The sequence below is a fragment of the Camellia sinensis genome, chromosome 14 (assembly GCF_055761805.1).
Source record: "Camellia sinensis isolate YWXY chromosome 14, ASM5576180v1, whole genome shotgun sequence".
NCBI classification, from domain to species: Eukaryota; Viridiplantae; Streptophyta; class Magnoliopsida; order Ericales; family Theaceae; genus Camellia; species Camellia sinensis.
Window position 1 is genome coordinate 77082567 of NC_138974.1, and position 72089 is coordinate 77154655.

General features: G+C 38.8%; 1 protein-coding gene across 1 annotated transcript; it reads left to right on the forward strand.

Moving 5' to 3' along the window:
* The first annotated feature begins 41447 nt into the window (after positions 1-41447).
* On the forward strand, positions 41448-47147 carry LOC114273049 (protein CNGC15c). The gene is made up of 5 exons (XM_028214789.2): positions 41448-41654; positions 42491-42795; positions 42909-43020; positions 45140-45376; positions 46388-47147. The coding sequence occupies exons 1-5, from the start codon at positions 41481-41483 to the stop codon at positions 47030-47032; spliced, it is 1473 nt and encodes a 490-aa protein (XP_028070590.2). The 5' UTR covers positions 41448-41480; the 3' UTR covers positions 47033-47147.
* The last annotated feature ends 24942 nt before the right edge of the window (positions 47148-72089 follow it).

Below are 72089 nucleotides of genomic sequence, written 5' to 3' on the forward strand. Positions count from 1 at the left end.
TTCCGTTGTCACCGAAAATGATGAACCGAAGTGGTTTAGTATAACTCAGTGAATTATGGATTTCACAAATGCTCTCCGCAGAATACGCGACATGTGCCGTATGTGCACATATTCTGGTAAGAAATCGACACAGTTTTAATCCATTACACGAAATTCATGGTGCAATTTGAGGCTATCGCAAATGTGTCAAACTCAAATCGCACAACCTCCTGATGGCAGTACATAACGGCATAATATGCCATACACGAACAGACCGTGGTATTTAGTAGGTACAGGAAACATAACCTTGCAAACCTAACTGTATCAAATACTGAACGACATAAACTCACAGTTGCTTCGCATTGTCTGACATGTCGCCCATATCCAATTACGATAATTCCTGCAAAGAATTGCATGCAATATTCATAAGGATGCAGAAAGAACGTTACTCCCACATTGTAACAAAACGAAATTGACTGTTAACAACTTACAATCAACGGACCATTGAGTCGTACGTGCATTGTACGAGTGGTACTTTTCGTTTATTTTCAACTACGATATGTTGTCGTTAATTTATGCAGATATGGCATGCCACTGTTTTACGAAAATTAATTGGCCATATGTTGTACTCGTTTTATAGTATTTACGAATTGAAGCCCGAATCAACAACCAATGCGCACACTTGAAACAGGGCCACATCGGACATTCAACCCAACAGCACCCATACGCAACTTACCTTCATGCAGAGAAATAAAAACCCGACTACACTGCTCAACGAAGACCGTCTATCAGTTTGGAACTCCTCAATGGCAATATCAGTTTGTCACCCGTGTAGTTTGTATACCTAATCGTACGTATGGTTTCAATTACCTAAGGAGGAACAGTTTCATAGTTCATAAATGGTAATGTCGTGCGAGTGGAACACAGTAGGTCATAATAATAATGTGCTCCGAAATAAAAAATAGACAGACTCACACATGCCCGAGAAAATGGTGACTGTTACCGTCGGCGACCTGGCGCAGTCGAAATGGAGACACAGAGAGAGAGTGTTACTGGAGGTGGACAGCAAAACCGAAATGGAGAGAGAATGAGGGACAGCAAAGTAGCCGAAATTTGTATGGGAAATGGAAATGAGTTGGTGAGATTAGAAAGGCTACGGCATGTGTGTCATCATGAAAAGTACTGCGTCTGTGGGATTTCAAAAGCGCTGTCTGCCGACTTTGGTTTTTGTTCCAAATTTGGGAGGGAAACGGAAACGTACGTGACACTACATATTAAGGCCAAGTTTGGCAAGTTGGGAAAAAAAATCAAAAAGTCAAAAAGTTATTACTATTCACAGGAAGTCAAAGATTACGCCTACACAATTCCGAATTCTAATTTTGTCTTATACATTAATTTATACAATTTTGTAATACACATTTTTTTATAAAAGTCAAAAAGTTAACCCAAACATCCACAAAGACAAAAATTGCACTTTTTTAGTCCAATTTTTTTCCTCACTTTTTAAATATAAATAAATGTATTTTTTCACTTTTTGTGAAATATGAATTCCGTTTGGGTTAGGGGTTGAAATGATGTGTGTGAGAGGTGACGTGACTTAAAATAATGTGATCCAAGTAAAAATATTGACTTTTTGACTTTTGGCTTTTTGTAAACATGCCAAACCAGCCCTAAAAGGTGGTTAGGAAGTTGCTATTTTTATGTTATTTTAGTATTTTCATATTTTTTAAATTTAATTTTTTGTGTTTTCAAAGTAATAGATTTTGTTGTACTTGGATATGATGTTTGTGACAGGAAATTTGCACTGATTATGTGTTAATGTTGTTCGTCCCAGTGTATGGATCAGACAGGTCTAAGCTCCTCCAGGCCGTGTCCAAATGATCAAGCCCACCAGATAACCTGCAGGCAAGTTCAACGGGGAACGGAGTAGTCCCCCAGCGAACTCTTCGACGAGCAAGTTGTTGGAAAGAAGCAGAGTATATGGGAGAGGATTCCAGATAGAGAACTTAACCTTTTTCTTGTCTACAACATTTGCTTATATCCTTTTCTCATCATTTCGTTGTCCCTTCCGACCTGCTCTCCTTGCCGAAAGCCTATGTTGTAGTTTACCTTGCTCAGGGTAAGGGGGTCCTGTTCCGACGGAGAGGTGTTGTCGTAATAAATGCTTGCCTCAAAGGTCATGGAGGTGGTGCTAGTGGTGGCGGCGATCGTCGTAGGGGGCGCAAAGGTCGTCCCCGAAAGACAAGTGGAGGATGAGGCTGTTGGCCCTGGGCCAAGGAGGGAGGGACAGCCTCAGGGGGGCCTTGTACCTCAAGAAGGAGGAGTCGGTAGGACCGCAGGGCGGCTGGAGGGAGAAGAAGGCCCAGCCAGAGCAGGGGCAGATCACCTTGTAGGGATTGTAGAAGAGGCAGCCTTGCGCTCGGCCTCCAGCTTCAACAAGGCTGAGCTGCTAAGGGGGTTATACTTTGCTCAAATGGAGGTAACCACCTTAGCAGGGGCCCTGCTGAGGAAGGCGGGGGGTGCCAAACTCAAGGCAGATGAGGCCAAGGCCCAGCTTGCAAAGTTGAAGGAGAAGAGTGCAAGTTGGGAGAGTGCCCACACTGAGCTGCAAACGGTTCAGGTGGAGCTGGAGGACACACGCCGCCAGGTTATGTCGCTCGAGTTCCAACTTGCTGGCGAGCAGAAGAAGTTCGACGAGGCGCAAAGAGCCTGTGCCGCCGCGGTCGAGCGACATGAAGAGGCTATGAGCAATAATGAGGAGCTGGTCAGGCAGAAGGACGAGGTGGATAGCAGAGTGGGCGATCTCCAGAGGGAATTGGAGGGCGAGCGCGCCAAGGCAGGGAGGAGAAAGGGAGGCTCCATATATAGGGACTTGGAAGCAGAGAGAGTGAATAAATCAACTTGATTTTTTACAGGTATGATATACTGAATAAATCAAAAAATATGAATGGTTTAGATTATCAAAATTGGGCCTAAAAGTAGGCCCGAAGGCTCTGCAAGGACGGGCACAAGGAGGGGCTTGCAAGGAGAGGATCCTTGTACGGGGAAAGGGGGTCCCAGTCTTAATTCATTCTGTCTTTTGTTAGTGATTTTTTGGCTTATGGACTAAAAATTAAAATGAAGACTGTTTGGTTTGTTTTGGGAGAGTTGTTTTTGAAAAAACATTTGGGGAGAGAGTTTAAAAATTTTTTGGGTTTGTTCTTTTAAATAACAACAGGAGCTTGACAAAATCAAAGCATATTGATATCAAGTTCCTAGTTGTAAAAGAAAGAGTGCAGAGTGAACAGATTTCCATAGAGCACATTAGGACAAACTCCATGATAGCGGATCCACTTACGAAGGGACTACCACCCAAGGTTTTTCATGAGCACACTGCTCAGATGGGTGTTGTTCTATTTGAGAACATTCTGGTTTAGTGGGAGTTTGTATTTATATTATTGCTTTATGTCAGCCTTGAGTTTTATCTATGTAATTTGATTAATTTCTGCAGAAATGAAATATTCTGTTTATTACGCTCTGTTACGTATTGTGAAGTATTGATCTCAATAAAGTTAAGTAGGACCAGTTGGAAATAGGCATGTATGGATCACATCACATGTAATTTCCATGCTACGCATCCATGATTGATCTATGTCATTTAGCTGTATTAGTATACGTGACCATTGGTGGGTCGAGTTACGATTGATGTAATGAAGACCGCTTTGATCCTATATTAATATAGTTAATGGACAAGATTGTTTGGATACCCTCAAGTTATGGTAACAAATTTCTGAGCTCAGTAAAGTTAAGCACATTTTTCAGGATACATATGTGGTCCAGTGGGAGATTGTTAGATAATGTCTCAATGGGACCACATAATTGAATGTGGTGTTATCATTTATAAGAAGCCTACAATTTAAGTGATTCAATTTAGTTAATAGGCTTAAAAGTATATGTGTTATGGACCTAATGTGTAGATACTAGCTAGTTGTATAATTTCTATTTCTATGAGAGGCAGAAATAGAAATTAAAACATATTGGTTAAAATTGGTTTTCATTCCTTTTGAACTTCCACAACCTTTCAGTTTTGAAAACCAATAAATAGAAATTAAAACCAATAATGGTTAAAGTTGGTTTTCATTCATTTTGAACTTCCACAACCTTTCAGTTTTGAAAACCAATTACAACCTTTAAAAGGTTATGGTCCCTATTCCTTCCCAAGTGAAAAAGCTGAAAAAAGAAGAACACTGCCATTTTATTTTCTAAATCCTCTCAAGGAAAAACATAAGGCACCAAAGGGGAAAGGATTAGAAGGCAATAACATAATCAATAACAAAGAGTTCATTGATAATCACGCTTCCGTTTAACCGTTCATCAATGGATTCAGGTATGTCATTTTGTCTTGGTTTCTTGATAATACACATGGTAAATGATCAAAAGTGTAAGGTTTATGTTCTGAAATTTATGTTAACAATGGTTATGTATTTTGGGAGAGTTGTTTTTTTGGGAGTTTGGGATGATTTGATATTTTGGGAGAATTTGAGTAGATGTGTGTGAGAGAAAAAGTGATTGGAAAGGAGAGAGGAGAGAGAAAAAGTGATTGATTGATATCTAAGTGAGAGAAAGTGATTTTGAAATTTTTTTTACAAAACTAAAACCAAACAATTTTTTAGAAATTTTTTTCTGTAAAACTCGTCTCCCAAATGCAAACCAAACATAAATTTCCGTTTTCCCGCTCTGCTATACAGGTTATACAGAGTATACACCTCAATCTCATTCTCACTCCCCCTCATTGTCACACTCACTCCTCCTCCACCGAACCCAGCCTCACCGGCGACCACTCCCGACGGCCACCCACTCGTAAACCCAACCCACCGCTGTAGCCCTCATTTTCTCTGCTTCGCGAACCATAGCTCGACCGCGACCACCATCGGCTGTAGAGAAGGAATTTGTTGACGATAACGTGGGCTTTCAGGCCATAGATGAACCAGGTTCGTCCTCCAAACGCTGAAATAAAAAAGTTAGGGTTGTGATTCACAAAATATATTTGAAAATTACTGTTATGCAGATAGATAAATGGTATGCTTGAAAAATGCGGCACATATTGTGACGAACATTTATGCATTTACCTTTTAGAGTTAAAGTATAAATTTTGCAGAACGTAGTATGAATACGCAGAAACTGATCCAAACAAATGCTATTAAACATGGCAGTTTGAACAAATAGATGTTTTCAGTAAAGACACACTCTGTCCCTCAAATTAAGCTAGACCTGCTATTAACCCCATCAAACAGAAGCATAGCAGACCACTACAAATTTCTCATGTATGCGGATTTAAAAAATGGCTTCTTCTTCTAACATTAGCAACATAAGATTACAAACGAGGCTGTACAATTGTGGAAGAACCGCTGCCATACGTATTGTCAGAACAATAAGAATGGAAATGAAGGGCGTTTGTGCTTTGTTTGCCCATCAAAATATGTAAGTATGTATTGGAAATTTTAATCCTTTAGTAGTCACAGTAATATTTGTCGTATTCAACTAACTGATTGTCATGCATTGTAGAGTACCACTCCCACTCCCCATTGCAATTACTTCAACTTCGTGGCTGAAGATGATGAAGGCGTTATGTCCACAATCCCTTCCAACACTAGAGCTGGTGATGCTTTAACAGTAGAACACTTCAACGATGTAAGGACGAGGCTTCATGACTTGGGAAATGACCATGGTCGAAGGCTTGAAAGGATAGAAAATATAATCAAAGCGATGGTGTATTTCATTATTTTTTCTAGGGCCTTGCTACATGCCCCTAATTTTTGGCCCCCTAATCCCCCTAAATTTCAAACCAAGGCAAAAAAAAAAAAGGGTAAAAAAAAAAATTAAAAAAAAAAAAAAATTTGCCCAAAACGACGTCGTTTGGGGCATTAGGGGGATTAGGGGGGGCATTTTTAGGGGGACAAATCATTTTCCTATTTTCTATCATTGAGAAATGATTTGTCCCCCTAAAAATGCCCCCCCTAATCCCCCTAATGCCCAAAGCAACGTCGTTTTGGGCATGTTTTTTTTTTTTGCCTTGTTCTGATTTTTGGGGGATTAGGGGCCCCCAAATTCGGGGGATGTAGCACAGCCCTTCTATCATTTTGTACTTGATCATGTAACTTTCGTACTTGTTTGTATTTTGGGAAATTGAATGGAAGTTTGTACCAGTTTTTGTTGTATTGTACTTCATTATGTAAGTAATGTTTATGGAATGAATTTTATTATGATATAACTTATGTAACTTACTTAATAGCTTTGTGGAATGAATTTTATTATGGAATGAATGTACGGAATGAATTTTATAAGTTATTATGATGTGACTTATAATGTTAGTCTGTAATGAATTTTGGGAAACATTGGTGTCATTGTAAGAGCTTTGTGGATGCTATTTGGCAGATCTGTGGACGAATTTTGTGGATGGTATGTGGATTCATTTTTGTGGATGCTCTGTGGATGAATTTTGTGGATGCTTTGTGGATGACTGAATTTTTTCGGTGCATTGTCACTTATCTGTGGCCTGTTTTCTGTTGCAGGTTCTCTTATCTGGGTGCATCAATTTTGGTTGTAATGAACAACTTCTGTTATGTGTTGCAGGTTTGTTTGTAATTAACAGATTTGGCAAATCTGTTATCTGTCAACTAGTATCTGTTTGTCACTTATCTGTGGCCTCAACTATTATCTGTTAGCAAGTTGAAAGCAGATATAGGATGCGTGGTACATTTCTTCACCATCGTGCTGACTTCTTCATTAATGAATATCAATACTCTGTTTCTGCATGGTTTATTGTATATTTTTTTGTTTGGAGGGGAGCTGATTAGTTCATAACAATGCACAATGGGAGAAAAATTGATAATGCACAGGTTGACCCCATGGGGTATGCTTCCACACAACCGTCGTCTTTGAAAAAACAAAACATTTTGTGCCCATATTGATGGTAAGAGTGTATGAGACCGTTGGCTGGTTGTGCACAATTTTTGTTTGCAATTACAGCTTGTGATTCCAGTCAATGATTCCGACACTTAAACCTTGTTGTCCATATTGAACGATTCACAAACATGAAGTAATCAACAAAACGTAGGTTAATGATAGTTTCTGATATCGGTCATTGACATTACAAAAAAATTACCTTGTCATCGTACCAACAAAAATCATAAGACAGATTTTAGTCGAGGACGGTGACCCAAAATAATACCTTCAACAAATCATTTTGATGAAGACGTTAACGCATGCACCGTTGCAATGGTTAGCAGAGTATGACGGTCTGTTAGTTTCTAAGTCGTTTATTTTCGCGCGACGATGCCATCTCACAAGACTACGCTTACTATGTCATACACATGTCCAGGTCTACTAATCCTCGCTCAAATCAACAACTTCGGAGTCTGAGTAACCTGAAAGGTCAGGGTCCGACACCAGTGCAGGATCCTCCATTATAGCCTTTATCGCAGATGCCGGGTTCGATCCATGTATCTTCGACTCTGCCTTTGCGTCCTTTATCTGTGAGTTCCTAATGAGCCGACGAGTCATTTGATCAACCTCACTTTGCAAACGATGCCTAAGTTGGGAGTCGCTGACATGAGGGAATTGCCGCTGCATTTCAACCGATCGGGCTTTTGTGACCTTCAGAAAAGCACATCGACAGTGGTGTTCACACTGAACTCGTTTGGCAAACAGTGAAACTGGAATTCCAAAATACTTCCCCAGGCAAGCATCTTGTATTGGGGTGCAGTTGTAATCCCGTAGAGGTTCAAAACTCCACAGTGGGAACCCTGTTTCAAAGAAACGTCGATCACCGAAGGAATCAATATACCCACCTGCATAATCCAATTCTGGTGACTTCGGTCGGGAGCTGCCAGCCGTTGCAAGTGATTGTCCACGACCACGTTTACCGTGGTGTGCATCCATAGGTGTGAAGCTTCTTGATTGAGTCCAACTTTGTTTTCGCAGGTTCACGAAGAATATATGGACGCAAAAACAAACCCAAATGCAAAGGAAACAACACTGGTTGCAAACTTTTTTGTGGTTGGTAGTAAATGTTAAATTACCTTCAACCCATAGTCATTAATACGTTGGTGGTAGGTTTAAAGACGTGAACACACTTATTGTTGTTTGGTGGCAACAACTACCCAAACTGCGTAAAAGTAACTTAATGACTGCGGGTATTGCATTTAAAGGTTCAGTGCAATTGGAACGGCATATGTATCTGATAAGAGCAATTTTGCTAACCTTTATGGATGAGTAGACATGTAATTGGGTTGGGGCACAAATACAAATGACGAATGTGACTGTATAATGAACTGTGGGTGTGGAAATCAATGACAGTGGGATAGTACTGATGGAAGGTACAATGCATGTGTGTTTGAAATGCCAAATAATGGACGATCAGGGGTACTGAACGGATGACTTGGTGCATGCAAGAAGGAACGAATTTTTGCAAGATGAATTCGGCCAGTTTGAGAAATTAATACGATGTATGTCACAATGCATGAGGTCTTCTGCAAACATACAAGTCATGTACCATATATTACAAATACTTACAGCATAGTGTTGTGTAATATTATGAATCTGTACATTCCTTTAAAAAAGTAGTCAGTAAAATAAACCATACACATATTCCTACAAAATGTCCGATTCGAACAAGATTGAAGCTATTGTTGAAGCTCATGTTGCTCCTGTATTCCAGCAGTTGCAAGCTATCTACGAAAGGCTGAATGAAGTGGACACACGGTTGTCAAGTTTGGAGCAGCAAGTCGGCGCTATCAAGCAGAACGTTGATTGGCTGACCGATGACAAATTGGCGGCGGACGAAGCGAAGTCTGATAAGACAATGGATGAGGACAGTCAGTCAGACAGTACGGACAACTCTTCAGAAGATGCTGCTGATGATGCAGCAGATATGTAGATTTGATTTACTTTTTTTTTATCCTTCCCTATAAGCCATGAAAGTTTTTTTTTGGCTGGAGTCATATGTGCTAATGGGCTGATATATAACTTACCTACGAAGAGTATTGAGTTTTCATTCATAATGTGGTTTCTTTCATTTTTGAAAATTAATTTTCCCTTTTTTGTAATTAAATTATAAATTAACTTCGGTAACAAAAGCAGCCGTAAATTATATACAGTTACAGTCGCATTCATCCGAACAAGAAACATGCGTAAACAAAATAGTACTAAGTCAGCAGCCACGTCGACATGTTTGATCCATGTTTACATCGACATGTTTGATCCATGTTTACAGTTGGTCCATATTTACATCGTCCAGCAAAAACAATACTGGGGACCCATAATTAACATCCATATTGAAATCAAAGAATAAAAAATTAGTTAAACTCCTATTGCCACCCAAATTACTGGCGTACTGGCAGCCCATTCCCATCACTGGCCTAGCTTGTGGCATTGCTCATATGAAGGCACTCCCGGTACTCTGCGATCTTTGCATTATTGACATCCATAACGATGTCAACCAACAACTTATGACGCACAGAGGGAGCGAAATTTGTCCACAAAAATCGTAAGACAAATCAGTTAAAATTGGAGGACGTACGAGGAAGGATTTGATTGACAAATGGAAATTAAGCAGTAGAATGTACCTTGTGTGGACCGGGGCTTAAATCAGGTTGCTGCATGGATTTGATGACGAACATCCCACAGTCAAACGTGCTACAAAAATAATTTCACATTAAAGTTGTCGTCAATACGTAATAGGTTCATTAAGTCAGTCATGCAGCTTAGACATTAATGTGAGGGAGGGAATGTGGATTACTCGTCCAGTTGTTGTACTGGCCTCTTGTCTAACATGCAGCGGTGGAAGGTACGCACGTCTGTAACATAATCATTTCCAAAGTGTAGTTGCAGCAAGTCGTGCATAGTTTCAACCTGTTCCACAAGGTTGAAGTTGGTTTACGTAAAGGATGTTCAAGTTTTTTGTAGTGTTCAGAAATGCACCAGAAGGACATACCAAAATTTTAGCTGCATTTAGCTTCCTTTTGTTCGGTCGGTTGGATGGGACTGAGTCGAATAGGTAGGCTACACGGTCCACCATATCAATTTTAACGCACAACCAATGCACTCCTCTGTAATTGAAAGGCACGTAAATCTACATGAAAACACAACGACAGACCTTGTTTAGAGGCCATGCAAACATGTAATGGCTTTCATATTTTCGTTTTAATATAACGGGATGAACATTGATATTACCCTCTGGCATGCATCAATCGCACCAGTGTATCTGTCATGTCCGAAAAATGATGTGACGATATGTTCATGGTCCAGAGGTTGCATATCTTTATTTAGAATCATAGTCTGCATGTGTAATGCGTAAAGGTCATTGACGGAAACATTTGTCAAAATATGTCATACACAATACACAACGTAGCTTTAAACACTTACTTACCGACAGATATACGGGAAAGAACCAATCAGTGTGCCTCCCGTCATTGTGTAAATCCCTCTGTCGATTAGTCAATTGCACCACCACCAAGTTGATTGGCTGGAACATTGTATGCAAGACACAAGGCAAGTTGATTAGAAAGGTTTCTGAGTTAGGGGTACTGAAAAACGCAGATTCATATTTGTGCAGCCAACACTTACAGTGTCGGATAGCCACGACCCTGGTTTGAGCGTGCGCATGTCACGCCGGGTGCCAACTTCACATGCCCGTCCATGAAGATTCATGGAAACAACAATGTCCCTACAAGCAATAAATGATCCTTAGAACGATAGTTATTTCACAGTGGACTGTCATTGAAAATTTGCAAGTAGTAAATGAAACAATACATTTCATTTTTGCTATCGTCAAATACATAGTGAAGAAGTTTTTGTTCCTCCGCCGATAACAACCCTTCGCTGTCCAACATCGTCAACGAGTCCTACAAAAATAAACAGCCAACTAACAGTACACATTTCATAAAAATATTGAAGCTTATATTACAAGGTCTGTAGTCATAAAAAAAAACGAGAAATGATGTAAAAACTGTGAGCCTCAGAGTTTTCCCAACTTGTGATGTTTGGTGCGGAGTTTGTTAGAAATGTGTACTAACATATGGCAGCAGTCATAACTGCAAACATGCAATTCTTTGACAACTAGTACAATACAACACAGATGATTGTAAAATTACTGATTCACATTATTGATGTGGGCATGAATTGGGTATTCACAACTTGTGGGGCATTAAAGGCAGTATTTGTACCTTGTTCACGTTGTCCACACCATCAATATCCACAGGTGAACTGCTGTCGTCAACTTCACTATTTGTTTTGCTATCGATGCACAATTGCATATCCCCGACCTCAGTGGCTTGAACTCCACTTCCGCACATTTTTCCTTTTCGTTTTCCCTTCGCACTTCCTCTAACGATTCCAGTTGCTCCCAATGGTTTCCAAGCTTAGTAGGAGAAGTATGCACATCGCACGCCACGTTCTTCACACCCACTGACTGAAGGTCAGGACTGTATTTATCTTCAGTTTCATATGTTTCCCCTGACTGAAGGCCTCCCTTCTTGTTGTTGTCCCCACCTTCTTCGATGTTCAGCTTGTGCCCATCATGCAAATGACTTTTGTCCCTTGCCAAGGTTCCCTTCAAAATATGTTGTTGGTGATCCACCCCTTGTACATCTGAAATATTACACTCCATTGGGTTAACTTCGTCCGATGGTTTGACCACGCCATCCTCATGCGCCTCGACTCCAACAGCAGGGTCCACACCCTGTTTGGCCACGCCTGCCGGTTGCGGTGTAGAGAATATACCTTCGATGAGGTGGTGTAGCATTTGCTTCAGTTCACGTAAATTGGTTTGTTCAGTGAACGGTTCGTTGCAGCCCAAACTGAAACGTTAAAGCAGTTGCTTCAGCATTTCCTTCAGTTGAGCAACATTGGAGGAGAGGTTAATGATACACACATCATTGCCTTCCACCTAATTATACATACACATTCGTGAACTTAGTCTTACAAACCATCTTCAAATGATGTGGCTCAACTGTGTGAAAATTGCGTAATGCTTGGATGGATTACCTTGTCATTGCGAACAACTTGCTTGCCTTCGAAATGTCGCAACATCTCCATTAAATCTGTTTGGTTGTGGAGAACTTGCTTCATCATTTCCTTCAGTTCACGAATGTCGGACTCCAAATTGCTCATACGGACTTCATTGTACTGTCCTGTTTGTTGGTTCTCGACATGGCATGTATCCATGTCAGTATCATCGGCGTTACTGTAATCAAACTCCACCTAATCATAGAAACGCATAAATGAAGTCTGACATTGTATGTTGAAGACAAATGGGTCGTTGGTGTGAAATGTGCACAGTGGTAGGAGTGCTTACCGCAATTGTTGGGAAATTTTGCTTCCTTCTGATACGTCGCAGCGTCTCCCGTATTTGGGTATCACCCCAATCATGAAGCCGAGGTGTGGACCGCGTCGTAGTCGAGCTCAGACAAACACAATCAAGGTACAACAGCTGTGGACATTAAGGGGCACACCATAATTAAGTTGTTCTTCCCACAGAAATGAACTATATTCAGTAACAATGACATTCATTATTCTCAATTTTGCAGTGGAACGTACATAGCATACCGATTTTGTTGACGATGCTGTCAACTTTATAGGCACATATCATGCAATGTTTTTTGGGGAAAAAATTGTACAGCACACCAAGGACTTTATTGATGAAACCAAGAAAAAAAATTTATGTACATGTTCCCCTCTTCGCAACGTAGTTTTAATTGGTTCCTCCATTGAGGTTCAGCATACTTTTTGCCCTGTACTCTTTGTTCTTAAATTCATGACGGTAGTCACACAAAATTTATTTCTGCAAGTACCATACTTGGTCAGGAAGAGTGCTGTTTGTCGTACTCACAAAGCAGGTACCATTGTATGTCCCAATCAAGGCCAATTTGTTGAACCATGACAGAACAATGCATGAAACACATGAAGGGGGGAATGGAAAAAAAATTCAAGATATTGGCATACCATTAGCAGGAAAACACATCCAGTTGCACCGCGATGACCTTTATACTTCCGAACACCGTTGTGAAGGAATTGCAGTGTCAACTTTGCCCAATTACAAGCTCGCATACGATTTACGTCCTTCACGGCATGAATGAACGATGGCTTCAACCCGGTCATTGTGGTAGGACACAACATGGCCCCCAACACGTACAGCGCAAATTTCCGCCGAAACTCGTCCTCCGCACCAGCAGTCTCGGTCAGATAAAGTCTCAACTTGTTCAAAGGAATGACTTCGTTAACAACTCCAACCTCATCGTAGATATTGGGATATGCTTCCAATGACCCAGCCAACTGCACGTCATCGCCTTCACACCGTATTCCCAATAAAACATTAACTGCCTTACATGTGAGCCTGACTTGACAACCATGAACATTCAATGAACTACTGTCAGGATCGAAGTTCTGTACCAACCATGCGCACAAGTCATGATCTATACGTGTACACTTCATCCCCAGGAGGCCAGCAAACCCAATGTCAATGACTGCCTGCTTTTGTGCTTCGTTGAACCGGTTAACTAGCTCAACAATTGACTTCAATGATATGCGGAGTTGCCTTTTACCCTGCACATTTTTTACCCTTAAATTAATACAAAAATACAACCAACAATGTCAGCAAAGCAGGACCTAGCCAAATGCATTTACGAAAACATGAAGTACGTAATGACCTTTTCAGACTTCAGTGCACATGGTACTACTTTGGCGTGTTCCTCAGCGCTCGCCTTAGCCATTTCCACAAACCTCTTTTTCTCATCAGAGGGGAGTGCCTTCCACCTTTCCCCAATCTCCTTTCTAGTCTTTAACCAAGAAAATGACAGACGTACAAGACAAGTAACAACTATGAGTCCGAAATTACTGTAACTACAACTTTATGCCAAACGCAATCCGTGTGCATTGTTGGTAATTAAATAAGATTGCAAATACAAATAACAGTTGCAGCAAAAAGTCAGCGACAAAACGTAGCTGGACTTTTACAACGAATTGAAATTTACAAAAACAATAGGAAGGTGACATTATTACATGCTACAATCCTACAAACGCGAAACAATCACAAGCCCACTACGACCATTCAATACAACGTGTGGATAGTAACCCAGCGATGTGTTTCCATCATAGTGTATTATAGAGAATACAGATTTCAACACTCACCATTTTTCGTCGAGTGTTGTCTGGCCCTTGCATTTCCTTGAATTGTTGCTGGCTGCATGCAAGCATCGTCAAGCTTATCATCACTAAATGTGAAATATGAATACATATATATATATATATATATGCAAGTTTTTATGTCAAGCTGGCCCCGAAATCGGCATAAGACAGCTTTCGTACATCCGGGACTGAATCGACACCAAGTTAAACATTTTCAGACATGCGGAACAAAACCAATTTGAAACATCACAAACTGAACTTCGACGAGGCGCGTAATTTCAGTACGAAATATGTAATTCCAGATTGTCAAAATAAACAACTAGTACCTGTAACAAATGAATGGTGCAACTGGCCGCTTTCGACAAGAGCCAGCGATAGTGTCAGACATTTGGATATGTTGTTCGGCAATTGTCTTCAATCTTTTCCTTCCCCTTATGAAAGAGCAAATCATACAAATTAGATGGAAGGGAGAATTACAGGGGTGGTGTACACATTTTGTCTGTTGTCTAATTTCGATCGATGCACTTTAAACTACCTAAATTGTGACAGTCCATTTCAAATGTCGTGGACATTTTCGGTCAAATTGCTAATGCCGTTTGTCATTTTTAAAACAAAGATTGTAATGTCAATTGATTGAGATTATGTAAGTTCAGTAAAGTTATAAGTTGACTACAACAAAAAGTACAGTTGCCACGTATATGCATATTTTCTGATACAAAACAGTGAAGAGTTGAAATCAAATGGACGTAATTGAAACAAAAGTTCAAAATTGATGGTGCAAAGCGAGGCCATTCAAAATTTGTGCAAAACAAATAACACAAACACAAAAGTACAAGGGCTGCTGTAAGAATTGATCCAGAAAAAAATCAGCGTATTCCTTGGTGATGGATTTCGTTTGTTTACAAACATATGTACGAAACCAACTGGTAGCAAGTCTTTAAGGAGAAAACTAACATTGTTGGTGCGAGGTGACCAATATCCATCAGATGCAATGACGACAACTCCTGCAAAGTATTGCAATCAATATTTACAACAACACAAACAAACGGCTGCAACATGTGGCTGTTAACCTTAAAATTTTGCATAAACACAGACAACAACACACAGAATTTCCCAACACATATACAGATTTTGAAACAGACAAAAGAAAGGGCACACATGGAAATTTTGCATTTCGTTCACACAGCTTACAATTAAAACAATTATGTGTACAAGCGATAAATGCATAATTTCCCAAATCTTCAATAGGAAGGACTACATTGTGTTTTTCATTTAGGGCTGAAGGACTACACGCACATACTTTTATGATGGCCCGACTACAAATGACAAAGAAGTAACTGAACCTATTTCATGACGGGGTTAAACAATCAGGACACGATTCTTCTGTGACAGAAATTGGTGCTCATCCCAGGCACGAAAACCAGATGAAACCCCATCCATCAAGTTGAGGGCTTCAATTTCCTACTGAGCAACTTGGTTGCAGAGAATCGAGGTGGCTGCATCGTGGCCCATGCTCCATTACCTTCGGGTGGTCAGATCAGAGAAGAATACTTTTCCGGGCGTACAAGCAAGTTTCATCAATTGTATGTCACAATGAAACAAGCAAGGAAATTGAAGCCCTCAACTTGATGGCTGGCCTTTCCAACAACTTAAGCGGCTGGAGATGTTGGCTGAAAACCAATACCTTCTCCCCACCTGAGTCGGACAACCCTAACAGATTAAGGAAGAATTTTGGCTTCAGTCCTTGTCTAATATCCAACTTTTCTAAGATGTGGTCCATCCGGGCATCGTCAATGCCCTCTTTTTCTGTGGTTGACGTGTCTGTAGGTGAACTCTTTAGGAGGGATCTCAACTGTGCGTGCACATACAGTGTGCTCCCATCCGAGGTGATGTTCAACTTCTTAACTACCTCCTAAAGAGTTCACCTACAGACACGTCAACCACAGAAACAGAGGGCATTGACGATGCCCGGATGGACCACATCTTAGAAAAGTTGGATATTAGACAAGGACTGAAGGCAAACTTCTTCCTTAATCTGTTAGGGTTGTCCGACTCTGGTGGGGAGAAGGTATTGGTTTTCAGCCATCGTCTCCGGCCACTTAAGTTGTTGGCAAGGCCAGCCATCAAGTTGAGGGCTTCAATTTCCTACTGAGTAACTTGGTTGCAGAGAATCGAGGTGGGTCAATCCTGGCCCATGCTCCATTACCTTCGGGTGCTCAGACAGTGGGCAGATCAGAGAAGAATACTTTTCTGGGCGTACAAACAAGTTTCATCAATTGTATGTGACAATGAAACAAGCAAGACTGCCACTGCCTGCCAAAAAATATTACTAACGTACCCATCCATTCTCATTCTGCACGAAGGTCATAAAAAAGACAAATGAGAGTACGCATTCATGAACTCGCTCAATCAAGTCCAGACAGCCCGCAACTCATGAATGACAGCTACCTTCCTCTTCAAATGTAACTGCTGTATATATATGCAAGATGATAACTTCAATAGAAAGGTAACCGTCATTCAAAAGTTGCGTGCAATGACAGGCAAGGTTGTCCATTTCTACAAATTAGATTTTCTTCGTGAATTGCCAGGGCTTGTTGACCTCTCTGAATTTCTTCACGTCACCCTTACGACAGTTCGTGAAGTTGAAAAACTGAACAACTTCGTTAAGCAGTTGAACATCACCTGGGATGGGAGCACACTGTATGTGCACGCACAGTTGAGATCCCTCCTAAAGATTTCACCTACAGACACATCAACCACAGAAACAGAGGGCATTGATGATGCCCGAATGGACCACATCTTAGAAAAGTTGGATATTAGACAAGGACTGAAGCCAAACTTCTTCCTTAATCTGTTAGGGTTGTCCGACTCAGGTGGGGAGAAGGTATTGGTTTTCAGCCATCGTCTCCGGCCACTTAAGTTGTTGGAAAGGCTAGCCATGAAAGTGAATGCTTCAACTCTTGATTCAGAATTGGGTGTGGGAACGAATAGCTCTCTACAAAATTTGGAAATCGTCATCCTCATTTCAACTCTTTCAATTGGCTTTCCTATGTTTTAAGTTGAATACCGTCAACTATGCATGAACTTCAGCACTGAAAGAAAGAGTTGTTTACTGTGTTACACGGACTCGGGTACGGGTCCCAGGTGCGGTATGTATGTACAGGTCCGACTCATTAAATCTTAACCCTACATTCAATGGTACACGGTGTGGGGAAAAAATATCATATTTTTAATCTAATATGTGCCATAAAATGATACTATATGTAACTCACGGTGTCAAAATCACATTTATAGTAATTTCACAATAATTTGCACATATAATAATTGTGTTTTATACAATTATATAAGAAGTGTCCGTTGAAAAGTATCCGACACATATCCCATACCCTTGTCCGACTCTCAGGTGTCCGACACAGGTATTTGATCTATTTTGAAGAGTCCGTGTACCACAGATTGTTTCTAAACATAAGTTCTGGCAATATAAAATCACCGAGTACTACAAAATTTAAAGCACAATTCAACCGAGTGTGCTACCTGTTGCAGAAACAAGATTAGTCATTGTTTGTTTATCGAGTTTCTTATTTTTGCTTTTTTGGCTACTCGAAAAAAAAAAAATTTGTTTTTCCCGTGCCAACATTACACAAATTTCTTTTAAAGTATTCTTTCGTTATATATAACCCAACCTAACAAGTTCGCCATGTAAATGCAGAACACCTTTTATGCTTGTTGCTAACTACTATCATACCTATGTTCAACTTGCAGCACTGATAGCAGAGGGAAGACTTTCTATTCGGAAGGGAGAAAATACAAAAATCGAGTACAGAACAGTTCCTATTGGGTCCATTTCGGTTAGCAGAGGGAAGAGTTCCTATTCGAATAGCACAAAATACCAAAATGGAGTACAAAACAGTTCCTATTGGGTCGATTTCGGGTTGGGTGTGAAGGTATATGCGAATGATAGAAGACAAACAAGGAGACAAATAATGTACCAGCACGAAATAAAGGAAATACCAACCGGATCAGACGAACCGACGGTGGTGCTCGATTAACCCTTGCGGTTGTGCTCCACCGACAAAAATCAACTCAAAAAAAGTATTTACGCATCCACTTCCATGGCTAGCCTTCCTAAGAACTCAAGCTCAGCACTCAAATATTGTTCTCTGTAAAACCCTACAGCTACGGGGAAATGGAACAACGGAGAGACGGGCAGACAGAAAGACAAACAAAGAGAGAGGTCCGAGATGGAAGAGAGACGGACGAGCCGACGGAACTTACACCTCTTCTGAACACTTCGGGATTTTTTAAAGTTTTATACTTGTTCTGACAACCGACACCTTTTAATGAAAACTGACATCATTTATAAATTCATTTTCTTCATAAAAGTTACACCTTGGAACTTTATATCTTTACATTACATTAATTTTCTTAGTAAAAGTTACACCTTGGATCTTTTCTAAAAACGAAACATTCAGCTTTCATTGAGATTGGTCTTCTTTGGGAACTTATATCTCGTGTAAAAACGAAACATTCAGCTTCGATGATTGGTCTTGGGAACTTGTACCTTTTGTAAAAACTCACAAAGTTTACAACTATTCCTAAAGTTTACACCTTTCCTAAAAATTTACACCTCCTCTCGGAAATATTTACAACTTCTTGAAAAATGACACATTTTGTGGGAAAACCTTTTTCGTAAAATTTAAACTTATTATTTCAAGTTACACCTTTAGTGAAAAACAAAACTTACATCTTTTCTATGGTCATTTACACCTTCTTCGGACAAACATACACCATATTTGAAAAGGTTATACCTTTTGTCAAATAATTTCTTGGTGTGTTTGGTAACGTTTACGTTTTCAGTTTATATTTACAAAAATTTTATAAACTAGTTTTTGTTTATTTTTTGAAAAACATAAACTACAAACGCATTTGGTAATTGACAAAATGTTTAAAAAAAATTTAAAATATAAAAAAGAGTGAGAAATGGCGAGTGGTGGCAAGTGGCAGCGGAAGACGGTGGTAGAAAGTGGTGACGGTGAGTGGTGGGTGGTGGTGGTGGTGGTGGGTGGGTGATGATGGCAAGTGGTAGCGAGTGGGTGGTAGTGGTGGTGGTGGTGGTGGTGGCGGGTGGTGGGTGGTGGTGGTGAGTGGATGGGTAACGGTGGCGGGTGGTGGGTGGTAGCAAGTGGGTGGTGGTGGCAGGTGGGTGGCGGATGGCGGGTGGTGGTAGGTGGTAGGTGGTGGCGAGTGGTGATGGTGGGTGGGCGGGTGGGTGGGTGACAGCGGCAGTTGGTGGGTGGTAACGAGTAGGTGGTGGTGGTGATGGTGGCGGGTGGTGGGTGGTGGTGGCAGGTGGGTGGCGGATAGCAAGTGGTGGCGGGTGGTGATGGTGGGTGGGTGGGTGACGGTGGCGGGTGGTGGTGGTGGTGGTGGCGGCGGGTGGTGGGTGGTGGTGGCAGGTGGGTGGCGGATGGCGGGTGGTAGTGGGTGGTGGCGGGTAGGTGACGGATGGTGGTGGGTGGGTGGGTGGGTGGGTGGGTGGGTGACGGTGGCGGGTGATAGGTGGTAACGAGTGGGTGGTGGTGGTGGCGGGTGGGTGCGAGGTGGGTGATAGGTGATGGTGGTGGTCGGTGGTGGTGGTGGCAGGTCAGTGGCAGGTAGTGGTGGGTGGCTAGTGGTGGCAGGTGGGTGGTGAGTGGTGGTGGCAAGTAGGTGGTGGCGAGCGGTGGATGGTAATGGCAAGTGGTGGGTGGTGGTGGTTGGATGGCAAGTGGGTGGTGGGTGGTGGGCAGTAGTGGTGGTGGTGGGGGTGGGGGTGGGTGGTGGTGGCGGTGGCGGAGGCGGAAGACGGTGGTGGAAAATGGTGGCGGGTAGTGGCTAGTGTTGGGTGGTAAAAAAAAAAAAACTGAAAGCTCAAAATGGAAACACATTTTTTGTGTTTTTATTTTTTGGCCAAATTTATAAACTGAGACCACTGATTTATAAATCAAAAATTTTGCCAAACAAGTTTTTATTTGAGTTTTTTAAGTTTTTGTAAATATAAACATAAAACTGAAAACGTAAGTGTTACCAAACGGCCTTAACAAACTTTATCAAAAGCTTATCTTCCATAAAACGTGTAAATTTTCAAAAAAGGTCTAACTGTCTTCACCAAAGATAACTCCTATTTAAAAGGTGTACAATTTTTTAAACATGTTTGCTTCACAAAAGGAGTACCTTTTTAGAAGAGGTGTAAGCTTTTGAAATAAGGTGTAAACTTGCTGAAAACATATTTTCCATAGAAGGTGTAAATTTTTTAAAAAGGTGTAAGTTTTGCTGGCAGAAAAGTTGTAATATCCCATAAAAAGTCTAAATTTTATGAAAACAGTTATTCATAAAAGCAGTAACCATTCAGAAACGGTGTAAGCATTCCCACAAAAAGGTGTAATCATTCAGAAAAGGTTTATGTTTTTAACAAAAGGTATAAATTTTATTCAAATACTCCTTCCATGCAAGGTGTATATTTTCAAAAACATGTATGTAGTTTTCACAAAACATGAAAGATATGTCACAATGGTGTAACTTCCCATTGAAGGTTTAAAATTTAGGAAAATATAATTCAGATTTCCATAAAAGGTGTAAGCATGTTCAGAAAAGATGTAACTAATTTCAAAAAAGGTGTAAGTTCTGTTCTCATAAAAAGTGTAAGTTCCAATAAAACGTGTAAATTTTTTAATAGACATGATTTTTAATAAATTAGTAACATCTCACAAAAGGTTTAAGTATTTCAACGAAAAGGTCTAAATTTTGTAAAATAAATTATTTCACAAATGTGTAACCTTTTCACAAATACTGTAAGTTTTTTCACAAGGGATGTGAGTAACTTCACAAAACGTGTAAGTTCCGTTTTTTCCCCCAATACCTGGAAGTTCCTAAAATCCAATCACACTGTATTTGTCTTGTTCAAATAATGGCAATGTGAGAGAGAAGGGCATTTCGGAGGGCTTGGCCTTTCTCTGAGTAGAACTCCGTTTCAGAGACGACGAGTCTGGGAGGGCTTCGAATAGCGACTCCAAGTCCAAATCCAACCAAGTATGTCAATGCAAAAGAGAACCGTTTTTAATATAGAGCAACGGACAGACAGAGAGAGCGAGAGAGAGAGAGAGAGAGATAGACTGAGATCAACAGACATAGAGACCTAGATGGACACTGATCGACAGAGCAGCCACTCCGAGATCGACAGAGGGACCGAAATCGACAGAGATTGACGGAGAAGAGACCCACATGGACACAGACAGACCAAGATCGCTGCAGACAGACCGAGATAAACAGGGATCGACAGAGAGAGACAGACATCGACGGAGAATAGGCCGACATCGACACAGAGAGACCAAGATCGATAGCCAGAGAGAAAAAAACCTTTGATTTGCAGCGGCGGTCCCAGTGGAGGTGCCGATCTCAGAAGGCTGTGAGCACCGGAGGCCACCGACGCTTGGGTGGTCAGCGGGGGTCACGAACCCTTTCATTTGTTCAGTGGTTGTCCCAATTTGTTTATGAACACTTCGAAATGAACACTTGATGTTACTCTTTTTGTGTTTACTACGAATACTTTGAAATGAACACTTGATGTTACTCCTTCTGTGTTTACGAACATTTTGAAATGAACGCTTTGTTACTCCATTTGTGGTTATGAACACTTTGAAATGTTACTCCTTCATACTTTTCGTGAAAATACTTACACCATTTTTGAAAAGTTACTCCTTTTGTTCAAGAAATTGTACCGTTTGTGAGCGGCAACTTAAAGCTTCGTCGGAAGTCACTTATAGCATTTGTGATAAAAAAAACATAAAATTTACACATTTTGCTTAAGCTTACACCTTTTCGTGGCAGGGCTTACACTATTTTTGAAAAGTTACTCCTTTTGTGTAAGAATTTTTGGCATAACATTTATACTTTAACTTCCAACTTACACCTTTTGTGAAACCCCAACTTAAAGCTTTATTCGGAAGTCACTTGCACCATTTGGGGAAAAAAAATCATCAAATTTACACCTTTTTCTTAAGATTACACCTTTTCGTGAAAATACTTACACCATTTTTGAAAAGATACTCCTTTTGTGTAAGAATTTTTGGCATAACATTTATACTTTTTCTTCCAACTTACACCTTTTGTGAAAGAGTGTATAAGCACAAAAGGAGTAAATGTTATGACCAAAATTCTTACACAAAAGGAGTACATTTTCAAAAAAGGTGTAAATATGTTACCAAAAAGGTGTAAGCGTAAGCAAAACGTGTAAATTTCATTAATTTTGTTTTTCACAAAAGGTATAAGTGACTTCCGAAGATGCTTTAACTTGATCCTTCACAAAAGGTGTAAGTCGGAAGAAAAAGTATAAGTGTTATGCCAAAAATTGTTACACAAAAGGAGTACCTTTTCAAAAATGGTGTAAATATGTTCCCAAAAAGGTGTAAGCTTAAGCAAAATGTCTAAATTTTATGATTTTTTTTTTTTTCACAAATGGTATAAGTAACTTCCGACGAAGCTTAAGTTGGGCTTTCACATATGGTGTAAGGTCGAAGACAAAGTATAAATGGTATGCCAAAAGTTCTTACACCAAAGGAGTAACTTTTGAAAAATGGTGTAAGCACTTCCACGAAAAGGTGTAAGCTTAAGGAAAATGTGTAAATTTGATGTATTTTTTTTTCCACAAAAGGTGTAACTTCGGAGAAAAAGTATAAATATTATGAAAAAAATTGTTACACAAAAGGTTTAAGTTGGGCTTTGACAAACGGTGTAAGTTCGAAGAAAAAGTATAAATCTTATGCCACAAAGAGATGTCAGTAACTTCGCAAAACATCTAAGTTCGGTTTTTTCCCCCGAAAACCTGTAAGTTCCTAAAATCCAATCACACAGTATTTGTCTTGTTCAGATAATGGCAATGTAAGAGAGAAGGGCGTTTCGGAGGGCTTGGCCTTTCTCCCAGTAGAACTCCGTTTCATACAAGACGAGTCTGGGAGGGCTTCCAATAGCGACTCCGAGTCCAAATCCAACCAAGTATGTCAATGTAAAAGAGAACCGTTTTTAATATAGAGCAACGGACAGAGAGAGAGAGAGAGAGATAGACTGAGGTCAACAGACATAGAGACCTAGATGGACACTTATCGACAGAGGGACCGAAATCGACAAGATCGACAGAGAAGAGACCCACGCTGGAGACAGACCGAGATAAACAGGGATCGACAGAGACAGACCGACATCGACACAGAGAGTCCAAGATCGATAGCAGGTCACCTGGAAAGTAGGCGGACATAATATATTATTTTATTAATTTACCTGGAAAGTGACCTGCTTAGCAGGTCACCAATGTGTAAGTTTCCAAATATTTTGATATAACCCAATACATATAAATGTGTAAATGCAAAATAGAAGGGTGTAAGTACCTTGCATACCATATGCAAGGCACACATGAGAAAAGTCCTAATTTTTTAATCTATTTTATTTTTTAATGAATTAAATTAATCCCAATCCTCTACCCAATATGCCACCATATTTAGGGAATGTCAACACTGATGTCTCTTACTTCTAATGTTAATTTTGTATTTGTCAATGGATTTGTGGGCTAGAAAAAAAAATGGAATATTAAAGAAAGAAGAAAGGGATTTGTTATATAAATTAACTTATAAGAGTATTTCATTTGTTTTTTTTTTTTTTCACAAATTTCTTAACGAGTTTAAAATACAAAGGGTAAATTACACTGGCACCCTAAGATTTCTGTTTAATACAGATTCTTCTATTACGTTTGAAAAATTACATTTATCTTTTGTTAGATTAAAATAATATATTTTTCCCTTAGCTTTTATACATATAAAATAATAAAATAATACTGATATTTTGTTCATATCATTTCAAGAGAAATAATAATCATTTTATTTGATTTAACTCACACAAAAATTGAATTTCTTTATTTTTTGTTTTTTTTCACTGATTTTTTTAAATATTTAAGCATTTTTTTTTTATTTTTTTAGATACACCCGATCAAGATATACTTAAGAAATATAATATTTTGTAATTTTTTTTAAATTCACCAAATACAAAAAATACAAAAATTTAGTAATATCGTAATAAATGTGAATGACGATATTTGATAATACTGTAATAAATGTGAGTGAATAGATGAGAAAGAAAAATGATGGTGGAAATAAAAATAAAAAATTCTATTTATATATAAAAATTTATACAAAAAATATCATAAAAATATTGTGATAGTGATGTTATTGTAAATATAAATTATGTTGATAGGTGTTTTGTTTAAAATGAAAGGTCACCATTAAGATATATCATTGTGTTTGAGAATTTTATATAAAATTTATGTTTGTGTATCATCTCTTAATAAGAATATATTTAGGTAGAATTTAATGATAAAAAATTACTCATAATGATTGAAAGAAAAAATGACAGGAAAAAGGATAAAATAGTCATTTAAAAATTTTTAGGGTATGCCATCAGCTATTCAGGGAGCAATTTGTAATGAGATTACAAACCTTAGAGAGGATAATATAATTTTTCAAATATGAGGAAGAATCTATATTAAACAAAAATCTCAGAAAGTGTTAGTGTAATTTACTCAAATTGAAACAATGGATTTGTGGGCTAAATAACCTAAAAAAATAAAATAAAATAAAATAAATAAAGAAAAGAAAAGAAAGACGAAAAGGATTTGTAAAATAAATAAATAAATAAATAAATATATATATATATATATATATTTCACAAATTTCTTAACGAGTTTACAAAATTCAAACATGTGTTTTGTGATCATAATCATCGTTATTAAGGAGCTGTTTGAAATTATTTAAATAAATATATTTTTTAAATTTTTATAAAAAAAAATGTCTAAAAAAATAAAAATGTAATATGATAATAAAAAAATATATATAAGTTATCCCAAGATGGGATATAGATGGACAGCCATAATGCAATTAGAAATGACTACCCCTAGGCCTTGGCTAGAGATGGCAATCGGAACCCGGTCCGACGGGGACTCGATTCCCCGGTCCCGAATTGAATGGTTATTTCTCGAAAAATACCCCCGATGGGCCGGGGATGGTATTAAAAATTTAATTCTCGATGACATTCGGGTCGGGGACAGGGATGTATGTTTCAGTCTCGGACTCGGCCCGACCCCGGCCCCGATCCCCGCCTCGGTTCCCCCGACATGAAATTACTAATTTACCCCCGTTTATATATATAATATATGTGTATGTGTTAAGGCTTGGCTAAACACACTCATTCACACACATACACAAACTGTTTCTCCTCTCTCTCTTTCTCTCTGTACAGGTGCTACTCACGGTCACGGCGTCGGTAGTGGCGGCGGCAGCTCCTCCGCTGTCCTCTTCCTCCTCCCATCTCGCCGATCTCTGATCTCACCGATGGTGGTGGCAGCGGCTTCTCCCTCCTTCCATCACGGCGATCTCCTCCTCCCATCTCCGACGTCTTCTCCCTCCTCCCACCACGGTAATCAGTGTTAGATCTGTGTGTGTGTGTGTGTGTGTGTGTGAAAATATATATATATATATATATATATGATCTCATCTAAAAATATATATATGTTAGATCTTTTTTTTTTTTTTTTTTGAGCTCATCAGATTGTTAATGGTAATGAACAACAGATCTGTTAGATCTGAATTTTTTTTTTATTTACATTTGTTACATCTGAAAATTTTGAGCTCATGAGATTGTTCATGGTGATGAACAACATTGTTAATAATTGTTGTTGTTGTTGTTGTTGATGACAGATCTGTTTAATTGTTGTTGTTGTAGTTTGAAGAAATCATGGAACTGATTTTTTTTTTTTCTTTTGGTCGGGGACTTTTCGGGGTCGGGGAAACCCGATCCCTGTTAAGAGGCGGGCGCGGGGACAGTGATGAGCTCCCCGTCGGGGTCGGGACCAGGGACGGGGGGAGTTTCCACCATCGGGGATCGGGGACGGGGAGGGTGATCCCCGGCTCCGCCCCGCCCCGCCCCGCCCCGTTGCCATTCCTAGCCTTGGCTACACCAGTTGGTTGCATTGCATCGTCATCATTTGTACAACAATGTGCACATGTTTCTAGCTAGTCGCCTTTGCCTAGAACTCCTGCCATATGTTTTGAAAAGTTGGTAAAAAATTATTTTTTTAATTTTTTTAATTTATATTGTTTTTTATGAGTAAGTTATATGAGAGGTGATATGATTTAAAATGGATAAAATAGTACCACTAATGTTATTTATTTTTAATTATTTAAAATTTAAATTGTGTGAATCAATTTTATTATTGATATGGGCTCATCTCGACCATATAGTTGAGTAAATTTATAGACATTTTCTTGAGAGTCTGTATACTGTAATTAAAATTATTAAATTTTGACATTATTATCTTTGATATCAAATTTTAACATTACTAAATTCACTGTTAATGACTATATATATTTTATATAGATTCAATCGTGATTTTAAAAAAAAAGTAACAGTTGTGCCATTAAAAAATGATATCAAAACCACATTAAAATCTGACAATTTTACACTATAACAGAAATTTTTTTTTTTATTATTTTTTTTATTTTTAAAAAAGATATCAATTTTGACATTCAACATTGGAGGCACTATTTTATCGACTTATGAGAATGCTTCTAGTCAGGTTGTGAATCTAAACAAATCATCGGTTTGTTTTAGCAAAAAAGACACCTGCTTTGGAGAAACAAGACTTTTGTCACAGTCCTTGAGGTTTGCAATTATACCTCAATCTAGTAAATACTTGGACATGCATTGCTTATGGAGGACTCGGATGATGGTATGATGGAATTATTTTTTACCATCTGTTAGTGCATATGGTTTGATCGGAATTCACTAATATTTCGGAATGTTTCTCGTAAGGCTTGGGAAATCTCTCGATTTGCCTGCGAGTATGTTCTTGAGTATAAGCGTGTGCTGACCTCTAATATAGTGATTACATTACTACAATTTCAGAAAATGCTATTTATCATTAAATTTATTTTATTATTTTGTTATATTTATATAATAAAAATTATGTGTATGCATAGAACTCTATCATATTGACGTGTGAATGTTCACATTGACAACGTGAATATTCACATTGACATGTTAACATTCACATTGATGGTGTGAACATTCACACTGTAAATGTAAATATTATTAGGGGTATTTTGGTGACTACGTCATGTATAGGACTTATTGAAACATAAGAAAATAATATAGATTAAATGAAACATAAGTAGGTGAAAAGAGATTTATAAAAAAGTGTCCCTTAAAAATTATGTGTATGCATAGAACTCTATCATATTTGAAAAATAGAAAGACTATCTATATTACATCCAAAAAAAAAAAAAAAAATTCAATGAAAAAGTGAAGAGTTCTGGGAAAATATTTTAATACTTACTAAATAAAATAAAATAAAATATTATTATAATGTCACAATTATATATTATAAAATGTTTGTTAGTTTATATATTACCATTCCTTCGATTTAAAAGCCTTTATCACTCATGTTTATGATTAACACAGTCATGAGATAGTAAAAAGAATTATGTTTATAGGCATAAAAAAAAAAAAAAACGATGCAATAATAAATTTTATAATTTAGGAAATGTGATGATTTCAAAAGTTGATTTGAGTTGTAAAGTTTTTTTTTTTTTTAACCAGAATTATAAAGTTTGTATACATTTTTGGTGAAAAAAAAAAAAAAAAAAAAATCAAACAACACCATTTTCTACCTCTACTCGTGGTGGCAGTCGGCCCCGCAAAGTTATATGGGATGCGATTAAAATTGACATCTCATAAAAAAAAAAAAATTATTAAATTTAAATGTGATAAAAATTTAAAAAGATAAAATATTTAAGATTATTTTTTTAATCAAATTTGATGAAAAGAAAATTTTAGAATAATAGAAGAATTTCAAAAAAAAAATTGACAAAATTTGATGAAATGATTGGAGTAATTAATATCAAAACAATTTTTTTACTTAAATTTGAAATCAAATTAGATGAAAAACTTTGTTAAGAGTTGAAAGAAAAATGCGGCAAACCCCCACCCCCAGTGACCCCCACCCCCACGTGGCTGTGGGTGATTGAAAAAAAAAAAAAAAAAAAAAAACTACTGGCCAATGAAAAAAAATTGGAGGTGCTGGGGTGCCCCCACTGGGGGTCCCTAGCAGTGTGGGGGTCCCTAGCAGTGTTGAGAGTTGAAAATGGTCTAAGCCGACATTTAGGAAGTGGATTTTGTGGCTTTTTTGGCTAAAATAGGCTTTTTAGTCGAATAAGATAAAATATCACATTCAACCTATAATCATTACATTCTTTCTCTCACAAAAAAGTTAAAAAAGCCAAAAACCCTTCCCAAATCAAGCTTTTTAGCCCCCAAGCTAAAATAGCCAAAAAAGTCAAAAAGCCAACCCACTTTCCAAACGAAGCCTAAGTATGCTATTGAAAATGATATTTGTAATTTATTCTTAAAATGATAAATTATACTTTATGTTTGACTACTTTCTCACTTTAATCCTTAAAATTTATTTTATTTTTTTCTACTTTAACTCTTCATATTTCAAGTTTTTCTCACTTACTCCTAAAGTTAACTTATGTGGGGGCCGAATATTGGGAGTCGTAGAGATTCAGGAGAGTCGAACATTGAAGAATCAAGGTTTGAAATATTCTGCCATTGCCACGGAAACTCGGGCCTAACCTTATTCGGCTAGATAGTCAATTAAGCAAGGGGTCGAGTGATGATCGGTGTATTACAAAATATGCCGAATAGGAGGTTGGATTTGGAACTAATCCCGAGGCCGAAAAAAGAAAAGATATAAATAGAAGAGACATCAGCCAGAAAGAGATATGTGATAATTGTGGTGCTTAACTTAGAATACAAGTAATCTAGAACGAGAGACTGACTTGTCCGTCGGAGTGCTAATTCCGACACCCCCGACCAGAGTGTTTATTTCATTTCAGGTGCCTATCGGTGGATCACGAGCGTCCCCCAAGATCAGAAGAGTATTTCCAAAAACCACTTCTTCACAACTGGCGCCGTCTGTGGGAATACTCAAGCATATCCATGGCGGACGTGACGAAGGACCCTCTAATAGTTACTGATGAAAACACGCAGGTAGACGTTTTCACTCCAACAAACACGCACGGACTGGAGCTTCTCCCAGCAAGACGCGTTTTGAACTTCGCCTCACATTCGACTCCAGAACATGAGGCAATGTAAGCGATCATGGAGTAGGCAAAGCAAAATGAGTAGAGGTTGGAAAACTTGATCAATGAGAACGAGCGCCTCCGTCAGGATTTGGTTTTGAAGGTAGCAAAATCCAAACAAGCCGTGCCCCAAAATCTCGAGCGACCTTTGAAGTAGGTGATCGACGACCTCGAGCTCGGCTTCAAGACACCGATAGCAGCTCCGACTTATTATCCCCAGATCCCAAGAAGAATGAACGATCTGAAGTTTCCAATTCCTCTGGAGAAAGTCCGCATATAAAGTGGGCCCCTCGTTCTACACCAGGCCATCAGAAGTGGTGGCACCTCCCGACAAGACAAGAAGGGATAGGCGGTGTGAATATCGCGAAGATCACGATCATGACAGTAGCTATGCCATGAAAGACCTTCAGGAGTTGGTCCGAGATGTTCAGCCCCAGCACCATGCCCAAACGTGTGCAACTAGACCAATTGTACTTCGGCAGGAATCACCTCCGCTTGTAGTCATCCATATGATATACAGTTTGCCAACGCCCTTAGTCGTGCATACAATTCAAACACACTCTGCATCCCAGAAGCAACTCACGCCGGCGAAACGGCCGCATGAAGCTCCGAGTATCACCTTCGACGATTCTGATCTTATTGGCATAATAGTCCCCCACATTGATCCACTGGTCATTAAACTACGTGGCAACCGATTTACTATCGAGCGCGTTCTCATAGACCAGGGAAGTACTTTTGAGGTTATGTATTACAAGACCTTCATCAAACTTGGCTTAAACGAATCAGACTTGTCTCCGGCTCCTTATCCATTATTCGGCTTCAACGCAAATCTAGAATATCCGTTGGGGAAAATCATACTACCCGTCCGAGCAGGCTCCCGAACAGTAGATGTGGAATTCTTGGTCGTCAGGCTGTCTTCGCCGTACAATCTCATCATGGGGCGAACTTGGTTGCATACTATGCGGGCTGTCCCAAGCACCTATCATCAGCTTTTGCGCTTCCTGACAGAATACGGCATTGAGCAGATCCGTGGTTTCCAACAATCGGCACAAGTATGCTATCTCCTCTCCGAAAAAACGCCAAAGGATTTGCAAGTTAATTCCATTGAGGTGCCGGATCGTGAAAGCCTCAACGATGTTGGGCGGCTTCCAAATGAGAAAGCCACGGAAGACTTAGACCGAATTGAGATTGACGGCAATCTAGAGAGATTCTTCATGGTCGATGCCTCCCTGAATCAAGCCGACAGACAGTAGCTAGTATTCTTCCTGCTCGATAATCTTGATGTATTTGCATGGACTTCATATGAAATGCCGAGCGTCGACCCAACTGTTTCCGAGCATCGTTTGAATGTTGACCCTAAGTGCAAGCCGATCGTTCAGAAAAGCCGGCGATCTGCCGCAGAGCACACTACCGCCATGATTGAAGAGGTTGACCGGCTGCTTGATGCAGGGTCAATCAGGGAAGTTACCTACCCTACATGGCTCTCTAATACTGTATTTTTGAAGAAGAAGAACGATACATGGCGAGTCTACGTTGATTTCACGGACCTAAACAAAGCCTGCCCCAAAGACTGTTTTCCTCTCCCAAGGATAGACCAACTGGTAGATGCTACAGCACGCCATCAGCGCAGGAGTTTCCTCGATGCTTACAGAGGCTACCATCAAATTGCCATGCATCCGGAGGACCAGGAGAAAACTGCATTCCTCACCCCAAGAGGAACCTACTGCAATAAGGTTATGCCTTTTGGGCTGAAGAACGCCGGGGCAACCTACCAGAGACTAGTCACCATCATGTTCAAAAAGCAACTTGGTCGCACAATGGAAGTGTACATTGACGATATGGCGGTCAAGTCAAAGGTAAAGCAGAATCATATAGCCGATCTTGAAGAAACATTTGGCATCCTACGCAAATATGGAATGAAGCTGAACGCTTCCAAATGTGCCTTTGGAATCGGCTCTGGCAAATTCTTGGAATATATCGTCAATCATCGAGGAATCGAAGCTAACCCAAGGTAGATCACAGCAATCCTGGAGCTTAGCTCCCCCCGATTAGTAAAAGAGGTACAAAAGTTAATAGGGATGGCCGCCGCGCTCAACAGGTTCATCAGCCGTTCCACAGATCGCTGCCGACAATTCTTTCATACACTGCGGCAGGGCAAGGCTTTTGAATGGTCCTCCGAATGCGAAGCCGTTTTCAACGGCCTTAAGACATACCTCCGCTCAGTACCACTCTTGGCAACGCCCTCTCTTGGTGACTTGCTCATTATGTATCTGGCAGTTTCTGACTGGGCCGTCAGCACCGTGCTGATAAAGGAAGAGCTGGGAGAGCAACGGCCGGTGTATTATGTAAGCAAGGCAATGGTTGATGCCGAAACACGCTACCTTCCACTGGAAAAGCTCATCCTAGCCCTAGTCATGGCGGCGAAGAAACTGATGCATTACTTCTAGGGTCATAGCATTGGGGTGCTAACAGACTATCCCCTCCGGTCTGTACTACGCAGTGCAGAAGCTTCCGGACGTGTTTCAAAGTGGGCTCTGGAACTCGGCCAATACGATATTCAATTTCTACCCAGAACCTCAATCAATGGGCAGGTGCTTGCCGACTTTGTCGCCGAATTCACTGGTGTCCTGACCGACTTCAAGCCCGACGAAATTTGACCGAAGCCGAACTGGAGGATTTATGTTGGGGATATTTGGCAGTTTTATTGCGATGGATCGTCCAATCAACGGGGCAGTGGAGCCGGAGTTATCATTATGTCTCCTGACGGCGCAATAATTGAGCAGGCCGTCAAGCTTGGCTTCAAAGCATCAAATAACAAAGCCGAATACGAAGCCCTCCTAGCCGGTTTACGGAACGCGCACGTTCTTGGCGCTCGGCGTTTGCTTGTGTTTTGTGATTCAAAACTGGTGATCAACCAACTAAAGGGGGAGTACGCGGCAAGGAACGACCGCATGGCGGCCTACATGAAAACAGCCAATTCCTTGTTGGTAAAATTCGACCATCATGAGTTGAACCAGATAACACGTGATCAGAACACCCATGCAAACGCCTTGGCTTGCCTAGCCTCCGCCATCAACTCAGAGATTTAACGGACTATCGAAGTAGGTTTTATCCCGGAGCCAAGCATTGGCCCTTCGGAGGAAGTCCAGATTAACGTTATAGAATCTGCCCCAAGCTGGATGGATCCCATTGCTGCTTTCCTGTTTTCTGACCAACTCCCAGAGAAGAAGAAAGAAGCGCACAAGTTGCGAAACAAAGCCATGAGATACTATTTAGATCCGCAAGGAGGGCTCTATAAAAAATCCCTCTCTGGTCCATATTTGGAATGCGTGCACCCAGACAAAGTCGAGGAGCTTCTGACTGAGATACATGAGGGCAGTTGTGGTGCCCATTCTGGCGAGCGTTCTTTGGCCCATCGAGCTATAACGCAGGGGTATTATTGGCTGACAATGAGAGCGGACGCCGAGTGTTATGCGAAAAAGTGTGAACAGTGCTAATTCTCCTCACTAACCCATTTGCCCGCAGAAGAGCTGAACTCTATTACCAGTCCCTGGCCGTTCGCCCAGTGGGAGCTGAACTCTATTACAAGTCCCTGGCCCTTCGGCGCATGACGCCGTTGGGCCGAAAAAGCCTCCGGATTCGGAGAGCCATTCGTGGATATCATGATCGGCCGATCAAAGTCTCCGGATTCGGAATGCCCTTCGTGGATATCATGATCGGCCACTCAAAGTCTCCGGATTCGGAGCCCCTTTGGCGCATGACGCCTTTGGGCAGGAAAAGCCTATGGATTCGGAACGCCCTTCGTGGATATCATGATCGGCCAATCAAAGTCTCCGAATTCGGAGCGCCCTTCGTGGATATCACGATTGGCCAATCAAAGTCTCCGGATTCGGAGCCCCTTCAGCGCATGACGCCGTTGGGCCAAAAAAGCCTCCGGGTTCAGAGCGTCCTTCGTGGATATCACGATCGACCATTCAAAGTTTCCGAATTTGAAGGGCCCTTTATGGATATCACGATCGACCAATCAAAGTCTCCGGATTCGGAGCGCCCTTCGTGGACATCACGATCGGCCACTCAAAGTCTCCGGATTCGAAGCCCCTTCGGCGCATGACGTCGTCCAAGCCTGAGCCTGGAGTCGAATAAATACCTAAAGAAAATGCCGGATTCGGAGTCTTATCAACACCGTTTTTGGGCAATGTAACGAGCATACTGAATACATATTTAGTGATGTGCTCTATTAGGACGAGCTGGCTAAAATCGTTTATTCGAACAATCTCTGTCAAACAAAGCACAAAACATGCAAACATATATACGTCAAAGAATTACATAATTACCCAATTTGATAAGTAATTATAAGGCAACAGGAATATTAACAACATAGCATTTTATTCATCTGACAAATAATTACATAATTTTCGACGCAATCTACGCCTGAACATTACAACGAATATTTTTATGCGGCCTCCCCTCATCGTCGCTCTTTTCGACCTCAAAGGCGGAAAAGGGAAAATGATTGCGTCGGTACCGCGGCAACGCCGAATCGACACCCTTTGCTTGAAGAGCCTCTGCGGCCTGAAGTGCCGCGATCCAACCGTGCTTAAATCTCTGATTCTCGCATCGGCAGACCTCCTCTGCAAGCTTCTCCTTCATTTTGTTGATCCCAACTTTCCGGCCCGCATGAAAGCCTTGCTCATAACCTTTGGATCTCGCATTTTCTACGATAAACATGCTAGCCGTGTTTCGATCGGCAATGGCATGACTTAATAGCCGTTGGGTCACCCTTTCGTCCACGATTGGATTAGATCGACCCGCCACGTGCAGCTCGGCGGCTTTAGCCATCCTAAGCTCATTAAGTTCGCGCTCGGTTTTCTCCGCCTGAACCACCGAACTGTGGACCCTTTCGTCCATCTTCTCTATCTCCCGCCGCGCGGCGCGCAGGCGCATGCCGACTTCGAAAGACGTCGAAATCTTGTCGGCCAACCATCGACTGCTGCACCTTCAGTGGAAAAATCTGTCGAGCAAATTCGACCGCCACCACTGGGTCCCTAATAATGGAGTCCGCCTCCGTCATCGGTCTGTTCCCCACAAAAACTGCGAAACTCAATGGTCGCGGTCACGGAGAGCTTCCCCGTTGCTATTTCTCCTTTCGGGGTGATCTGCTTCGACGACTTGGAGACTGACGTTTTTCCCGTTCTTTGGACGCCCCACTTCTTGCACGGGTGGCTTCTCTGCCGCAATTCATCGCAGTATCAAGCTCAGCCAAAGTTCGACCTTCACCTCTACTGTTGAAGAAAACTCTATTTGCCATTCGCGATAAGTTGCCTTGAAAACACAGTAAGCGAAGTTAGTGGCGCAAACAGCCACCCCCCATTTATTTCTAATACTTGCAGCGCCCCCGAGGCAATTTCATTAACGTTACTCTCCAAACTAACTATCTAAATGACAATTTTTTATCAATGCCTTTGAAGTTTATGCACCGGTTGGGGCAAAGGCAGATTTATTAATCTAGCCGACCGCGTACCATAGCCTCATGCCGATCGATATATGCTGTAGCCAGTTCATGCACCAATTTTTGGCTTTTAAAACGGCCTAACTATCTAAACGACAATTTTTGATCAATGCCTTTGAAGTTCATACACTGGCTGGGACAAGGGCAGATTTATTAATCTAGTCAGCCGCGTACCCTGGCCTTATGTCGATCGATATGTACCGCAGCCAGTTCATTCATAAAATTTTGGCTTTTAAAACGGCCTAACTATCTAAGCGGTAATTTTTGGTCAATGCCTTCGAAGTTCATGCACTGGCTGGGGCAAGGGCAAATTTATTAATCTAGCCGGCTGCGTACCCTGGCCTCATGCCGATCGATATGTGCCACAGCCAGTTCATTCAACAATTTTTGGCTTTTAAAACGGCCTAACTATCTAAACGGCAATTTTTGGTCACTGCCTTTGAAGTTCATGCACTGGCTGGGGCAAGGGCAGATTTATTAATCTAGCCGGCCGTGTACCCTGACCTCATGTCGGTCGATATGCGCCGCAGCCAGTTCATTCACCAATTTTTGGCTTTTAAAACGTCCTAATCATTTAGTCGGCAATTATACAACATTTGACCCAAAGCAATTCCATTCATCAGTAACAGCGATGTACAAAATGAATTCTCATTAAGTAAATTGGGCACAAATTGTAACCATTTTACATATGAAAATTACTAAGCAAAAAATTGTAAAAAACTGAAAAATACACGCAAATCCTAAAACAAAAAACAAGCGCCTTTGAAATCAACCATCGGAATAAGACTTCAGCGGTTCAACATCCACTTGCTCATATAGAATTAGCGCAGCCAAAGACATATTAGCGGCAGCAAGGGCTTTGAGCCAGCCGTGTTTAAAGCCCCGATTCTCAAACTTGGGGACTTTGTCTATGTATTCATCATAAGCAGATTTTTTCTCGGCATCAAATGCGCTGGAAGCCTTCAGGTCAGCTGTTTCCTTCGCCGCCTTCATCTTTTCCAACTCAGCCTTCAATTTAGAATTCGCCTCCTAGGCCAATTTAAGCGCGGCGTCGCTCGTATTCGCCCTCTCCTCGGCGACCGATCTCAAATCTTCAGCATTACGGGCTCTTTCCAACTCGGCCTCGGCACGAGCGCCCTCGATCTGCGCCCTACTCCTTTGGCCCTCAACCTCCGCTTGTAAACGGCCAATCTGCTCCACGGCATCATGATAGCGACGGCCCATGTCGGCTATCCTTCTGACGGTCTGCAAAACAGGAAGTTAAAACCAAAATAATGTGTAAGGAGAAAAGACAGAGTCAAGATATGTACCAAAAGAGCCGATTGAGTGGCCAATGCGATTGCAACCAGATCCGACTTCAATCGAGAAGTCGCCTTATCAGCAGGCAGTGAAACGGACGTCGCCAAACTAAGTGCAACCGCTGGATCTTTGATTACCGAAGCATCGGAGAAGATCGGCGTATTTTTCATCTTCATCTGAATAACAAAAGGTACAATCACATCCGATTCCTCCAAACAAGGCCGTTTGTCAGCGCGATCTTCTTCTGAGCCGACTCGACATCGGTAGGGCGTTTCTCTACCATTTGCTCAGTTTCTACATTGGTCTACACCAAGGGTTCCGTTTCGGTGCTTCCTCCTTTTGCCGTCACTTCCTCAATAATGGGCAGGGAGGACTGAGACTGAGACTAAGACTGAGATTCGGCAGCCTGAATCTCCTCCGCTCTTCGCCGCGCAGCTATCCTTTCCGCGTTTACTTTCTTGGCAAGCTTAGTGAGGCTTAGCCCAGCCATATCTTCTGGGTACGCGCCGGGAAGATCCTCCAGACCTTGAAAAATATCGTCAAGTGGGCAGTCCTCTCGACCCGAAGTGGACGGATTATCAACCGAATTGAGGCTGACTTCCTCAAATGCTAATTTCAAAGCCTCGTCAACCTCTGTTTCGGCTTCGTCTAATTCGGCGGCCTCAACTACTTTCGGTTGCTCCGAATCTGATTCCTCGCAGCCGACTTGCCTCAAATTCTTGAAGTTAGTCAAGATACAGGCGATAAAAAACTCCTCACCGATCGGAATTGGGATATTTTCCGCCGCCGAAAAGGTCGTATAAGTCGGCTCGTAGCGGAGTAGAACGTGGGCCGCCCTTCCCTGCTTCTGAAGACTCCGTCGGCCGAAGTACTCGCCGCCGAAAAGGTCGTATAAGTCGGCTCGTAGCGGAGTAGAACGTGGGCCGCCCTTCCCTGCTTCTGAAGACTCCGTCGGCCGAAGTACTTGAGCGCAGTCTTGATTTCTGAAAGGACGGCGTCGTCAGTTGAGGTCAAGATTTTCTTCAAATCGTTCCCTGCAAAAGCAAAACCATAAGGTCCCAAAAATGAAGCTTTATAAATTTAACAAATGAATAAAGATGGTACTCGACCACCCGGTTCGCCCCTCCGTCTAGGAATACGATCAAGGCGATCCTCGTCTTCGCCGAATTCCCAGTTTCCTTGGACGACGACCATAACATCATCGACTCGCTTCCTAGAGCTGGAAAGCATAGTCACTAGTTGATGGTCGGTGTCTTTGGCTCCGCCCGTGCCGACCAGAAGACTTGGCCAAGGCGTAGCAATGCCGAATAGCGGGGATGCCAAGGTTAAGCCCAAGGCGGTGGTTTAGTGCGACAATCCCCATCACAATCCTAAAGAAATTAACGTTGGGCTGCGAAGGGATTAACTCCCAATGGCAAAGCACGGCCCTAAGGAGTGGGTGAAGGGGGAAACGGACCCAGCCCTCTGCGATTGATAGAAGAGGGAAGACGGTTGTGGTTTCATCAACCCTCCCCATATCAAGGGTGCCATCTGCCACAAAAGACAGACGGACGTCATCAGGGATGGAAAAATGACGTCGGAAGCCAGAAATTCGATCCGGTGAGAGGAGATCTCTTAAATGTTTCGCCATTCTCCCTAGCCAATATGATTATGCTAAACCAAAAAACAAAGCAAAGAATGAGAGAACTTACAAGTGGCGAAAGGGGTAGAGAAGATTAGGAGGTCGCAGAGGTAGTTCGGAAGGCAATCCAGCGATGAGTGTCTAAAAGCGTGTATCTATTTGAAAAGACGTCGAAATTTTAAATCACAATAAATGAGAGTGTACGAAGAGGTGTGAAGTTGGAATGATAACCGAGAAGCGTGTGGACAGACATTCGCATTGGAATACGATCAGCCGCCGAATTTCGGTTCTGACTCTTCGAGTTCAAAGCCAAACACTCCAGCCAACTGCCGCTAGTGGAGTACTTGGGGGGAAATTATGGGGGCCGAATATTGGGAGTCGTAGAGATTTCGGAGAGTCGAACATTGAAGAATCAAGATTCGAAACATTCGGCCATTGCCACAGAAACTCGGGCCCAACCTTATTCGGCTAGATAGTTGATTAAGCAAGGGACCGAGTGAAGATCGGTGTATTACAAAATATGCCGAATATGAGGTTGGATTTGGAACTAATCCCGAGGCCCAAAGAAGAAAAGATATAAATAGAAGAGACATCAGCCAGAAAGAGATATGTGATAATTGTGGCGTTTAACTTAGAATACAAGTAATCTAGAACAAGAGACTGACTTGTCCGTCGGAGTGCTAATTTCGACACCCCCGACCGGAGTGTTTACTTCCTTTCAAGTGCTTATCGGTGGATCACGAGCGTCCCCGAGGATCAGAAGAGTATTTCCAAAGGGTATGGCTTCTGTCCAGTCCAGGATCGGACTGGACTGTGCTATTGGGCCCGTGGCGGCCCACCACGGGTCCCGTTTTGATAATCTGAATCGTTATATGTGTAGAAATCGTCGAGTATTATATACCTATAAAAAATCACGTTGATCGGATATTGATAGCTATGTGATCAAAACAGTTTTTTGTTAACCGTTAATTTGTTCACCGTCCAGTTTTTTAATACGGAACTGATTTGATCATATAGCTATCGATATCCGATCAACGTGATTTTTTACAACCGTATAGTAATCGACGAGTTCTACATATTGAACGGTTCAGATTATCAAAATAGAACCCGTGGTAGGCCCCCACGGGCCCAATAGCACGGTCCAGTCCGATCCCGGACTGGACAGAAGCCATACCCATTTCCAAAAACCACTTCCCCACAACTTATGTTCAAAATTAGACAAAAAACACCACAATAATGTCACATAATATAAAAAATATATTATTATATTAAAATTTAAGTTTATATCAGATGTGAGTCATATATAATAAAATATTTTTATACCACGTGACTATCAATGTGTCATTTTCTGTCTAAGGAGTTGTTTGGCAACCTACTAAAATAACATGACTTTTTATCTTATTTGGGTTATATTATCTATTTATTACATTGCATATTTTTTTATAAAAAGTAAAAAGTTAGCTTATTTCCAAACAACCCCTAATTTTTAACAGAAAATAGTTTTTGAAATAAATTGAGAAAAACTTAAAACATAGAGGATTAAAGTGAGAAAAAATAAATTTTAAAGACTAAAGTGAGAAATTAGCTGAATATAAAAGAGAAAAAGTGTAATTTACACTTCTAAAAAAAATCATTTGGAAACATTATAAAAAAATCAAAAAGTTAGTTTTTCACTAAATTTAGGTCATATCACTTTTCATATAAAAAAAGTCAAAAAGTCAATTTTTAAGTATATTCTCAAAACACTCACACGAGAGAAACACTACAAATTGATTTTTTTTTTTTTTTTTGGTCATTGTATATTTGTATAAATTATGGTCACACGTTGCGTAACCAAAGAACCTGGCAAAAGGGTCTATAAATTTAAAGAATCCATGTGTGTATCCTCTGATCAAATCAAAACCCATCCTCAGTTGAAGCTTTAATTTTATAACCACCATGAGTTTTGGGAATTCAAGTTCCAAGAGGTACGTCCAAGCTTCCCCTTTCTTCATTACTATTTCCATTAAATCTTTCTTCAATAACATTCAAATCCTAACTTCAAATTTAATATATTGATTCTCAGAACCCAGTCGGATTCCGAACCAGAAATTTTCTCAGCAACCAAACACAACCAGATTTTCAAATTCAACTGCAGTGGAAAATCCCTGAAATCCAAAGTCCTATCTCGGGTCTTCTCGGAAGACTTCGAGAAAGTCAAGAAAAAAACCATCATAGACCCTCGAGGTCGATTTGTCCGAGGATGGAGCAACGTTTTTTTAGCGACCTGTTTGGTTTCCCTGTTTTTCGATCCTATCTTCTTCTTCGTCCTCAAGGTCGACCCCGAGCTCTGCGTCGAAACCGGGGTTCTTCTGGAAATAGTCCTCACTGTTATTCGATCCATCACTGATTTATTCTTTATTGTTAATATTGTTGTCAAGTTCAGAACAGCCTATGTTGCACCGTCTTCTCGGGTTTTTGGGAGAGGAGAACTTGTTATCGATCCATGGAAGATCACGGCACGATACATCAGAAAGGACTTCTGGTTTGATGTTCTTGCTGCGCTTCCTGTTCCTCAGGCATGTTTCTACTTCTCATCATCTCTTTTTTGTTTATGTTTTCAAAACAGTTTTAATACTTTCAACATTTTGGTTTCCTTAAATGAAGTTAAATTTGAAGCATTTTAGTGATTTGCAACATGAATGTCATTCCACATATGAAAATATTCCATGGACACACTAAATTATGTATGTATGTGTGTTAGTTTTGTTGTTCTATTTCTTACAATTTAAACTTTTTGAGATAATATTGATGATTTCTAGTGATTTGATCTAAGTAGGTGTTGGTTCAAGTTTTGTCATTGTACACTCTTTTTACAATGTCTTCATGCGCATTATTTCGTTCATCTGTTCATTTCTCAATGTACAATATGAGATTTCGTAAACTACATATAAATTATTAATTTTATTTCTTACCGTAATACTACAAATTCAAAAATCTTATCCAAAAAATTACTCAAAAATACCAATATCTAGTATAAATTCATTCTACACATAAATATCATAATAAACAGGTTCAATACAAATCTGAGAACAAATTTTGAATTCCTAAACTTATTTCACTTCTTTTAACAGTTTAAGCTATTATTATAATTAGTGAAATAATAATATATAAATTAAAGTTAGCATATAAATTCAAAAAGTAAATGATCAACCACCCCAATTGATGAAATTCTCTATTCAAGTCCTTTTCATCATAAAGTCACTATCCATCCATCATTCGATTACAACAAAAAGACTCATTGTATGATAGAAAAATGCTTACAAGGACATGAGATGCCACCGGAACAAAGGATCTCACCTCTTGAGCCTTCTTAGTTGCATCATTTTAAGTATTATTATTATTATTATCATGAAATAAAAAAAGTAGTTATTGCTTTAGGTTTGAAGAAAACTAGAAACAATATGAATAATTAATAGGTTGACAAATAAAAATCCACCTGGCTCAGTTTGCGCATGCCTTTCTTCTCAAACATCATATTAATTAATTTTAAAAATATATATATATATTATTATGAAAGACAGCATACCATCATATTTATATTAATCACAGTGATCTTTCAAGGCAGTTATAACCATTTAATTAATTTATGTAAATAATAATACATTTTCAGGTGTTGATTTGGGGCATAATACCTAATCTGAAAGGTTCGATGACTTCCAACTTCAAAACTTCCCTATGGTTTGTTATGATGATACAGTACCTCCCAAGGCTGTTTGTAGCTTATCCACTTAGCATTCAAATTGCTAAAGCAACCGGGATCGTCACCGAGGCTGCTTGGCTTGGGGCTGCTTATAATCTCATGTTATACTTATTGTCGAGCCATGTAAGTCGTCATCACCTTAAAAATACTATATGTTTGAACTGATCCTAATGTATTTCGGTGATGGCAGATGTGACACCGTTACTAGTGTAGCGTGATGGTTGCAGTAACTTGAGCCCTAATTTTTTTTTTTTTTTTTTTTTAAAAAAAAAAATTCATAAATCAGTACGTTTTTGTTTCATAATTGTTGGGATTTAGAATGAATTTTTTATTGTTTTGAATAATTTTTAATATGATCAAATATAAATTTTATACTATTTTTAAATCGTTATAAAGAGAGTGTACAAAATTTGTTTCAATTGTAAACTATTTCATGTCATTAATTTATAATGCAACACTTTACTACTAGTATTCTTCTTCTTTCTTTCTTTCTTTTTTTTTTTTTTGGTCTTAATATTTAAAAATTCATAATGGTGTCTTGTGTTTCAAACTTGTTGGTTGCATATATTTAAAAAAAATAAAAATAAAAATCACTCATTTATTTAATTAAACAAACTAACAACTGTTCTTCTTCGTGCCAACTTAATTGGTATTAAGAAATTATACTTTGATACTTTGTACTCTCACTTCCCCTATATTGATGTACTTTTATATGTACTGTATATTGATTTCATTAATAAAGTCTTTTTTTTTTGCCGATAAAAAAAAAAAAATCATATAAGTTATACAAATAACACAAAATAAAATTTACAAAGTTACAATTGCATAAAAAAATTATGTTCAATCTGTTCAAAAAAAAGAAAAAAAATCTTTAAATTCGATCTAACTTATTGCTTTAAAGCAGTGATTGATTACAATTTTTTTTTGTTATTTAAATTTTTTTTTTCTTTTGATTATAGATAATGGGAAGTTGTGGGTACCTTTTATCGGTACAGAGAGAAGCAGCATGCTGGAGAAGCCTATGCGACGAATACAATACAACGTGTAACTATGAATTCTTCGAATGCAATAAAATAAGGGACTTAATTAATAGTACTAGTAGGGATGATTGGATACAAGCTAGCAGTATCACAGATCTTTGTAATCCAAACAATGGTAGTTACCCTTATGGGATTTACAATCCTGGAGTTGGTAGTGGCCTCACTACTGCTGGCTTTTTCTCAAGATACTTCTACGCCCTTTGGTTCGGCCTCCGAAGTGTCAGGTAAAAATTACATTCAATCGATCATAGAATCGAACACAAAATACGAGATTTCGTATTTGATTTCATAAATTTTTTTCAATGGTCAATTTGAATTGATTGGTATAAATGTGCAGCACAACAGGGCAGAATTTAACGACAAGCATATTTATAGGGGAGAATATATATTGCACAGTCATAGTCATGCTTGGCCTGACTAACATGGCTTTTCTCATCGGTAATATGCAGGTTAGTTCCTCTCTCTCTCTCTCTCTACACCACCAATCTTTGTTTGCGTCTGCTCTTTGATCCTCTCTCTTTAATTTTTCCTACTACGACACAACTATAATGGACAATTCTTTGTTTTTTTTTTTTTGATAATTATTTTATTTATATTCAATAATGTTACAATCACATTTTTTAATCACAATTCATTCATTACGTTATTTGTAACTGGTACATTTGTTTAATGGAACTTATCACTCATACTTATTAATGTAGCGTTGACACATAAAATATACTAATTTTTTTGCACCTCATAAAAATAAAAATAAAAATAAAAACTAATTAACAAAACATCATTATAAAATTTTAATTATCATAATATTTTTTTAATATTTTTTTCTTATATGTGAAATCTCCCAAATACCTCGCCCCCACATGCCCATTCCCCTACTAGGTTTGAACCCCTGAAATCCCCAATCAAAGTGATGTCACTAGACCATAAGGCCATTGGCGACTTGTTTGTAAATCAAATTAAAAAAAACTAAAATCCAAAAATTAAATAATTAAAAAACACTGACAAATTTCAATTAAACTCAAATTTAAATAGTAGAAATTAAAAGGATCATGCTAAAACAAGTAGAACCAAAAACTAAAATTCTTAGAGAACATAATTGCCAAAAAATAAATAAATAAAAAAACTTCTTTAAAATATAACAAAATCACTAAATTGAGGTTTTAAATGATGAAATTTGTTTTTTCTTAAAAGAATGCCTTAAATTATAGCAAAGTTGCGAGTATTGAACATTGGATTACTTATTTGCAATTGAACATGAATCTTTTTGAAAAATCTAGAAATCTCCTAAATATTAATTTGTGGTTATGTATCAATTTCAATGAGTAAGTAGCAATCCCAATCTGTAACAAAAAGTAGCAATTCCAATCAAACAATCAAAGACAAATCAACACAACGATTTAACGTGAAAAAATTACAATTGGAGTACCTTCAATTGTGATAAAAAAACCGTGGGCAAAAGTCATAAAACAATTCACTAAGAAAACAAAAATAATTATACAAGTGCACTCTCAATTACCTAGCGAATTCACGCCCAAATTGAACCGACCCCTATATGTCTCTTCCACCACGGTCTTTACCTCCGAATCGTCTTACCCAACATTAAATCCTCAATGCCGATGTCGTATCCACGACGATGAGCCACTCCAGAATCCACCAAAGCTTAAGGTCCAAATTTCTTGGAATCCACCGAGGAACAACTCTTTCTTTTGTATAGAATAAACAAACAATCATTTGATGCATACTTCTTAAACCATGAGTTAAATACTCAATTAAACATTAAAGAAAAACTAGCAAAATAGCCCCAGAGGAAAACCCTAGAACCCTCAAAGAAGATCTGGAAGTTGTACCCTAAAATCTGATTGAAACACATATTTATAGAAAACTAAATCGCGTTCTCCGCTCGAGCGCAAGAATGGCCGCTCAAGCGGATCTCACTTGAGTGTAGGAAAGTTCACTCGAGCGCACAATCCCAACTTCCAGTACTTTTGCAGATAGGTCAAACTTCTAGAGCCAAACATTCTCCACTCGAGATAGGTCAAACTTCTAGAGCCAAACATTCTCCACTCGAGCGCGCTCGAGCGTACAAACGGCCGCTCGAGCGAACAAACAACTTCAAATGCATTTTTGCATTTTGCTTCAGGGGTGTTGCCCCTCGACCTCGCTAGGGCGCTATCCTGGACCCGCCAAGGGGCGCTACCCCCTAGACTCCCGCAAGCTGATCGGACAGTTCGATCCCCCACATAGTCAGCGAAGTGACAAACATAATAGGATTTATATCACAAACTCCTCTGCATAGGCACAATTCAGGTTGGATTCGCATCTAAAAATTGATAGTCTCACTGAAATAAAAGATCGAATAAAATTACAACTGAAAGGAATTTTGTCAAACAGGATTACCAAGAATAAAACCTAACACTTTCAAAACTAATCCATCAACATCAATCCAAACATCATGTATTTATGGTTGTACAATCATATATTTATGGGAATTAAAGAAAAGAACAGCTTAAATTATTATTTGAAAGGAAATCTAAATTAATACAGTAATGATGTTATGAAATTGGGCAGAGATATATACAATCAACAACAGTAAGGATAGAGGAGTGGAGGGTGAAGAAAAGTGATAAAGAGCAGTGGATGCACCACAGGCAGCTACCCCAAGAACTAAGAGAGAAAGTGAGGAGGTATGATAGATACAAGTGGGTGGCTACCCAAGGTGTCAATGAAGAAGCTCTCCTCACTGATCTTCCTAAGGATCTCCGACGTCGTATCAAACGCCACTTATCCCTCAATCTTGTTAGACGTGTAAGTATATATATTTCGTGTTATTGATTTTATTTTTTATTACCTCAAAATATTAGTCTATTTTCAAAATCAAAGACTAAAATAATTTAAATTTCTTATTTTTTCATTCTTTTAAATTCATTAATAATACAAAAAGTACAATTATGACAATTGATATTCCTAAAAAAATGTGCTATCAAAGGGTAATTTTAAAAAATTAATATTTTTAAAGTGTAATAATTGTATTATCAAAAAAAATTCAATTCCACAAAAGGGATTATTATTTTGCGATAGAGAGAATATTATTAATAATGTACATTCTTAATAAAAAAAAATTTAATCTTTTTGTTATGTGTAGATTAATTTCCAGCAAAAATGATAATAAACAGAAGTTTTGTAAAGAAAGTCTTTCTAAAATAACGTGTCAGTGTCATTTTTTATGCCACCTAATGAAAATCACTTATTTTATTTTGATATTTTTTTAACTCACACTTGAATCCACATAATGAATACCACATATAATGCAAGGTAGGATTCACCATATTAAAAAATAATGATGGAACTCACTTTTTTTTTTTTATTGGATATGGTGAATTGTTTATGTGCAAATGATATTTGTTGCGTTTATCTATATAGGAGAAGAAAATTTTGATAAAATTATCAAGTGATGTATATCATCTCTTTTTTGAAATTGTAAGTCACAATAGTATGTGTTTTTCTTTAAAATATCGAAAGTATCACAAGCGGTCACATTATTTTGGTTGAGAATTTTATTTTATTTTTTTGGATCCAATTTTTTTCTAATTAGAAAGATAAATTAAACATATCCACGCCAGTCAATTGGGTTCATCACAAATTTCATTTTAATAATTTAATCTTTTTATTTTTTAAACTTTTGTGTAGATAACTCATTAAAAAAATTACATCCATCTAATAACTATTATCATATAATTTATCACAAAATAAATGAGAAATATGATTTTAAAGAAATAATATGATGAATTAGACATAACATTGTGAAAAACACCACAGGTCCCCTTATTGGATGAAATAGACGATCGGCTACTGGATTCAATATGCGAAAGACTCAAACCGAGTCTGTGGACCGAAGGCATGTTCATAGTCCGCGAAGGAGACCCACTCGAAGAAATGATCTTCATAATCCGAGGCCACCTCTACTCCTACACAACCAACGGTGGCCAAGTCGGCTTCTTCAACTCCTGCCAACTCGGCCCAACCGATTTCTGCGGCGATGAACTCCTCACATGGGCTCTCAAAACCCGCCCCGCCGACACCCTCCCTTCCTCCACTCGCACCATCAAAACTATCTCCGACGTCGAAGCCTTCGCTCTCGGAGCCGAGGACTTGAAGTTTGTTGCGTCGCAGTTTCACAGGTTGCATAGCAAGAGAATTAGACATAAGTATAGGTTTTATTCTCACCAGTGGCGGACTTGGGGAGCGTGTTTTATACAGGCGGCGTGGAGGCGGTATAGGAAGAGGAAGGCATTGGCGGAGCTTAATGCTAAGGAGGGTGGTGGTGGTGGCGGTAGGAGTCCGGTCGGGTTGGCGGATGTGGAGATGATGATGCCTCAGCCAGGGTCTGGGCTGGCTGAGTATGCGGCTATGATAATTAGTAGTATTAGGAGCAAGCGTTATGGGGAGTCGTTGACTATTTAGGTCAAATAATATTTTTGTCAAGTATCAATGGTGATGTGGTTTGGGATACAATTTCATCATATGAATTAAGAAAAATTGAAAGTGTATAGAATTGAATATAATCTTTTTGTTGGACAATTTTTACTGTATTTAAAAATATTAAATTTTGTTGTGTACAAAACAATAACAAGAATATAAAGAAATAAAGAAAAAGGAGAGAATTTGTTTGATTACAAAAATCAAACTCGAAATAAAAATAAATAAATAAAACCACAGATTTTATTTTGTTACAAAAATAAAATTTAAATCTGATTTTAACAAATTAAAACAACATTGAAAATAAATTAAATAACTTACTTGATTTAATTTGTTCGAATTATTTTCTGATCAAGTCCAGTGTTTGACACTGTGTCCTTAAGACAGATTTTTCCTCTCCATGGTGCTTTCAGAATTTGAACGTCTATCTCCCAGGATGAAATGATCTACCACAAACAATAGCAGCACTACAAATTGTTTGCCTTACGAACACACTAAGTGTTTACACTCTTTCTTTCACAAATAAAATGCAGCAAGATGAAGAATATTTAAAGCAGAGGATGGAGTACGAAAATTGGAGTGAAATCCAAATGGGAGGCTAGTCTATTTATAGATATAAAGGTGACTCCTGGTTTTGAATTGAACAGGTATGAAACCTGTTAGTTTCAAATTTAAACAGATTTGAATCTGTTGGGTTAATAAATCAAACAGATAAAAAATGGGAAGGGCTCTGTTTGGATAAGCAATAAATCCAAATCAGTTTAATTTGAATTCTGGATTTTATTTTACGAAAAAATAAAATTAAATTCAAATGTTTTTGGCCCAAAAAGATTAGAAGCCCAACCACGCACCCGCGCCCAAGCCCAGGCCCAGCCCAGCCCGCCCGACCGGACGGACGGCGGCAGCGGCGCGCGCGCGCGCGTGTGGTGATTTTTGGGTCCAATGGGTCTAGCCCATTTTGCCCATAACCTCTCCCTCTAAAACACTTGGGTGCCCCTTGGGGCACACCCCAAGTATCTCACCCTAAGCCTTATAAACCCTTTCAAAACTTCCCACCAAATCAATGTGGGACAAGCCAATTTACAACCTTAAGGAATTTCCACCATAACTTCATTTCCATGGAGCACACTTTGACTTCAATTTCCCATTCACTCGGTAATGGTTTTGAGCAACCAAATATACCACGTGAATCACAACGCGGCATAGAATGCGTTACCACTTTGACCCGAGTAAATCGACACTCGGGGCCCACCTAACAAATAGACCAAACTTGAGAAAAAATTCTGGTTTTACTCAGAATTTTTCTACCATTTCCAATAATCCCCCACATGAATGGAATTTGATGACAACGGAAATGCGACAATATGCAGACTTTAACGAAAGAGTATAAGTCGAAAATATCTTGCATCAGGATAGGTAGTTTTCAGCCTTGAACCTTCCCTAGTGATAATCTATCGGACTTACTGCCTAACCAATGGACGCGATGCCTTGAATTGTTCAGCCGTTTGTGTAAGCCAAGACAATAGATTTCACACAAAATATCTTCTAACACATCGTGGTTCTCACTGTTGTGTTCATTTTGGCCTTGAACGCGCCTGGTTTTCATAAGTGTTTCTAGAGAATTTAGCCTTTTCATTTTCATAGAACCGGCCCCAGTTCAACACTCATATAGGTGATTCTTATTGTGAGTATCTCCTTATACTCGTCTTGATTTTATGCCTTAATCAAGATATAAGTAATCATTAAAAGCAAAGCTTATCCTTATACCCCTGCATACAACATATGTTGCAGATATCACTCTCACCATAGGAATGGGTAGGAATTTTAATCCCTTGGTGATTTCTGGCGAGCCATACATAACTTAGTTGTCCCTTTGAACTTAGTTCTTGGGATCTCCAATCATATAAGTAGGGTTACCATTATGACGACTCTTATGTAATAGGCTTTAATCCCATCCCTTTTGATGAACTATACACTAGCTCTTTTGTCAAACCTTTTGTTAACGGATCCGCAATATTCTCTTTAAATTTTATATAATCTATTGAGATTATTCCGTTTGACAATAATTGCCTTACGGTATTATGTCGACGACGAATATGTCGTGACTTACCGTTATACATGTGATTCTGTGCCCTGCCTATTGCAGATTGACTATCACAATGAATGCAAATAGCTGGCACAGGTTTTGGCCACATTGGAATGTCTTCTAAGAAGTGACGAAGCCATTCTGCTTCTTCTCCTGCTTTGTCCAAAGCAATGAACTCGGATTCCATTGTGGATCGTGCGATGCATGTTTGTTTGGTGGATTTCCAAGAAACAGCAGCGCCTCCTAAAGTAAAGACATATCCACTTGTGGATTTTGAATCTTTAGTATCCGATATCCAATTTGCATCACAATAACCTTCAAGTACTGCTGGATATCGAGTAAAGTTCAAACCATAATCACGGGTGAATCTTAGATATCTAAGAACCCGAATGATCGCTTTCCAATGGTCTTCTCCGGGGTTACTAGTGTACCTACTCAATTTACTGATAACATAAGCTATATCAGGACGAGTACAATTCATTAGGTACATTAGGCTTCCAATGATTTGGGAGTATTTTAACTGAGACACTGCATCACCTTTATTTTTCGATAAATAAAGACTGATGTCTACAGGTGTTCTAGCTAAATTCAAATCATCCTTGATAAATTTATCAAGAATTTTCTCAATATAATGAGATTGAGATAATGCATATCCGTCAGATGTTTTAGTAATTTTCATTCCTAATATAGCATCTGCGACCCCCATATCTTTCATATCAAATCTTTTGTTAAGCATTTGCTTAGTTGATTTGATCATGGTTTGACTGCTTCCAATGATAAGCATGTCATCCACATAAAGACAAACTATGACATATCCTTGGTCAGTGTTTTTAATATAGACGCATTTGTCACATTCGTTTATCTTAAATCCATTAGTAAGCATTGCATGATCAAATTTTTCATGCCATTGCTTAGGTGCTTGTTTTAATCCATAAAGGGATTTTACAAGTCGACAAACTTTCTTTTCTTGCCCTGATACTACAAACCCTTCGAGTTGTTCCATATAGATCTCTTCATTTAGATCACCGTTTAAGAAAGCTGTCTTAACATCCATTTGATGTATTTCTAAATTAAACAACGCTGCTATAGAAATAAGCATGCGAATGGATGTTATTCTTGTCACAGGGGAATATGTGTCAAAATAATCCAGACCTTCCTTTTGTCTGTAACCTTTAACTACAAGTCTTGCTTTATACTTGTCAATTGAACCATCTACTTTCATTTTTCTCTTGAATATCCATTTATATCCAAGAGGTTTAGAACCTGGTGGAAGATCCACCAATTCCCAAGTATGATTTTGCATAATGGATTCAATTTCATTATTAACAGTCTCTTTCCACAAAGATGCTTCAGAACCTGTCATTGCTGCCTTAAAGCTTTGAGGTTCATTTTCTAACAAGTATGTCAGAAAATTTGGACCAAAGGATTTTGATGTTCTCGCTCTTTTACTTCGTCTTGGTTCATCATTAGTTAAATCCTGTTGGTCGAGACTATTACTAATCTCTTGTGTTCGATTGTCATTAGTCTCTTGACTTTGTGTACAATCATAAGTTCTTTTCTGTGAACTTAATTCCTGTCCTTTCTTGTAAGGAAAGACATGTTCAAAAAACACAGCATTCCTTGACTCTATAATAGTGTTCACATTTATATCAGGTATTTCTGATTTATAAGTCAGAAACCGATATGCACTACTATTCTGAGCATAACCAATAAACACACAGTCTATTGTTTTTGGTCCAATCTTAATTTTTTTAGGAACAGGAACTTCAACTTTTGCCAAACACCCCCACTCTTTTAAGTATTTGTAGGAAGGCGGTCGACCTTTCCACAATTCATAAGGAGTGCTGTTGGTTTTCTTGTGGGGTATTCTATTAAGAACATAATTAGCAGACAATATTGCTTCCCCCCACAAGTTCTGTGGTAAACCTGAACTTATTAACATGACATTCATCATTTCTTTGAGAGTTCTATTCTTCCTTTCAGCAATTCCATTTTGCTGTGGAGAATAAGGGGCTGTAGTTTGGTCAATAATGCCATGTTGTGCACAAAATTCATTTAATGGTGCATCATATTCACCACCCCTATCACTTCTAATATAAATCAATGAATTTTAAAACAAATTTAAGAAAAAACCAAAATAATTATGACTACTCAAGTCAGAATTAATGTTTTGACAAAATCATATCCTCATAAAAAATTTTGCCTAAGAATCAAACAATTCAAAAACCCATTTGATTGTATACATTCTAGCAACTCAATAACAAATAAATGTCACTGTCATAAAAATATTTGTGACAGAAGAAAATTAAATTATCTCAACTAATGCAAGAGATACACCCCCATATTAATAAAATGGTTCATGGTTTAACAAATTCTACTACGTAAGTAAAATAATTATTAATGACATCTCATGTCACATAATTCAATAATCAATATAAAAGATTTCTTAAATTACTTCCCAATTAAACGAACCGATATAATTACATACATCTTCATGTTTAAATTTCTTTGGTGTTTAAACACCATTCAAAATTGATTAGAAATATTCAAATTAACCTGCTTATGTCCAAAGTCGACATAACAATTTATCATTCCAAATCACTTGAAATTATTGTTAAGAAATAACTTGAGTTGATATCATACATGCATATCAAACGCATCAACTAAAAATAATGAATTAACAAAATAAATTTGATCACGCATGATTCACTTGCATCATGAAATAAAAGGATTCTCAACTCATAAATAAAATCCAACGCATTTAAACTTTAAACTTCAAATTGACAAAACATACATTCATTTAATAAGTTTGATTTGTACATAAATAAACAAATTAAATATGCATTAAAATGTTCTTGTGAATATATATATATATATATATATATATATATATATTTTTTCCGACTCAAGTGCAGAAACAATTCAAGACTATGAATCCACATTGTAATGAAAATAAAATTAGTTTGTCAAACTAATATTTTACTCTAAAAACAAATTCTTCCATGTATACTTACGATGAACTATGAGAAAGTCAAAATAATTAACACCTTTTCACAAATGGTTCAAAAGTAAGTGCTCTACCAAACGAAACCATAAGTTACTTACAAAATTAACAGATTGTGACCGAGTCACAAAGTTACATGATTGATTAACAAAATTAATTTTCTAGTTACTAAAACCAGAAAATAAATTACAATACAAAATAATTTTATTTTCCTTGTTACTAAAACTGGTAAAATAAAATACTGAAATAATATCTGATTACAAAAATCAGAAAACCAAACCACAACTTAATTTTCTAGTTACTTAAACCAGAAAATAAATTATAACACAAAATCATTTTATTTTCTTGTTACTAAAACTAGAAAAATACTGTAATTTTATTTTCCTTGTAACTGAAACTAGAAAAATAAAATACCAAAATAATTTTCTGTAACACCAAATAATATTCTGCAATTATTAATGACACCAGTATATTACTACTAGTTGTCAAAGAAAAGAGACAGTATATTACTACTATCTGTCAAATAGCATAAATCACTATTTGTTTTTCTAACCAGAATATTAGTTTGAAAACACAGAAAATTAAATACAATGAAGATACCAAAAAGGAATCAGTCTTAAGATTGTTGGACAATCTTCACTGTATTTAAAAAGATTAAATTCTGTTGTGTACAAAACAACAACAAGAATATAAAGAAATAAAGAAAAATGAGAGAATTTGTTTGATTACAAAAATCAAACTCGAAATAAAAATAAATAAATAAAACCACAGATTTTATTTTGTTACAAAAATAAAATTTAAATCTGATTTTAATAAATTAAAACAACATTGAAAATAAATTAAATAACTTACTTGATTTAATTTGTTCGAATTATTTTCTGATCAAGTCCAGTGTTTAACACTGTGTCCTTAAGACAGATTCGTCCTCTCCACGGTGCTTTCAGAATTTGGACGTCTATCTCCCAGGATGAAATGATCTACCACAAACAATAGCAGCACTACAAATTGTTTGCCTTACGAACACACTAAATGTTTACATTCTTTCTTTCACAAATAAAATGCAGCAAGATGAAGAATATTTAAAGCAGAGGATGGAGTACGAAAATTGGAGTGAAATCCAAATGGGAGGCTAGTCTATTTATAGATATAAAGGTGACTCTTAGTTTTGAATTGAACAGGTATGAAACCTGTTAGTTTCAAATTTAAACAGATTTGAATCTGTTGTTTGGATGAGCAATAAATCCAAACCAGTTTAATTCTGTTTGAAAACGGGAAGGGCCCTGTTTGGATGTACAGAAAATCCAAATCAGTTTAATTTGAATTCTGGATTTTATTTTACCAAAAAATAAAATTAAATTCAAATGTTTTTGGTCCAAAAAGATTAGAAGCCCAACCCGTCTGACCGGACGGACGAACGGCGGCGGCGCGCGCGTGTGTGGTGATTTTTGGGTCCAATGGGTCTAGCCCATTTTGCCCATAACCTCTCCCTCTAAAACGCTTGGGCACACCCCAAGTATCTCACCCTAAGCCTTATAAACCCTTTCAAAACTTCCCACCAAATCAATGTGGGACAAGCCAATTTACAACCTTAAGGAATTTCCACCATAACTCCATTTCCATGGAGCACACTTTGGCTTCAATTTCCCATTCACTCGGTAATGGTTTTGAGCAACCAAATATACCACGTGAATCACAACGCGGCATAGAACGCGTTACCACTTTGACCCGAGTAAATCGACACTCGGGGCCCACCTAACAAATAGACCAAACTTGAGAAAAAATTATGGTTTTACTCAGAATTTTTCTACCATTTCCAACACTTTTCACATAAGGTAGATTTTAATAAATATATAAGTTTTATTTCATGTGAAATAGTTATGTCTAATTATTTTACTGAATTGTGTGCAAACTGAAAAATTAATATATGGAAATACTTGGTTTATTGGGATGTGGATCATAAATGAAATTTGTATATGAAGGGAAAGACTATGAAGAAGAGAAGTCTTGGGGAACTACATGCACTTCAAAACTTTAGATCCATATTTCAATCTTTTTCTCTTCCAATTTTGTAATGTGTAAAGTCACATAATGAGCATTTAGGTTCATTGGTTGATTTGTATGAAGAGAATAATACTTAATTTTTATGTTGTTGAATAGGGTTACTATATAAGTTAGGAGAAATTTAAAAAGTTTTAATGTTATGATCTATTTTTAGTTTTTTAAACTAAGGAATTAGTTCACATCACTATTCATCCATACTCTGTATGCATTCCCCTGAGAATTATATATAATTAAGCTCCAATTTTCATTCAATATTATCAAGAATTATTCATAGCAAAAGAAGATAAATTTGGTCATGAACAACTCCCAAAAAAAAAAAAAAAGGGGAGAATTAAGGACAAGAATGAAAATAAAACTTAGAAGAATGTAAGGGGAAAGAGAAGTTTATGTTAAAAATGAAAAAATATTGGTTGGTCTAGAAACATCACGTGCCTTACTCTTGGCCAATCACAAACTCTCATGTCTCCTCATGTTTATTAATCATCCAATACAAAATTGTAAGTCCTGCCCTCTCCACCAATCAGAATACATATGAGATATCACGTGACGATATCCCAGAACCAACCAATAACTTCTCGTTAAAAAGGATCATATCCATATCCATGTGCCACATTTGATTATATTTATCATTGTTTCTATTTCTTTTATTTTATTTTAAATTTTTTGTAATTTAATGCAGACAATAAAATATGCTCAATTCATGATCATATTTTTATACTCAATTATATTAATAAGAAATTTCTATTTAAATATTTTATAGTAACATTATTTAGATTTTTGTGTTTTGTAAAAAATTGATACTATGATTTAAACTCTCCAAGTAAATTTACTCAGTCATGCTTTGACTCTACTTAAATATTTTATAATAACATTATTCAGATTTTTTGTACTGCTTGGGTATGGTCTTCAAACCAAGGAGGAGGATTTTTTTGTAATATGGTATAAAGTGAAAAATCTAGAAATCCCCTAGATGTTGATTTGTGATTATGTATCAATTTTAAGCAGAATATAACAATCCCAATCAAACAATCAAACCAAAGAGACACAACGATTTAACGTGAAAAAAACCACAATTGGACACCTCCAACTGTGATCAAAAAACCACGGGCAACAGCCACAAGAACAATCCACTAAGAAGATTTAAAGGAATTACACAGGTATACTCTCAATTACCTAGCGAATCCACAACGCCTAATTGAACCAACCTCTATGTGCCTCTTCCAACCCCATCTTCACCACGGAATTGTCTTTCTGATGAGCCACTCCGGATTCCACCAAAGCTTCAGGCTCGAATTCTTCAGAATCCACAACTGAAGAATAACTCTCTCTTTTGTGTATAACAAACAAACCTTTGATGTACTCTTTTTAAATCATGAGTTGAAGACTCAAAAAAAAACATCAAAGAAAACAAACAAAATATCCCCAGATATAAACCTTAAGAACCAAAAAGAAGATCTGGAGGACTTCAATCAATACCTTAGTTTTGGGAGAAAACCAAGTATTTATAGAGAACCAAAAGTAATCCTAGATTGGGAAGAAAACAAACTCCTTGAGAAATCCGGATTCTGAGGTTCGCTCGAGCGAAGATTTTCTGGCTCGAGCGAGCAGTGTATTTTTCATGATTTCTACTAGTGCCTTGGCTCGAGCGAATGATCCTTGGCTCGAGCGAGGAATACACTCTTTCAGGTTTTTGTATGGACGCAATCCTTGGCTCGAGCGCGCATTCCTTGGCTCAAGCGAGACCTAGCTCGAGCGAGAACTCCTTGGCTCGAGCGAGCAACGACGGACATGCAATTTTGAATGCAATTTTGCATTTTGCTTCGGCCGCGAGCTGACCGGGCAGCTCGACCCCCGTAATAATCAGCGAGTGGCAATCTTGAAAGCATTAACATCACAAACTTCTCTACATGGTTCGATTCGGGTTTGGATTCGCATCTAATAAACTCATAGCCTCACTGAAATAAAAGTGCGAAAATAAATACATCTGAAAGGAGTTTTGTCAAACGGGATTGCCAAGAAATAAAACCTAACATAAAGGATAGATGCATCCTGGGATAACTGATGGTAGTAGTTACGAATATAATTTAAACTATCAAGAAAGTGCTGTAATTGAGTTTTATCTTTGATTTCATCAGGAAATTTAGATGCAAACTCGATACTTCGGTTGATGGGTATAATACTGCCATTTTGAATGTTATGACCCAAAAATCTTACTGTTGCCTGAAAAAGTTTCATTTTTGGTACAGATATGACTAAACCATTTCTGATAATATATAGCGATCCCGGGTTTACCCTTGTTGTACAGTGATCCGGACATGTGTCCGTGGATGTTGGTTGTTGTTTATTATCGTGTTTGCATCCTTTGTACTTTGTATTTGAGTTATAGGATGTGTTGGGCAGGTTTGTTGCAGGTTGATTGTGTTTGGGAGCCTAGTGTTGCTGCCCAGATTTTTGGTCCTTCGCTCGAGCGAGGAGTTTGTCGCCCGAGCGAGAGTCGTGTTGCACCTGGTTCTGGACCTGAGAGCTGTCTTTCTTGGCTCGAGCGAGCTTCCTTCGCTCGAGCGGTCTGGATTTTTCTTCGCTCGATCGAGAACTTCTTCGCTCGAGCGAGAGTTTTCTGTGCCTGGTCGCTCGAGCGACCAAGCCTTCGCTCGAGCGAGCGTGTTTTATATCAGCGAACAGCAGCGTCTAAAACATCACTTTTTCACTTTCTTTTTGATCCAAAACCCTTAATCCGAGCCTCTCTCTCTCTCTAAACTTGCACTCTCTCTAAGGTTTGATCTCCCTAGGGTGTGAATCTAGCCTAGGGCCTTTGTTAAAAAGATAGAGGGCGTTGAGAGCTTCGATTTAATCTGAAAAAGTTTGGATTTGGAGCACGTTGATCTTCGAGTCTTCATCTCCCTTTTGGCTAAAACTTCAAGGTAGGGATATCCTACTCCTCTCTATGGGTTTTGTCTTTAAATTTTGGTATTTTGAGATGTTGGGCTTGGTTTGGTAATTTTGTGAAAGTTTGGGGCTTTTGTGTAATTTTACAAAAGTTGGGGTTTTATTCATAATAAACCTGAATGCATGTTTGGCATAGAGAAATTGAATGAATGTTAAATCATTGATGAAAATGGGACCTAAGGGTTGAAATGGTAATTATGGATAATGGCCTAATTACATTGTTTAATTAATTGGGATAATTAATTGAGAAGAATGAGGAAATGAAATGTTGATTGAATATCCATTGTGCATTTATTTTCTGTTTAGAAATAACTGCTTTGGGCTATCGGTGGAGGATAGTCGTGATTGTTGTAGACAATGCATGATGATTAGGTAAACTGAAACTAATCAATGAAATGTGTCATGGAACTTGACGGTTGATAGAATACATTAACTGTATGTATTGGGTGATTGTATATAGAACCAATGTGTTTATATACGTTATGTGTAGAGGAGGAGATAGGGGATGTACTCCGCGGTTTAGGGGAAGATAGGGGATGTACCTCTAAACCGGATAAGTATTGGGAGAAGATAGGGGATGAACTCCGTAGACACAGCTCATATGCTTGTCTAGAGAAGTGAAGATAGAGCTCATATGCTTATCTTTGTGAAGTGTGGATACAGCTTTTATGCTTATCTGTGGATATTGTTGTTATACATATCTGTTGTAGAATGTGGATATAGCTTATTTGCTTATCTGAGAATGTGGATATTGTTGTTATATATATCTGAGCAGCATGTGGGTAGTGCTTATATGCCTATCTGTTGAAAAAGGGAAAAATGAAAGGTAACTTAGACTCATAAGTTGTATGACATAAATATGTGATTTATGTGGATGTATCAGTGTTGACCATCTATCAATTGCTAATATTTTAGGCATTGTTCATGGTTGGTTTAGTGTATTTCTACTGGGCTGTGGCTCACCCTATATGGAACTCTAATGAATAAAGGAATGTGGTTAGTTTATATGTAAATGCATGTCTTATCTGATGGGTTTATTGTTATTATTTTGAGGGCGTTACAACTTGGTATCAGAGCGTACCGGGTTCGAATACTTTGGGTACGTGGGAAGTGATTAGTATCACAATGGGTTTGTCTCGCTTGATAGAGACTTAGATGTAGTATCATATGCTATGTGCTTAATTGATAACATGCTTATGTGACTATGTGGGTATGGGATTTAATTTCTGGGATGTTAATTGGGTCCTTGAGTTTCTAGGAGTCTTGTTGGAAAAGCACTTGATCAATGCTATTTCTAACCGGAACTCTAGTAACGCCTCGGGACTATCATTATCCGGGAATGAAATTCGTAAGTGCTTATGTGTTTATGTGCTTATGTGGAGTGAATTACAGTTGTCCATGCATTAGGACGTGAGTGTTTAGTTTCGGCACATTTATGAATGTGCTAACGTTCTGTGTTGCCTTTATTAGGATGTCAGGACGAGGAAGAGGTGCTAGGCGTGGTAGACCTGCAAGGCAGGAAGTACCGTTACCGGGTGAGATTCCGGCAGTGCAGGAGGGAGTTGGGCAGGCCACTATGGCCGAGCCAGTAGGTCAGCAGGCTATGGGTGCCTTGGCCAGAGAGATAGCAGGAGCTTTGGGTATTCTTAGAGCTGGGAATCAGGCAGCTGAGACAGGGCCTTCTTTCTTGAAGAGGGAGTTTTTCCGGTCTAATCCGGATGAGTTTATCGGGGATCCGAAGGAGCCACTGAAGGCTGATGAGTGGTTAGAACAGGTGAGTAAGACGTTCGAGATGCTTGGCATTGAGGACGGAGCACTGAAAGTGACCTTGGCATCCTTCCAGCTGAAGGGAGATGCGGGTCAATGGTGGAAGTACGAGAAGGCTCGTGTGGGCGGTACTTGGGAGGCGTTTATAAATGCTTTTTAGGAGAGGTTTTTGTCTGCAGCAGCTAGGGAGAAGCTGAGGGATCAGTTTAGCCGGCTTAAACAGCAGGGCTTGTCAGTGGCCGAGTTTGAGGCTACTTTTACCAGTCTGTCCAGGTTTGCACCGGAACTGGTGGCGTCTGAGGAACGCCGTTGCTATGAGTTTGAGCGGAAGTTGAGGCGGGGCCTCAAGTTGAGAGTTGGTGGGTCTTACATTCGAGAGTATAGACACCTAGTTGATGCTGCTGCTCATATGGAGATTATGATGCAGGAGGAGGAGGAAGAACAGAGGGGCTCCAAGAGGAGTCAGGATAGTCAGAGTGATGGCCGGAGACAGAAGGGTTATAACCCTCAGCAGTCTCAGGGTGTAGTCTCTAGATCGACCTTTCCAGTGCCGAGTGTAGGCTCGGGGAGAGGTAGTCAGGGGGAATTCACTTGTTACAAGTGTGGCCAGCTGGGTCACAAGGTTTCAGTTTGCCCGCAGAAGGGTGGGGGTCAGAAAGCTGCTTCTTCTTCAGCTAGATCGCAGAGTCAGAGTTTGGGCAGGGGGCAGCCCTTGACTTGTTATCAGTGTGGACAGCCTGGGCACCTGAAGAGGTTTTGCCCACAGTTGTGTGCCACTTCGGGAGCGTCTGGTTCTAGGCAGACGCAGGGTTTTCAGCCAGCTCAGTCTGTGCAGGCCTCGAGGGCCAATCCGGGAGTTTCGTCATCCCAGTCTGTGCAGCAGTCTTTTGCTCCGAGAGGTGAGCAGGTAGACCAGGGACCTACGGGGCGCGTGTATGCTGTTACCACGCAGGATTTAGTACCGGTTCCATCAGTAGTGAGAGGTACTTTTCTATTTTGCAACTCAGTTGCTAGTGTGTTGATAGACACGGGTGCATCTCATTCTTTTGTATCTGCTGCATTTGCATCTGTTTTGGAATTGGAGTTAGCACGGTTAGCATCTCCTATTTGTGTGGTATCGCCTTTGGGTGGTGAGTTGATCCTGAAACAGGGTGTTAGAGGATGTGATATAGAGGTCGCCGACTATAGGCTTCCTTTTCCGTTTGTTGTCATGCCCATGAAGGGTTTTGATGTTATTTTGGGTATGGACTGGTTATCGTCATACCGGGCTGTTATCAATTGCTACCGCCAGAGGGTTACGTTATGTACCTTGAGCGGGGAGTGGTTCCATTTCTTGGGAGACCGGGTTGGTAGTGTTTTGCCACCGGGGTATGATTTGCGAGGGCGAAGTGAGCTTAGTAGTCTACTTGCTAGCTTTGAGAGTGGTGAGAGTGGTGAGACCCAGCATGTATTGCCGAGGGTGGTTTGTGAGTATTCGGATGTCTTTCCCGAAGATCTTGTTAGTTTGCCACCTCACCGAGAGATAGAGTTCTCTATTGATTTAGTGCCTGGTACGGCGCCGATTTCTATGGCACCTTACCGTTTTGCTCCAGCAGAGTTGGTTGAGTTGAAAGTTCAGCTCCAGGAATTGCTAGATAAGGGCTTTGTTCGCCCTAGTGTTTCACCGTGGGGAGCACCGGCCCTCTTTGTTAAAAAGAAAGATGGTGCCTTGCGATTGTGTATTGACTACCGGAAGTTGAATCGGGCTACGGTTAAGAATAAGTACCCTATGCCCCGTATAGATGATTTGTTTGACCAGTTGAAGGGTTCCCGTTGTTTCTCTAAGATAGACTTGAGATCGGGTTACCACCAGTTGAGGGTCAGGGATGAGGATATTCCGAAAATGGCATTCCGTACGCGGTATGGCCATTACGAGTTTCTGGTGATGCCATTTGGGCTTACCAATGCACCGGCAGTCTTTATGGACTTGATGAACCGGGTTTTCCGGGAGTTCTTAGACCGATTTGTGGTCGTCTTCGTGGACGACATTCTTATCTATTCGTCTTCAGAGGGGGAGCACGAGGAACACTTGAGAGTGGTGCTTGAGTTACTTAGAACCCATAGGCTGTATGCCAAGTTTGAGAAATGTGAGTTCTGGCTGGGGGAAGTCAAATTCTTAGGCCACGTGGTATCCGGGGGAGGGGTGTCTGTTGATACATCCAAGGTTGAGGCAGTGCAAGATTGGGCACAGCCTAAGAGTGTGTTTGAGATCCACAGTTTTTTGGGATTAGCTGGGTATTACCGTCGGTTTGTGAAAGATTTCTCCAAGTTAGCGTCGCCGTTGACTAGACTGACTCAGAAGGGAGTCAAGTTTGTGTGGAGTGAGACTTGTGAAAAGTCGTTTCAAGAGTTGAAAGTTAGATTGACCACCGCTCCGGTGCTGATTATTCCGGAGAGAGGGTTGGGTTATGCGGTTTATTGTGATGCCTCACGAGAGGGTTTGGGTTGTGTGTTGATGCAAGAGGGGAAAGTGGTAGCTTATGGCTCACGTCAGTTGAAAATACACGAGAAGAATTACCCCACACACGACCTAGAGTTAGCAGTTGTGATCTTTGCCTTGAAAATCTGGAGGCACTACCTTTATGGTGAGAGGTTCGAGGTATTCTCGGATCATAAGAGTTTGAAGTATCTGTTTACACAGAGAGACCTGAATTTGAGGCAGAGGAGGTGGATGGAGTTCATCGAGGATTATGATTTTGAGTTGCACTATCATCCGGGAAAGGCCAATGTTGTGGCCGATGCCCTTAGTAGAAAAACCATTAGTGATGTTGCTAGTATAGCCATCCGGGAATGGGAGATGTTGGGAGCACTTGGCGAGTTTGATTTGCTACTGGGCGAATCTGTTGAGGCTGCGGCCTTGTTTTCTGTTGTTGCGCAACCTACACTTGTGATTAGAGTGTTAGAGGCACAGAGAGGTGACCTTGAGGTAGAATCCCTCCGAGAGAAGATCTCCAGTGGGAAAGTTGAGAAGGGTTTGACGGTGTATCCCGACTTGAGTGTGAGATACCGAGACCGTTTGTTTGTACCGGAGTCTTTCCGAGAGGAAGTACTCCGAGAGTTTCATCATTCGCGCCTTGCGGTGCATCCGGGAGGTACTAAGATGTATCAGGATTTGGGTCGCCAGTTTTGGTGGCGGGGTATGAAGAGAGATGTGGCTGTTTTCGTATCAAAGTGCCTTACTTGCCAGCAAGTGAAGGCCGAGCATCAGAGGCCAGCGGGTTTGTTGCAACCCTTGCCTATTGCCGAGTGGAAGTGGGAGCATGTCACTATAGACTTCGTTGTAGGTCTTCCGAGGACTCAGCGGGGTAGTGATGCTATTTGGGTGGTTGTAGACCGGTTGACTAAGTCGGCGCACTTCATTCATATGCGCGTGAGAGATTCGGTAGATCATCTTGCCGATTTGTATATTCGGGACGTAGTGAGATTGCACGGGGTCCCAGTGACGATCGTCTCAGATAGAGATCCTCGTTTTACTGCTAGGTTGTGGCAGAGTTTGCAGAGTGCCTTGGGCACTAAGTTGACCTTTAGTACGGCTTATCATCCTCAGACTGACGGGCAGTCCGAGCGTACTATTCAGATCCTCGAGGATATGCTTCAGGGTTGTGTCCTGGACTTCAGTGGGACGTGGGAGAGGCACTTGCCATTGGTAGAGTTTGCCTACAACAACAGTTTTCAGTCTAGCATCGGTATGGCACCGTTTGAGGCCTTGTATGGCCGACCGTGTAGGTCTCCAGTTTGTTGGGCCGAGGTGGGTGATGCACCTTTGTTGGGTCCGGAGTTGGTCAGGGAGACGACGGAGAAAGTTGAGCTTATCCGTAGGAGGCTTGTTACAGCCCAGAGTCGACAAAAGAGTTATGCCGACCGTAGGAGGAGGCCTTTGGCGTTTGAGGTAGGTGATCATGTCTTTCTGAAGATATCACCTAGGCGAGGTCTGATGAGATTTGGGAAGAGTGAGAAGTTATCCCCTCGGTTTATTGGTCCTTTTGAGATCCTTGAGAGGATTGGTGAGGTTGCTTATCGATTAGCCTTACCACCGCAATTGTCCGGAGTGCATGACGTGTTTCATGTGAGTATGCTTCGGAAGTATGAGCCAGATCCATCACATGTGTTGGATTGGACTGATTTAGAGGTAGATGAGGATGCCTCGTATGAGGAGAGACCGGTTCGGGTCTTGGATAGGCGGGATCAGGTCCTGCGTGGCAAGACCATTCCTTTGGTAAAAGTCTTGTGGAACCATCACGGAGTGGAGGAAGCCACTTGGGAACGTGAGTTGGAAGTCCGAGAGAAATATCCGGACTTGTTTGTTGATATGTAATCTTGTATTTAAATTTTACACTTTGTTGAACTTAAGAGCTTTTATATATGTCTTAAGTTGTGAAACATTGAAAATGTTTTGGTTATTGGAAGTATGTTTTGGAACTTGCCTCATATGGAAGTTGAATGTAACATTGTATATGTTGAATATATTGTTGAAATTGGAAAGATAATGCATAATGTTGATGCATGTTGAAAATACATATGTTGTCATATTGTGATATGTCTCTTGTTAAAGGGATGGGATGACCGGTAATGGGTCGAATTATTGAATGTTCAAGTGTAACATTGTTTAAAATGGAGGAAAACTTGTTTTTGAAAACTTGTGCTTAATTTCGAGGGCGAAATTCTTTAAGGGGGGGAGGTTATAGCGATCCCGGGTTTACCCTTGTTGTACAGTGATCCGAACATGTGTCCGTGGATGTTGGTTGTTGTTTATTATGGTGTTTGCATCCTTTGTACTTTGTATTTGAGTTATAGGATGTGTTGGGCAGGTTTGTTGCAGGTTGGTTGTGTTTGGGAGCCTAGTGTTGCTGCCCAGATTTTTGGTCCTTCGCTCGAGCGAGGAGTTTGTCGCTCGAGCGAGAGTCGTGTTGCACCTGGTTCTGGACCTGAGAGCTGTCTTTCTTGGCTCGAGCGAGCTTCCTTCGCTCGAGCGGTCTGGATTTTTCTTCGCTCGATCGAGAACTTCTTGGCTCGAGCGAGAGTTTTCTGTGTCTAGTCGCTCGAGCAACCAAGCCTTCGCTCGAGCGAGCGTGTTTTATATCAGCGGACAGCAGCGTCTAAAACATCACTTTTTCACTTTCTTTTTGATCCAAAACCCTTAATCCGAGCCTCTCTCTCTCTAAACTTGCACTCTCTCTAAGGTTTGATCTCCCTAGGGTGTGAATCTAGCCTAGGGCCTTTGTTAAAAAGATAGAGGGCGTTGAGAGCTTTGATTTAATCTGAAAAAGTTTGGATTTGGAGCACGTTGATCTTCGAGTCTTCATCTCCCTTTTGGCTAAAACTTCAAGGTAGGGATATCCTACTCCTCTCTATGGGTTTTGTCTTTAAATTTTGGTATTTTGAGATGTTGGGCTTGGTTTGGTAATTTTGTGAAAGTTTGGGGCTTTTGTGTAATTTTACAAAAGTTGGGGTTTTATTCATAATAAACCTGAATGCATGTTTGGCATAGAGAAATTGAATGAATGTTAAATCATTGATGAAAATGGGACCTAAGGGTTGAAATGGTAATTATGGATAATGGCCTAATTACATTGTTTAATTAATTGGGATAATTAATTGAGAAGAATGAGGAAATGAAATGTTGATTGAATATCCATTGTGCATTTATTTTCTGTTTAGAAATAACTGCTTTGGGCTATCGGTGGAGGATAGTCGTGATTGTTGTAGACAATGCATGATGATTAGGTAAACTGAAACTAATCAATGAAATGTGTCATGGAACTTGACGGTTGATAGAATACATTAACTGTATGTATTGGGTGATTGTATATAGAACCAATGTGTTTATATACGTTATGTGTAGAGGAGGAGATAGGGGATGTACTCCGCGATTTAGGGGAAGATAGGGGATGTACCTCTAAACCGGATAAGTATTGGGAGAAGATAGGGGATGAACTCCGTAGACACAGCTCATATGCTTGTCTAGAGAAGTGAAGATAGAGCTCATATGCTTATCTTTGTGAAGTGTGGATACAGCTTTTATGCTTATCTGTGGATATTGTTGTTATACATATCTGTTGTAGAATGTGGATATAGTTTATTTGCTTATCTGAGAATGTGGATATTGTTGTTATATATATCTGAGCAGCATGTGGGTAGTGCTTATATGCCTATCTGTTGAAAAAGGGAAAAATGAAAGGTAACTTAGACTTATAAGTTGTATGACATAAATATGTGATTTATGTGGATGTATCAGTGTTGACCATCTATCAATTGCTAATATTTTAGGCATTGTTCATGGTTGGTTTAGTGTATTTCTACTGGGCTGTGGCTCACCCTATATGGAACTCTAATGAATAAAGGAATGTGGTTAGTTTATATGTAAATGCATGTCTTATCTGATGGGTTTATTGTTATTATTTTGAGGGCGTTACATAATAACATGCTTAAATATATTTAACATGCTTAATATGCTGGTTATTAGAAGATGAAAAAATAAGAACATCATTTATATAATAGATAGAAAATTTTGTATAAGAAGTAAAAATGTCATTCATAATATGCTGAAATTCTGAAAAAGTATTTTTCAAACCAAATGGCATAACATTCCATTCAAAATGCCCAAAAGCTACTGTAAAAGGAATTTTATATTGGTCCTGTTCAGCAATTTGTACTTGACAATATTCTGATTTAAGATCAAACTTGGAAAATATAACATCCTGTAAACGATCTAAAATATTTTTTTTATTCGAAAGGGGATATCAAATCCATTTTCAAGCATCATTAAGAGGTTTATAGTTGATTACCAATCTTGGCACACCTCTTTCTATTTCTGCATTTTTATTAACATAAAATGTTGTACAACACCAAGGAGAGTGGCTGATTCTAATTAATTTTTTATGGAGGAGAGAATTAATTTTTGTTTTGCAAAGTTCAAGATAATATTTTTTTATTTGACTAAGGCGAGCTTTGGTTGGAATGAATTTTTCATCAAAAGCGGGTTCATAAGGCAGAGAAACAATGTGTCGTTTTCTTTCCCAAAATGGATTCGGAAGATCATTACAAATTTCTATTTGAAATTCTTTTTCAATAAGCTTGATTTTATTCTGTGAAGAAGGTTGTTGTAACCGTTGTTCAATTGTAAGAAAATGAATTTCAGTTTGAAGAAAATTAATTTATTTTTCTTTAAAAGTAACTAGATCACGGATTTGATCTAGTTGTTTTGTATAGGGTTCTGTTATAAATTTAAAAATAAGTGGCTAGTTACTAATAGTCGTATGAATATCTATGGGATCAATCTTGGTAATAGGCATCAAGAGACATAAAATGGTGTTCCCAAAATAATAGTTGGGGACATGTTTCTGATAAGGACAAAAGATGTAGATAAACATATGCCCTAGTTACAGATAAGAGCTCCAGGTATTTTATACTTGATATGCATAGAATTGCCACTAGTACTAGTAAGTGACTGGGTAGTTTTTTGGAAATATCTGGTTGGAATTAATCCATCATGTATACAATTCATGTCAGCGCCATTATCAACAAGAGCAACTGCATCTTTGAAAATAAAATCAGGTTGAATAACAAAAGTAATACGGATATACCATTTCTGAAATGTAACCTGATTAACAAGCATCCAATACTGATTATCTTTCTGTTCAGAAGTTTCTGGAGCAGAAACTAAGTCAAATGAAAAAATATTATCTTGAACTTTGCAAAACAGAAATTAATTCTCTTATCCAGAAATTTTTTTATCAGAATCAGCCACTCTACTTGGAGCTGTACAACATTTTATGTTAATAAAAATGCAGAAATAGAAAGAGGTGTGCCAAGATTGGTAATCAACAAAAAACCTCTTAATGATGCTTTAAAATGGATTCGATATCCTCTTTCAAAGAAAAAAGATCTTTTAGATCGTTTACAGGATGCTGTTATCTTTTCTAAGTTTGATCTTAAATCAGGATATTGGCAAGTACAAATTGTTGAACAGGACCAATATAAAACTGCTTTTACAATACCTTTTAGGCATTTTGAATGGAATGTTATGCCATTTGGTTTGAAAAATGCTCATTTAGAATTTCAGCATATCATGAATGACATTTTTACTCCTTATACAGAATTTGCTATCTATTATATAGATGATGTTCTTATTTTTTCATCTTCTATTGACTAGTTTATTAAACATCTTAATATATTTAAGCATGTTATTATCAGAAATGGTTTAGTCATATCTGCACCAAAATGAAACTTTTTCACACAACAGTAAGATTTTTGGGTCATAACATTCATAATGGCAGTATTATACCCATCAACCAAAGTATCGAGTTTGCATCTAAATTTCCTGAAACTCAATTACAGCGCTTTCTTGGTAGTTTAAATTATATTCATGACTATTACCATTAGTTATCCCAGGATGCATCTATCCTTTATACCAGATTACAGAAAAATCCTCCTCCTTGGTCTGAAGACCATACCCAAGCAGTACAAAAAATCAAGGCTAAGGTCAAACAACTTCCTTGCCTTCATCTTCCTAATCCATCATGGAAGAAAATTGTTGAAACCGATGCTTCTAACCAAGGTTTTGGTGGTATTTTAAAACAAATTAATCCTACCACATCAACAGAAGAACTTTTACGTTTTCACTCCGGTAGTTGGAACGGACCGGCTTTGAATTATCCAACCATTAAACAGGAATGTTTAGCCATTGTTAAATGTGTTTTAAAATTCCAAGATGATCTTCTTAACCAGTATTTTCTTATTAGAGTTGATTGCTCTGCCACTAAACAGATTTTTAAAAAAGATGTTTTGAACTTAGCATCTAAACAGATATTTGCTACATGGCAAATTATTTTATTAGTATTTGACTTTGATATTGAATATATCAAAGATGAACAGAACTCTTTACTCGATTTTCTAACTCGTGAATATTTGCAGGGCCTAGCAAACTCATGACCAACAAAAGCCGAGGCCGCAGAGGCCATGATCGGGGGTCCAATCCCTATCAAATAGAATTTCCAAGGCTCCAAGCCTTTAATAGTAAAGGTGAATCTAGTCAAACGGTTAAGGATATCCTCTTTAAACCTAAAGAACAGTATACAACTAACAATATTACTGAGGAAACCATCCTCTATATTGAACCAGCCGATGAACAATGGATGAATGATCCATGGGAAATTAAGCGTCGGTATCTCAACATGCAATAATTCCCTCCTCATTTCAACCAGTACCGATATGTCTATGAACAAATACTTGTCAAAATCGCAGTTGCTGAGATCAAGAATACTTTGCATGATCCCTCCAAAACCGCTAGCCCTATTCAGTATAGCAAAATCACTATCCAAAATATTATGCCCATTACCACATGGGGCATTCATCCTCATACCACTTGCCAACATAACATCCGCAACAGAGAAACCCGGTATAGTTATTGGGACTATATCGATGCTTTTACTCAAACTTTTTACTACTAGAATCCTATAAATAACCATTCTTGGTTCATCCGTATCTGCCCTGACATCCTTAAAAATGATGTTTCTTCTTGGTTCCTCGTTTGGTGGGATAAATTTGGGTTACAGTTAGAAGTTTTACCAGTACCAATTAGGGAAGCCTATGATGAATGGCATGTTGCATATTCTCATTTACCAGTAAATAAGGATATCTCTATCACAAAATCCTTAGTCCATTTCACAATCCGTTTTGGTATTCCATGGATTTGGAAATGGGACTTTCAGAGTGATTATCAAAATAAGATCCCACGTCTCAAAAGGGTTTTCTTTGTGAGATGGTGGGATAAAGGTATGAACCCTACTCTACCAGAAACTATCCAGAAAATCAAGGCACATTCTCAAGCCTATTGGGATGCTGTTCCAAAATCTATTCCCAGCCAACTAGTTACTCAAAATCCGTTTTTACAAATCCAAACATAATTACAACAAAAATATCCTAATTTGTCCGAAACAGAATTGATTGTTAAAAGTATGGATTTTATGAAGGAACAATTTCTTCAAACCATTTCTGGGGATGATACTTCCATGAAATTTGTTACCAGTAGTCAAGATCATGAAGATCCTGACCAGGATGAAAATGAATTTGTTGTTTTAGCAAGAGAATCACAAGCACCAGAAGATGACGAAACCAACTTTGGAGATTTTTGGGATTCACTCACCAGCATGATTATCGACAAAATTGACAAAGAAAAAGATAAAAAAGGAAAAGGCAAAGCATGATGTGCTTTGTTCCTTACCAGTAGGACCGTCGGCACAAACAGACAAAAACTAGTACGTCAACTTTCAGAAAAACAGATATTATGTCTACCAACTAGTCAGCTACCGACAGCTTAAGATAAGGATGCTGCATCACAATAATATCAGCTTAGCTTGAGGATAAGGACGATCGACTCCAATCATTTAAGACATGTCACCTGTCATCAACCTTTCAGGACACGTCACCTGTCATCAACCTTTCAGGACACGCCACTTATCCTCAACCTTATCTTTTTTTCTTCTTCTTCTTCTTTTATTTTTTATTTTTTATTTTTTATTTTTTATTTTTTATTTTTTATTTTTTATTTTTTATTTTTTATTTTTTATTTTTATAAAAGGAAAAGACCTCACCCTTGTTGAGGCAGAGTCATTCAGAATTTTAGAATATATGTTTTAAGTTTTCAAGTTTTAGCAGCATGAGCTCTCTCTCTTTCCCATCTTGTAAACATTTTCCCTATATATAAATTAAGAGTTGAAGAATTTAGCTATTTTGAAGATTGTAATTGTAAGTATCCCCTTCTTTAATTATGTATGTCTACAGAATTAATTGCTGAATTATCTAATGCATTAATTTGGTGTAAACAGAGACGAGAAGCATTATTAAATTTTCATTAGTATCATAACGTTTGGCAAACTTTATAGCAACCCCTTCAGGCCCTTGATCAGGTCATATTAGACATTGAAAGGCGTCTCCAGGAGGAGATCGTCCATTTGGCGGCGGCCAATAGGCCACCTCCACCTCAACAGTAACTCATGAGACCATATATGTTGTAATTTGTTTATTATATACTTGTATTATGTGTATTTATATTCCTGGGTTTGTGCCAAATAAGGGTAGATTGGAGCTAGAAGAAGTGGGATGTCACCTAAGTCACGTTTAGATTTAGTCCATCAGTAGGGATTGCATATAGGACGTTTACCTTTTAAACCATTCACAGACGTGCTTAGCCTAACTCTTGCTGAGCGCTTAGTTGGTATCAGAGCCAAGTTTATACATGAACATAATACATCTATATGATATTTAAATTATACATATATGGTCACAAACAACCAATGGCAGAAGAAACAACCATCACAATAGTAGCCAATACAGTAGCTTCTACATCAGAAGCAGCCGAATTAGTAGCCTATCAGGAAGTAAGGGAAGCCCTTGATAAATGGACTATTCCCAAAGTGAAACCAGAAATTATTTATAAAATTAGAACCTTTGATTTTACCAGTAGAAAAATTATTAAAACTTTTGAACATGAAGTTCCTTTACAGAATGAAGATGAAGTAATTCAATTACTACAAATACAGGATTTAGTACCTTTTCTGAAAAAATATAAATATGCCCATATAGGACTTGTCCAGATAGCTTTTAAACCTTGACACTATTAGGACAAAATACTACCCTTACTTGTACCCTCAGGGATGGTAGATGCCTTGATTGGAAAGCTTCTTTGATGGTAGCAATTGAAACCAGCTTATCTCATGGACTAGAATATTTCAATATTTATCTAAATTTGAGCATAGCACTCATAGATCCCAACCTGTCTAAAGTTCTAAAATTAAGAATTTTGATAAATGGATATCAGTATCTACCAGGATCACCAACATTATCAGCTATTTTAAGAATACATCTAAAGGTTTTAAGTACTTTGAATCCTTATATCAGAAAACACAGTGAGTTAGGACAAACAGTCCTTATTGATACTAATCTTTTCAATAGCCAGGTAGCTATACCTAAAATGATTCCTTGGAACAATATTACTTTTCCAAAAAAATGGCAGATTAAGAATGTTATACTAGCAAGGCCAATTATTCGTCAAACCCTTGATGATGTTATTCAGACACAAGGAGGTAATGTTTATCTTAAATTTCAAAGACCTCTAAGCAGAAGTTTGTCCAATATGAATCATCACTCTTCACATTTGCCTTAATGGGTAGATTTACCAGAATCGTCTAGACATTCTTTGTCTGAACCTGTAGAATGCGTCAACCAAGGGATGCCTTCACGACCTCCTAGTCAATCTTCACTTGATCCTCTTCCTAAAACCCTTATCTAGGGCATTCACATATCTGAAAACCAAATTCCTCATGGAGTTTATGAAACCAGAAGGCCTGAAAGCCCAACTGCTAGTGATATGAATTTTGAAATTTAATAGATTTTACACCAGGAAGTGAAATTAGAAAACAATTAAACCAGGATTTTGTGCAAGATAAATATCAGGAATTCAGATTATGGTATTTTAATAACCATACTCAATATGAACTTCAACAGTTAAAAAATCAGTATTATTATCATTTAGAGAAATATCAAACTCTTAGGTCTTTTCCATAATGGTACTATGAGTTTAGTACTGCAATAAACATAATTCTGGAATAGCAGATTAATGTCTTGGAACAAATCCAAAAGACATGGACAACAATTAGCGGTCAAGCTATAGTTTCTGTTCATCCACCACCACAATCGTTACAGTTAGCTCCTAGTGATGTCTCTCATCAACCGTTAGCCATCACAGCTTATGTGGAGACTCCCTCCAAAATAACTCAGAAAGAATCTTTACAAATTAAAGATATTGTACCATTAATAAAACAGAATAATTATACTAATTTATGTTTTCAAACAGTTGGTAAACAATTAGTCAGAATTGAGGAAACCATTGAAACTTTTAAAAATCGTCAATTGGTTCCTTCTCCAGCCTCTACTCTTCAACTTGTAAACATAAAACCACCAGTAGAAGTAACCAACTTCCGGCTACGCTCTACTAATCAGGATAATGAATTCATGGATACCCTATTGAGAAAAATGACTGATTTAAACTTAGGAAAATCAGCACCTGGCAATAGCTCTATTCATATGTTGTCTACTCAAAATCCAGAATTAAATCAGAATGATGAACAAATTATACCTTC

Excerpts from the sequence above, each read along its gene's own strand:
- LOC114273049 (XM_028214789.2), top strand. The coding sequence starts at position 41,481 with ATGACTTCCAACTTCAAAACTTCCCTATGGTTTGTTATGATGATACAG. Across the intron at positions 43,021-45,139 it reads TTCTCATCGGTAATATGCAG|AGATATATACAATCAACAAC; the intron begins GTTAGTTCCTCT and ends GAAATTGGGCAG. Across the intron at positions 45,377-46,387 it reads CCCTCAATCTTGTTAGACGT|GTCCCCTTATTGGATGAAAT; the intron begins GTAAGTATATAT and ends AAAACACCACAG.